The 72,089-nt window shown below is 46.4% G+C and overlaps 2 protein-coding genes and 1 pseudogene across 2 annotated transcripts; 2 read left to right on the forward strand and 1 right to left on the reverse strand.

The window, feature by feature from the left end:
- The first annotated feature begins 4,677 nt into the window (after nucleotides 1-4,677).
- LOC142558685 (U2 spliceosomal RNA) lies at nucleotides 4,678-4,859 on the forward strand (annotated as a pseudogene).
- A 9,429-nt stretch (nucleotides 4,860-14,288) lies between these two features.
- LOC142558153 (uncharacterized) lies at nucleotides 14,289-35,576 on the forward strand. The gene is made up of 3 exons (XM_075670314.1): nucleotides 14,289-14,421; nucleotides 22,897-23,077; nucleotides 35,491-35,576. Exons 1-3 carry the CDS (start codon nucleotides 14,338-14,340, stop codon nucleotides 35,556-35,558), a joined length of 333 nt encoding a protein of 110 aa, XP_075526429.1. The 5' UTR covers nucleotides 14,289-14,337; the 3' UTR covers nucleotides 35,559-35,576.
- A 6,381-nt stretch (nucleotides 35,577-41,957) lies between these two features.
- Nucleotides 41,958-45,158, reverse strand: LOC142558506 (DNA polymerase delta catalytic subunit-like). Its single transcript, XM_075670634.1, has one exon. It carries the CDS (start codon nucleotides 44,964-44,966, stop codon nucleotides 41,958-41,960), a length of 3,009 nt encoding a protein of 1,002 aa, XP_075526749.1. The 5' UTR covers nucleotides 44,967-45,158.
- Nucleotides 45,159-72,089: the final 26,931 nt, after the last annotated feature.

The following is a 72,089-nucleotide window of genomic DNA, read 5'->3' on the forward strand; positions in this document are numbered from 1 at the left end:
AAAGACAGAGACGAAGTTGGTTTGCAACGTGATGCGAGAGAAAGTAAGCTCAAACTTGATTTCATGGCGGTTACACGCTTGCAGTCCTGTTATTATTGGACAGGATAAAACGGACTACGTTGTTCTGGACATTTCAAGAGAATGCACAAGGTTTTCATGACCTGGATCCCAAGCAGACGCAGAGTATTTCAACTTTGGACGTATTAGTGTTCTATAAAGCATAAATTTTAAGGCAGATGGGGAAAGCGAGAAGTTATGACGAAGGAAGTCCAGAGTTCCTTTAGCGTTCCTCACGACGTAAGCGCTGTGAGTAGTCCAGGCAATGTTGCTGGTAAAATGTACACCAATGTATTTGTCGCTAGACACGGGGACTAGGGGAACGTTGTTAAGTAAGTAAGCTTGTGAGGCTTGAATACTTCGGCGTACACACATGAATTTACACTTGTTAACGTTTAGTTCCATACACCATGCCTTGCACTAAATAGAAACAGCGTAAAGAGAATAATTACATCGTTCACAGTTGTTATTTCCCGAAAGATCACGCAGTTGTCAGCAAACTAATGAATATGAGAGGAAACGCAGGATGGCAAATCGTTAACGTAAATAAGGAAGAGAAGAGGGCCAAGTAGCGAGCCTTGCGGTACACCAGAGTGAACGCCGCTAAGCTCCGAACCAGTGTTGTTGACCGAAACGTACTGGGAGCGGTTAGTTAGAGAAATACTCAAGCTGCTTAAGTAACTCGCTATCTATGTTTAGAAGACGAAGCGTATGTAGTAGTACTTCGTGGCACACCTTATAAAATGCTTTTCAAAAATATGCAAATATGTTGCCTGCGAAAGAGGATCGATCAAGAATGATACTCAGTCTATGCGTAAATAATACTAGTTGCGTTTCACAAGAGTATGTCTTCCTGAAGCCGTGTTGCGCGCGAGCGAAAAAAAAAAAACACAGTTTGATTCAAGAAGGTTAGTGACACCAGAAAACAATATGTGTTGTAAAATTTTACAGGGAATGCTAGCAAGTTAAATTGGCCGGTAGTTATAAGTGGGGAATGCTTATTATCTGATTTACGTAATGGAACCTCCTTGCCGACGTTAGGAAAGCACAACTGGCGGTAGACGAGTACCATTACCCCAGCAGACGTTAGAGGATGTCAGACAAGCACCACCGCCACAAGCGACGTACGTCACGCACAGACGCGCCGTGTGCAGAAGTACAACACGCATTCTTATTCTTCAAGGCCCTCCACCAAGCGCAAGTGCCTTACTGAACTAAATGAATTTTCCAAAGTATACGCTATCTCAGAAAATTCGTAAAATGCGACTTACACGCAACCTGCCGACGTGGTAGCTTCGAGTTGCAGTTAGGGTATACGAGAAAACGTATTTCTGTTGCGCGGAAACTCAAAGACAAGGACCTTTTTCAGCTGCCGTTTGAGGTCTGTCTGAGTGGTCGCGGCCGCCAGGTGGTGGCGCTATTTTTGGGTGAGGACAGAACGAGCCCACGAAAAATCATGACCATCATGAAGAAGAAGAAGAAGAAGAAGAAGGAGAAGAAGAAGAACAACAACGACGACGACAACAACAACAACAACAACAACAACAACAACAACAACAACAACAACAACAACAACAACAACAACAACACATCCGGTATTAGGTTGGCCTGTGTGTAATACAGGTGCAGCTGCATGCGGGTCAGCCCCTGCGTGCGTGTTTTCCTGGTTTCCACTGTATTTCGTTGCGCTGTTTGGCACAAGCGGGTGCACCCCTCGGAAAGAGCCTCAAGGCGCTCGACGCCAGACGCCTTGATTTTATTCATATTGATGCGAAAAAAACAAAACAGATATAGCCTATCCTATACATATAGTACGACGTTGTTTACATTCTCCTGCATATGCATCTTGATTCTGTCGGGGTGCCCGGCTTTTCCCTATGTACGGCTGAAACAAAGTTTCCTATGCGGTCTGGCTTCGCCCATAATTGCAGTTCCAGCGGTCAGATACATAGTGACGCTGGTGTCTACAATTTTATTCGCGTCGCGACGGCGGCGGAGACCTTTAAATGTCGGAACACATCGAGACAAGCAAAAGAATCGCCTTGCAGATAAACGTCAGAAGTGTGTGAACGTCACGCCGAGGACGAATGTTGGTGTTTTGAAACGTTACTCTTGAAAACAAAGAAAGAAAATTGAGTACCATTCCACTCTGTGAAGACGGATGACCAACGAAGCTGTGTATGTGGGCCCTTTAAAGGGATAGTGAATAAAAAATTTGTCGCCGAGATTTCTGTCTCCAGTGATAGCTGCAGCGCACCGAGAGCGACCAAAACAACACTCTTTCTGAGGAGAAGTGAGCGAAAAGTAATTGTTTTAGTGAATATTTCTCAAATCACAGCACCTACCGGCCTCCTCCGAAAGCTCCGGCAAAACCGGATGTCGCGTCACACTTACCCACCTCGAGGCCCATTGCGAGCGATCGTCCACACTGAGCGCGTGAAGGGGCAAGTTGATGTTTGCAGCAACGCGCTTTCTTTGTTCGACCGTCCTATTCGCACCGCTTCCTCGTGTGAGCTGTTCGAAAACCTCGTCTTTCATCTCGTGGATTTGTGGTTTGATGAGTGGAGCAGCCATGTCAACGCCACCGAATGCCGAGGGTCTGCTGTGCCCATGTGAAAATGGCAGGCGGCGGTAGTCTTTTTCTCGCGTTCCTCTCATGAATGCTTCTCCCGTGAACCGCTGGCTTGTTCAAGCTGTAGTTTTGTGCACAGGTGCCGTTTGACGGTAATTTGTCGTTTGTACGACATTCTTAGCCAGATTTTTGGGCAATTCTGCCAGAATGAATCGAAATCCGCATCGTCTGAAGCGACAGCTGACGAAAAAATTTTCGCTGACATGAGACTGGTGGCGCCATCTCCTTTGCACCAAGGGAAGGAGTGCTCGGCTGCAATGAAACAACGGGACGCTGAAACCGCTGTGCATGTACTCGTTCACTCCGTGAATAACAAGACGCTCCCTGCTTACAGAGGCGCATTTCAGTCACTGCACATGCCTGGCTTCAATCCTCACCCGTTGCTTCATTGCTTCTATTCTGAATAACAGCTACTTGCGCGCATCATGCACCTGCCGCGCGAGAGTCGGCAGCCGATTGTTATGCTCACGCCGCCGTCCACACCTGCGCCGATGGCGTAGGTATAGGGAGGTCGACACGCGTCAATATCTTCAACGATTTCTACGTTTCTTTTTTGTACAGTGTGTACTCGCGGCACCTGTATTGTGCATTGGTAGCTTTCATGTTTTACACGCTAGCAGCTACCCATAACATATACAACCAAGCGGGCGGAGCAAGCCGCTTTGCACAAAACGCAGAGTAATTTCCTTACATCGCCTGACATTGCATAGCCTGAGGCATAAGCGTCCACGCTCTGTTGAAAACAAACATGGCAAAGCGTTTGCGTGAGTGAATCACACTGGGCGCACCGCCACGGATGCAACACTGTCAATGAGGCGTACGCCTCGTCTCACTTAACTCATTCGTGACAGGTGTGAGCTTGCGATCCAAGCTGCAGGAACCGCGTTTATATCTGGTTTTCGCTTATGATGCTGCCCCTGATCTCTCGAGGCAAACGCGTGTACATGGAATGCGCAGTGTAAACACCACTTTGCTGGTCCAGGCTCCCTCGGCACCGCGGAGGGGGACTGCATGCTGCGGCGGGTCGCCGTCAATTTCGCTTGACGACGCGGACGGATCGTAGGCATACGCCTTCATCGTTTGTGGTCGTTCAGTAGGCCGCTCATCCAAGTCGGAGTCATAACCTCCGCTCATGCTATCGCTCTCACTAGAACTTTGCATTTTGCACTGCGCAGCGCGAGGAAAACAAAACTGCGCAGCCGGTCAGTTGGCTCTGCGGCTGCTGAGGGTTGGTGTGACGTCAGATCCGCCAGCTTGTTGTCGAGAGTGCTTTGCGAGTGATGCGGTGGCCGCTCATGGAGCGTCAAAAATAAAGCCATCCGCTCAAAAGTAACCCGAATAATGACTATATACTATGGCAATCGTGTCTTAGGAATGCAATTGTGAGGCTTTCTCTATATTCTTAGATTTTTATTCTGTATCCCTTTAGTGGCGAACTGTCCATTGCCGTGCTTCAAACACCGCATGCACATAAATGGATGGCGAGGCGCGGCTGTAATCGCTCCTCCAAGATGATGACCCTCGGAAGATGATGAGGCACCGGGGGGGTATACACATCCACGTGTTGTTGCAAAGCGCGGCACGTCGGCTTTTACTAACGAATTCCGGCACGTAGAACAGACACGCAACTCACCGCACTCCGAGGCCACACATACAGCTTCACCGTAGCCAAGGCGATCCTGTGTTGGTTGACGTCCCGCAGTGCAGTAACGGTTGTGAGGTCACTCGAAAACCACAAGCGGTCACACACAACACAGGCCACTCCAAATTGGTTCCCCGCGAGCTCCCTCTGAAACCTGGCCGTTGCTCCGGTGAAGCGTTCCAAGTTTGTGGGACCGGGGCCACATGGACGGTTCGCATTTATTCCCGCATCGCGGTCCTGGCGGGCAGCACGCTTACGGGACCGCCGCCACGGGAGAGCGGAAGGAAAAGGAAGGAGTCACGCGAGCGCCTGGAACGCCGACAAAGAGAAGGCGGTTCGAAAGTAGACACGGCCGAAGCTGGTCAAAGTGTAGTATCCGTTCTTACCAGCTTAATATCTAATGCGGGTTGTATTTGCACCTAAGATATTAAACTTATTTTTGCAAGTTGGCGGAGAGCTTGAAGCCTGCTTCACCTCCGTCGCCGGTCGGCCCGGTATTGCACTATCTTCGGGATCAGCCCATGGTTTTTATTCTACGAACATCTTTTTTTTTTGTTTTTGTTTTTTTTATTGCGATGAAGGCTTGCCCTTAAGGCATAATTCGTGGAGCGTATATCCGTATCATATGTGTGCTGTGAGGCCTGTGTTGTGTATGAATTGAAGCAGTGTTTTGTGGAATCTGTTGTCATGTATCCAGCGGTCATAGCTGGTTGTCACACTGCAGCGGAGGCCGGCTTGCAGTAGGAGACGCGAGCGTTCCGATTGTAAACCCGTACATGTCCATATTAGGTGGTATGCATCTGATTCCACCACAGGAACGGAGCAGTATGGACACGTAGTACCCAGTGGTAAATGCGACCAGTTCCACCTTGAGACAACAGCCGGTGTAAGGGCCACCCCGGCTTGAAGCCTCCTAAGCACAACTTCCTCCGCCCTAGTAAGGTAAAGGGGGAGGGAGCAGACACACGGTGGGATAAGAGCGCGTGTGTCCTGCCGGAGAACATTTTTACGGGCTCGGAGCGAGTTACGGGGTTGGGGTGGGAGGGGAATAGGTGGAGGATCAGGATTAGGAGGGCAGTGTGCCTGCTGGTCAGCAGCAATGTTGTGAGGGTTCGCTGAATGGCCTTGAATCCAGTGTACCTTGACGGAAGTAGCTGTCTTACTATTCATAGTGTGTATTCTCTCGCAGATTTCCATCACCTTATCAACCTTCTTGAGTTCCTGGATAGCCGCTAAAGAATCAGTGAAGATATCTAGTTGCTTGATGGTAGGCAGCTTAGATGTCGCATCTTGCACAGCGTCGTGGATGGTTTGAAGTGCCATTACTAGAGCGCTGGCTTCCGTAGATAAATAGCGCTGGTGGCCGCTGATGAAATTATGCGTAGTACTCAGGAATGATGTCCTTCCGCCGTCTGGGAGAATGGCAGCATCCGTATAGACTTTGCAGGTGTTAACGCATGATGCATCGACGATGTTGTGTTCGTTAATAGTAACTGTTGTATCGCTGCGTCGTAACTTCGTTGGCTTATTAGTTGTGATGCTGGTGAATTCCCAGGGAGGCATTGGATAGGGCTGATCGTCAATCCGAGAGCCGCGGTGAAAATGAGCATGCAACGCAGCGACAGCCGGAATAAGTTGCTTTTTTATTTCACGTGCTTTTCCACGTTGCAAAATTAGCTCTGCAATTGTGTTGAGCTGGGCATGTTCCTGTAAGGTTGGTATCGGAGTGATGCGGGGCAGTGCTGTGATTGTGCGCATAGCATCACGATTAATCGTCTCCAACTGTGCCAGCTGTGCCAAAGTCATCCGTTGAAATTGTGCTTGATATAAAATTCGTGGCTGCAAGACTGCACGCACCAACCGTCGAGCTACGTCAGTACGAGCTCCAGCTGCTTTTGCTGCAATGCGACGAATAAGGTGAAGTGTTTTTCTCGAACTCTGTCTGGTTTTACGGGGCCAGTGTGCACCACTGCCGGATCCGCTCGAAACTAGCCATATGCAGCTTCGCTGTAGAAAGATTCCTCGCGGGAAATATGAGCGCTGGTTCCTGGCGCGATTTCACATTTTTAATTTTTCCCGGTACTATCGAGCACATTTAGAAGCCAAGAAATTAGATGCATTATCGAAGTTTGCCAAAAAATGGAGCCGGCAGGCACTTCGGCGGAAGGTCCCAGTGATGCGCTTCAGGTTCAAACCCGTTGCGCTTCGAGTAATATTGTTGTGCTTGTTTTCGAAATGTGCGCTATCGATTGCGTGTTTAACAAGTTCGTGACCGTGGCTTTGCATTCTGCACGAGGTATGGAAGCTTGTATTTGTTGGCGACGGCATCACACAGGAGCCATATGTGCATCGTTTTACAGGAGGAGCACTGGAAGGCCTCCTCCTGTAAAAACTACATAAAAAAAGTCTACATAACTCGTCCTGGAACTGGACGAGTTATGTAGACTGCTCTCCTCGAAGTGTATAGTATACCTAATTTGCTTCATGAAGGGCTACAACAAAATGCACAAAATGTTATTTTGAGCGGCTGCATACTACCGTCGAAAGCGCTGAGGCCATCCTTGGAGAAGCAGAGCGCTTGAACATTAAGCACGAGTGTCCGTGAAATCGAGCCAAAGTAAAGCGGTGGCATATAAGATCTAACGTGCTGCGCGAACAGCGGTGTGGTGCAGCATGTAACACATGCACCATACACCATACGCCATACACACTGCAAAAGTGCGTGTGCGTTATTTTTACCTGTAAACATTGGTCGAGCAACAGGCGAACACAACTCTCAAGCGACACCAGAAAGCGCATGGGCAATATGACAAAGAAAAAAATGCCCGCGGCTTCAAACGTTCGTGAGTCTCGAATCCCGAATAGCCTCTTCACTGAGATATGAGACCGTTCAAAACCGCTCTTTGATATATTCACCGTTGTTAGGCATGTACGGAATTAGTTTTTTTTCCTCTTATACCATCAATCACGACACTGCGGTGTCTGTCCCATGTACATTCTCTTTTTTAAACCTATTCCTGCTAGCTTGGTTTCCACCCACGGCAAGTTGTCTTTTCTACCACTTTCATTTTCGTTTGAATTATATCTTTATACACTTAAAAATAATACGAAGACCAAACACGCACGCACACTTGAGTCCCTCTATACGCTTTTCTTGGATTTAAAGAAAAAGTGTGTGCGGGAGATTGACGTCATGGGGGATGCCCACTGCTTCGTCTCTGTCAAACAAAGAGAACACATTATAGGAAGGCAGGCTCAAACAAACAAACAGAAAGACAGATAGATGATACAGAATACAAAATCACATGTCAGTAAAGGTCGACACGCACTGACGCATAGTCCAGACAAAGTTCAAATGAGCACATTGTACGTCTCGACACACAATTTTTTCAGCAAGTAACGTCAACTGAAATTATGAAGCGTGCACTTGCAGTTCCTTTGTATTTCAAGGAGGCGCAGTCTAGGACACAATATATATATATATATATATATATATATATATATATATATATATATATATATATATATATATATATATATATATATATGTATATACACACACGAGGTTACACCTCCGGTTGCAGCAATAGCAAAATCAAGCGGCGGCACTTCGCAGAAACCAGAAACATTAAACACCGCTACATTTCAGTGAAGCATAATTCTTCAATGTCTGCCGGGTTCACTTGTAGGTTGCTGACATAAAGGCCCTGCATGACGCATTGTATTCTATCTTTCGTCTACGAGCAGCGAAACCGGCGGCGGGCGACCACACGTGCACGATCACTTAGTTGTGCACGCGAGCGCATGTATCCGCGAAATTTGAAAGATACAAAGCTGCAGAGGCGCCTTGACCGTCGTTGTGTACAGATGCATCTGTGAAAACTTGAAGATAATCTGGAAGCATTTCGTACAAGTGAGACTGAGCCAATTGGAATATTGCCGAAACAACCATATCAGACTTTTTTGTGCATGTCAGGGATTGTGAGGTAAATGGGGAATACGTGTTTCGTGATACCTTTTGGAGGCGGAGACGTATCTGAAGCAGCATGTTCAGAAATGGTAGTGATATCTATAAATAATGCCGCCATTTTTCCCATGCGAGATAACGGGCGGTGAATGAGACGATCAAGGAGCGACTGACCATTCGATGCGCGGTGCAGACGCTTAATATGATATACAGAGCTCTCTGATCTGCTTGCAGCCTCAGGGGTAACTGATGCGCTTCAGTAAGTAATGCAATAGATTGCGCCTCACGAGGTAATCCAAGCATTAGTCGAAGGGCAACGCGATGATCTCGCTCCAGTTGGGCCATCAAACTAGGTGGTATGTTCAAAATTGGTAATGCGTACAGCATGCCTGAGAGTACAGATGACTGGTACACCTGAAGAGCCGTTGTTTGGTCGCAACCAGCACCTCGAGCAGTCAAGGCGGCCACATACTTAAGTAGAGAGTGTGATTTGCGTCGTACAGATTTAATGGCAGGACGCCAAGAGATGCGATCCTCCACAATTAACCCCAAATAACGGTGTTGTCGCACCCAGTTTATAGGCGTTTCGTCAAGATACAGTCGGCTCATTTTTCGACGAGCGCGTTTTTTAGGGTGATATGCTATTGCAGCCGACTTAGCAGGTGATATGAACAGGCCAACTTCACCCAAGTACTCCGAGGTAGCGTTGAAAGCTCTTTGCAAGCTTGCACGAAGCCGCGGACCAAGGTGCGAAGGGCCGCTTATTCACAGAGCAATGTCATCTGCGTAGACAGCTACGCTCACAGGGAAGTCAGTGTCTCGAGGCAAACGACTTGGATGCGCGGCGAGTACGGTGTTAAACAAAAGCGGCGATAATACGCTGCCCTGTGGAACACCGCACTTCACATTTCGGTATTCACTAGTTACTCCTCCGACACGCACTTTCATCCGGCGCTCCGATAGAAAATTATGCACAAATTGGAGCAGACGACCCGAAATTCCCGCGGTTGCAAGAGCGAAAATAATCGCCTTATGCGGAACAGAATCGAAAGCTTGCTGTATGTCTAGGAAGAGCATGTAGGCGGAATGCTCGTTTTCTTTAGCAAATTCGAGTGCTGAGAAAAGGTCTGATATGCTGTCCAGAGCCGAACGGCGGCGACGAAAGCCACTCATGACATCAGGGAAAAAATTCAGCTCCTCTAGCCCAACATCTAAACGAAACAAGACCATTCGCTCCATTAACTTGATGACATTTGAAGTTAGGGATATTGGTCGGTAGGACTTGAGGGGCCTTGCAGGACGCCCGGGCTTTAAAATTGGTATTATCACGGACGATTTCCATTCAGCAGGGATTACACCGGTTCTCCACACTTCATTGTACTCGTCCAATAACCGGTCATGGAAACTCTTATCAACGTTCCGCAATACTTGGTACGTCACACCATCTGTGCCTGGAGCAGTGCGGCGTTTGGAGAGGCTCAGCGCGTGTCGCAGCTCCTCAAGACTGAAATCTGCCTCGTCCATGTGGCAGGCTGGACCGTAGGAAGCGGTTACGGTGCTGTGACTTGTCAAAGAAGGAAGGTCATTAATTGTGGTGTCAATGGATGCAGCAGAGACGAAAATGTCTGCAAATGCCTCTGCTATTACTTTTGGTGACTGGCCAGTCGCTATGCTCAATGTAGCCGTAAGATACTTGCAGATTTCAGGAGTGCGGAGAGCCTTCCGTTTGCGCCATACATTTACAAAGCTACTTCCAGTATGCAACGAACTACACAAAGCTTCCCAGCTCTTGCGACGGAGCTGTTTTGTATGCCGCCGTATGGCTGCATCAATGCGATTGTATATAGTCCAGTCGGTGCGTCGTTTAGAGCGGTGTGCCCGTCTATAAGCGCGCCGTCGACATGCGCGGAGCCGCAAGAGCTTTAGATCGGGGTTTGGTTTACCGATATTCCGTCTTCGTTGTACTGTAGCTTTTTTAAGCACTCACCCATAAGTTTAAATAGGCTGTCTTGAGATGGTGCCTCTGAAATCAGCTGTCGGAACTTGTCCCAGTTAGTAACTGTATAAACGACATCCTGGCGACCCGCAGTATGTGTTGGTGTTAACCAGATGGGTAGGTGATCTGAGCCCCACGGGTCGGGTTCACATGACCAGGCTAAGCACACATCTCTCGTTGTTATCGCAAGATCTATAGTGCCATGCTCCTTTCCTTTACCTATAAATGTAGGTGAACCGTCATTCAGTATTTGGAGATCGTTATTGATAATGAACTCGTTAATCTCTGCCCCTCGATTGTGCGCTTATTGCAAACAGGTAGATATCACACACCGTACACCATTAATAAAATATATCCAGTAAAGGAGATTAAGACGGACTGCAACGATTGTAATGGCATCATTGGAATCAGACATATGCTGTCGGGGTGTCCCGCGACTCTCCCCAACCTCGTTGAAGAATGGACACAGTGGGAGAAAAGGATTCAAAGCCCATTGTTTCAGGACCAACTAAGGGCCGTCCAGAGGGCCCATGATGTCGCTGAAAGGCTTGGCCTGACAGTGCCAACGTGGGAGAGGCCCGCCTTGTCTTAAGAAGTCCTGCATTACAATAAACGTTTTCACACACACACACACACACACACACACACACACACACACACACACACACACACACACACACACACACACACACACACACACACACACACACACACACACACACACACACACACACACACACACACACACACACACACACACACGCGCGCACGCACGCACGCACGCACACGCACGCACGCACGCACGCACGCACACACTCTCGTTCATCGCATCCGCACAGGGCCAGCGCTAACTCCAGCTTGGCGGTGAATGACAGGAGTTGGGCCCACCACCGTCGTGTGTCCACTGTAACGCTCCTGCATGTGACATTGAACGTTGTGCCCTAAAGCATCCCGAATTCTAAGCAGAACGTGAAAAAAAATCAATAGACGGACTTAAGCGCAAGACGGCACCGCACTCAAATAGAAGCGACATTCTGTTGCCGCGAGTACGTTGAATATTTAGGAGGGAGGTCTCTTCCTAAGGTTCCTCCGTGGTACAGGTTCGGGAAGTGAATGGCGAGCGGTGCGGATCGTCGAGGTTTGGGTAACGCGCGACATATAGGGCTCCGTGTCAACTTGTTTTTGATACACGGCGCTGCCACTCGTTTCAGGCCGTGTCGAGGTTGACAGGCGGCATTCAGGCGAAGCGCTTACCCGCAACTCTTGCAAGGCTAAGTCCGCCTGCAGCAAGCAGCAACCCCCCTCTCCCTCCTTCTCCTATAGATAATTGATAACAGTGATGATCTTGCGAAATATGGTCACCAGCAAAAGGCAAAAAAAAAATGTCTATGCGTGGCAGTATTCAGAAAATTTTGCACGAATGGAAATTTCCACCTGCCGTTGCTGTTCGCGTGCGTTGGTATTCTTCGGCAGAGCGTACACCCTCTGTTATAGCTGGAACAGATGGGAAAGTTCTAGGAGGAAGTTCTGAATCTTTTTATTTTCTTTGCCAACATTTTCGTTCTGACGTCTTTTTTCCCCCAAGACTTTCGTCGCGGTTCCCTGAACTGTGAACTTTTCGCCCTACACGCTCAGCGCAGCCGTTTTAGATGTCCTTACTTAAAGTACGCGATTTTACAGCCCCGTGTTCAAATACCTATGCTTTGTTTACACCTTCATTTTAGCAGGGTTATCGAAACGGGCGGTAGGAAAAAAATGGAGGCGCCGGTAAGTTGCCAACGGCCAATCGCCGCGTTAAGACCTACGCATCTATACTTATTTAAACAAGGTATTGAGCTGTCAACAGCTGGATACACTATGGCGACTTTCTCGTCTTCGTCTTGTTCTGCGCTACCGCACGTGTAATGAATTATTGCCAATTAACTTTGTCGTCTGTTCAAATGGACATGGCCAAGCTAGCTTCCACCGCAAATGAAGCCAGCGGCGCCAACGCATTTGCTTGCCTCTCTCATTGAGTCGTCAAAGTAAAAATCTTCGTGGTATTGTGCTTTTTTTGAGCGTTGGTATGGCAATTAGAGTTGAACACGCATTACAGCGAAATCGCAGGGACAATGAACAATCCGTGATAACCGGTATTTCGATTCAAACGGTGATGCTTTGAATGCTGCTTCAGCAGCCTTAAAAAATGCCGGAAGAACATTGAGGTCTTCGAGGGATCGAAGTGAAGGTCATTGTTGGGCAGCATCTAAACATCCTAAACATCCCAAACACAGGTAAAAAAGAAACAGATGTCAGCAGCGTTTGCTTAAGATTCATTCATGGAGCCAGCAGATCATCGGCTTCCTTCGCGCATTCCACGAGGAACTGTTTACCGTCACTGCATTCCACTTTTTTCTTTTTTCGCTTAAGCAAATGACACATGTTTCTTGTCGATCCACGCACTCACTTTCACCCCAGCGCACGAGGTCAACGATCTCCTTGTCCGTGGTTGCAGCAACAGCAGGAACGATGACGACACTATGACGTCGACGTCTTCGTAGGGCTCTTTAATGATGGCTTGTTGCCCCGGCTTCTCTAGATGTCCCTGCGTCTCCCCGAGTTGTACGCTGTGTCTATGCAATGCGCGCACGACAAAAGAACCAGCACTGCACAGTGCAGTTGGTCATCTCTCGGCTGCTTTTTTTGTTCGCCTCGTGTGGGTCTTTAAACTACGAATAATAAGTTGTAAAACACACGTGCTTCGGTCACGGGCATGCGAAGTTTAGATTAGAATAACAATTTGGAATAGCGGGATAAAAACGAATGAAAGGAAAGAAAGCTAGAAAATGAGAGCTTTGTTGCAGCTCGCGCTGCTCTCCCTTAATTTCGTCAGCTACGCCCAATACACTTACACTGTCGGCGACAGGGCGGTAATACTGTATTTCCACATCGCGGTCGCCATGATGATATACAGCTTGGCGCGGTGAAAAGCTGTGCGTCATCTATGCACTGTTCGATATCTTATAACTACTCCGCGCCCTTGAATTTTGAGGGCATTATGTGTACCTACGTGTAGGTCAGAGTCATTGTTTCAAAAAAAATTTTATCCCGTCTAGACGTTTTACTACAAAATTTATGATTGAGTTAGTACTTGTATACCAATTGTGTGATCCTGTGAATAGCAGTCATGTAGAAGTCATGCTAGAGGCCCAGGTGGAATGTTAAATTATGTTGTATATATATTTTCTAACCAAATAAAACGTTAATTGAGGCGTATCGACCCACCTACCAGAAACGGCACTGTGTAAGCTTTGAAGAGGACAACAAGATGGCGGCTATGACTTCATGTGAATAGTTCCTATTAGAAAGCAGTCAGTATCATATACGTCATGGGAGCTGGTACCGAATTTCCATGCTTGCGGTGCGAATGCAACGTCCTACATTTGCAATATTTTCTTGCATATATAAGAGAGGCACTCTTCTCATGTGAAGCCACGCTTTTGACCATTTCGAAGCTCCCAGCTATAAATAAATTGAGCTAACATTTGCCTATCCGTTTATTATTGCAACCGAGGCCGAACTCTTAGCTGGAGTGTCGTGAACGACGCGCTTCCATTTTCTTTTTTTCGTCTCGCTCGCTTGTTTTTCTGCACTGCTCTGCACATCTCTCTATGAAAAAAGATTCGTACGCTGAATATTGTTCTGCCAATCACTGGTCTAAGCGCGAGCAGCTGCGATGCGTCGAAAGGTTAATCGAGTCCTCTCTCGATACATGCGTCGGCATTCAGTACATCGGCCGGGAATGTTATTCTTGGAATTATTTGAAAAAGAAAAGAAAAAAAAAAGCCATTACAGTGACGCAGAAAAATACACTAAGTATTCTTTGCATATTTCTTCTTTTGCACGTCAAAATATATCCTTAAGGTTCTCGCGATGGCGTCACTCTTCCGGGTAGAAAACCCACACGCGAAAGCTTCTTTGTTTGGGAAGAGTCGAGATTGTTGGCACTCGACAGGGCATCCGCTTCTGACTACGCTTGTGGGATCGCCGCGTCTCCGATCGGAATGAATCTTGCAGTGCTTTTCGTTGTTGCCGTGACTTTGTTTTTGGCCGACACCTCCGTAAAGCTGGCCGTTGCGGAAGAAGACGTAAGTTGGAATTTTGCAATAGGAAGTGAGAGAGAGAGAGAGAGAGCTGGTGATAATTAATTATGCGCATATAAGGTGCACATGACAGACACCTTGGAGTGCATTACGGCAGGCAATATCTATTCATGAACTGCAGGATTATACTTTTATCACAGAAAACTATACAATCAGTGCATCATATCACTAAAAGACTACTCGGGAAAATGAAGGCCAGACTTTCCTTTTATCGAATTTTGGGTCGAAGCGTGATCACCGGTAAGTCAGTGTGACGTTACACATACGTCAGGTGCTTTCTGGTATTCGGGCCCTTTTCGTACGAGACAAGTTATAATGATATTTGGGGTTTTACGTGCCAAAACCACTTTCTGATTATGAGGCACGCCGTAGTGGAGGACTCCGGAAATTTTGACCACCTGGGGTTCTTTAACGTGCACCTAAATCTAAGCACACGGGTGTTTTCGCATTTCGCCCCCATCGAAATGCGGCCGCCGTGGCCGGGATTCGATCTAGCGACCTCGTGCTCAGCAGCCCAACACCATAGCCACTGAGCAACCACGGCGGGTGAGACAAGTTAATTGGCACTGCTAGGTGGAGCCTTTGTTTCCTGTATAATACAGCACAACTCTTACTTATGAATTAACAGTTAACCAGACTGGACTACACGTACTCAATACCCCTGACGTCACAGCCAGGCGATTAGTGAACGTCAGAGTGGCGTATGCCACCGACAGTATTCCTTTTTACGTATTTTATGGCTACCAAGACCTCCTCCCTATGTAGGAGTGGCCGTTCAGGCACGGAAGCAATGTCATGTACAGCATATCAGCGATAAAGATAAGTTAACATTACTCTTTAGTATTTTTTCTAGCAGCTTGCACTGTAGTAACTTGAGAAACTTTGTTGACTTCTCGGCCATCGCCTAAGGTACCGCCTAAGCGGGATTGCTAGCGCGACTTGTTTCAAGAAACCACTCCTGCGGGCAGTGGCGATTGACCCTGTTTTTTGGCAGATTTAGGTGACTTTGGTATTTTTGCAGCGAAGCTCCATTTGAGCAATGGCAGCGCGGGAGCAGGATGTGACGTACGTGTTCACGTGCTCTCGCTGGTAAGACAGCGGCGGTTGCTGCGTCTGCTGATTCTCGAAGTCGGAACATGCGAAATAAACCCTTCGCGACAGAAGAACGGAATAAGAATGGGCTGGGGTGCGTTTGGCAGGCATTCTCAGGTCGTGAACAGCACGGTGCTATTATCCTTGAAGAGAAATGTGTATAACAGCTGTGTCTTACCAGTACTCACCTACGGCGCAGAAACCTGGAGGCTTATGAAAAGGGTTCTGCTTAAATTGAGGACGACGCAACGAGCTATGGAAAGAAGAATGATGGGTGTAACGTTAAAGGGATAAGAAGAGAACAGATTGGGTGAGGGAACAAACGCGAGTTAATGACATCTTAGTTGAAATCAAGAAAAAGAAATGGAGGGGGGGGGGCATGGGCAGGACATGTGATGAAGAGGGAAGATAGTCATTAAGGGTTACGGACTGGATTCCAAGGGAAGGGAAGCGTAGCAGGGGGCGGCAGAAAGCTATGTGGGCGGATGAGATTAAGAAGTTTGCAGGGACAACATGGCCACAATTAGTGCATGACCCGGGTTGTTGGAAAAGTATGGGAGAGGCCTTTGCTCTGCAGTGGGCGTAACCAGGATGATGATGATGATGATGATGATGATGATGATGATGATGATGACAGAAGAACATCGCCGATATGGTCGGAGCGCTTCGCTCCGAAGAATCGTAGCACGTGACACAGGTCGTTCGCGTTGCCGCGGTGAGGCGCCGTGGTCTCCGTGACGTCACATTTTACTTCGAGTGCGAAAATATCAGCAGACATCGACGGACCTTTTACCCCCGTATTCAGAAATGCATCTTAACTTGAAGCCCATGCTTGACTTGATATAAATGACGCCTCGTGTGAACGTGCCCAAGACGCTCATTGCGTTTCATTCGGTGCGTTCACGACAGGCCTAATTTAAATCAAGTCAAGCGTGGGCTTCAATTTAAGATGCATTTATGAATACGGGGGTTATTCCCGACGCCGAACTCATATACTGGGACAGCAGGGGGCCTATTCTGTATGTGTCCATCTAGTGGACATATCCATTTCGCCTGCTGCTGAAGGTGCTGATTGGCTAGAGGGGGGGGGGGGCTGTGTTTTTCCGACGTGTACCCCAGCCCAGCCAATCAGAAATCATGCAGCAGACGAAATTGACATGTCCGCCACGTGGACACTTAAAGAATAGGCCCCCAGAATGCTCTTATAGCGTGTACCGACATTCGATTTATTTTATTTACACGTACTGCCATCTCATTGCGAGACATTGCAGGAGCGCGTGCAATAAACATATTTAATGGACGAGACATAAAAACCAACATAATTCAGCTATCGTCATAAAGAGACCATTATATACGCATCCTACATATATATAGAATGAAACAGGTCATAACTAATGTTGTTCGCATAGCGTCGAAGGTGTTACGCGATGTGAGATTGAAACATGGTGCAGAGACTAACGTAACTCGGTTAGTCATGCTATGTATAATAAAACAACATAACTAATGCATTTTGCACGGCTTAACGGAACAACAAAGCTAGTGGGTTACATGGTTAGGTAGTTGTTTTGTGAAGTTGATCCTTTAGAAACTAGTTTCAAAGCAGCATCACAGTTATTCCAGAGTTCTGATGTTCCTGATAAAAAAAGGAAAAGTTAACAAATATTCCGACGAGATGTAAAAGGAACGATGCTCAGGGGGTGAGTACAGCGCACTATACGTGCAGGCTGATCAATGAGTGAAATTGGCGCTGCGATAACTGTTGAAGAATGAACAATTGTATGCAAACTCGTACTATGGCCCTCGCATACGCGTCTGTTTCAGTGTCTACTACGATAAAGAATGTGCGTGCAATGACGGGAAAAGTAGCGGTGGTACGCGCTAAATACGATTGAATCCTATCGCTTCTTATTCTAATAGATTCGAATTTGTCAATATCATACGAATAGTCTGGTGATCAGACAACAGACACATGCCCGAGACGCCAACAGTCAGCTATCCAAGCGACCAGTTTATTATTTATGAGAACTTCACGAAGCTTGACCAAGAAGCTTTATGTGACACACGGAATCAAATAATTTTGCATTGTTATCAAACATGACATCCATTTGTTTGACCACGGCCGTTTAGTGCTGACGCGATGCCGCAGGGAAACTCGATCAGCTGCGAGATCGTACAAAAGCCGGTGCGCAATCCATGCTGCCACTCGCAGATGTTTTCTGTCATGTACTCAGCGATGCTGGTGATGATGGTAATTATAGCCTCAAAGTGCGTGGCAAATGCTATATAAATGGGGAGAGATCGGCCAAGAATAAAGCGGCGCAGGCAAAACGTATTATTGCAATAGCGTAAGAGCGAGAGAGAGAGAGAGAGAGAGAGAACAACCTGATTGACTCATATAATATGAGTGATGTATGCGGGTGGAGCCCCTGTTCTAGGGGCCAACTGGCTTCTGCGGCTCGCGGGGCTTGGTCGAAGGCCACCTACTGGCTTCCCAAGTCCAGTTGAAACAAATTACGAAATCTCAATAAAAATGTGCCGTGGTTGAACGTGGTTAATCGAAGTTTGTCGACCGATAGCACGCTTTTGCTTTTTTGGGAAGGGACACAGACGCTGATCGGCGCCGTCAGCAACTATCGCATATACAATTGCACCACAAGGCAGCACGCAGACGTTTCTCGGTGCAGCAGCAGCAGCGAGCGAATTGACCTTCATGCTGCGTCTCGCTTCAACGCGAACTGAGCGCCAAAAGCACATCGCATACGAAGTTACCAGCACTTGGCGCAGTTTGTCCACATCGCAGATCGCTTTCAAGATATGGGCGCCCACGCAACCGCCGGTATAGTGGCATGCTAAGTGCCAGTTTGACCTTGGCTGAGCTAGAAAGTCAGATTCACTGAACCAGGCGTTTTATGGGTTTGTACCTGGGGTAGTATAGCTATCGCTCTAAAATAAAATCTCGACGATGACCTGCCATTTGATTCTGCTTCTTTCTTATGCGAATGCGAGCTTGTGGGAAAAAATGAGGGGAGGACCGTAACGCAGAACTGTCCATTTCGTTCTAAAGGCATTTTGCACGAATCAATATCCATATGAAAGATTTCTATGCCGAATGTGACTTTAGACCGAAGTGATACCCGGTCTTGACGAGATGATAATTACCGTTGCCAGCCTTCTTGTATATAGTTCCCCCAATACGTTACTTTTTTGTACATTCACTTTGACAACTTTAACTTTATGGCTTGTATTACTATTCTATATGTTCCCGACGTTAGTGTAACTGACCTGTACGATGTCGTCTTATCCTTATCAACTTCGCTTTCGTAGATGAGGGTCGCCTCGTTTTCACGCCACTCAATCAGGATTTTCTTGATTTTAATCCCGTGGTCTATGGCACAAGTCAACCGAATCTCAGGAAGAGCGCCATGGCACCAAGCCTTGCGGATAACTTCTAGGTGGAGTCGACGAGGAGGCTTTGTGGAAACAACAACAACAACAACAACAACAACAACAACAACAACAACAACAACAACAACAACAACAACAACAACAACAACAACAACAACAACAACAACAACAACAACAACAACAACAACAACAACAACAACAACAACAACAACAACAACAACAACAACAGTCCGCCTGCTGAGCGGCTCTGGGCCGGCCGGGAAGTCATCGCGAGCCCAATTTGGCCCACGCGCCGTAGTTTGGAAGCCCCTGATCTAAAGAGTCGTATTTCTCCAGTATCACAGAATTTATGTAATTATCATATAAATATTGTTACGAAACACTGCCAGAGAGGAAACTGAGGACAGTATACACAAGGCGACGACACTCGCTGATTTCGCACGACCTGTCTTCCATCTCGCTGAACGCGCAGTAAATAGCCTGCAAATACATTTTGAACCTCTCTGAACTGCGTAATATTTTGGTGGAGGTTGCGGGCTCTTCAAGACGCGAGACAGATTTACACAGCGGGCGCTCCTTGGCTGCATCTGCAATTCCGGCTCAAGACAAAAATGCCTCGGGCACTTCGTCACCCTCAACCACCGTATTCCTGGCACAGCTGCGCTACCCGCGAGACTTTTCCGGCACCGACAACACCGATGTTGGAGACTGGCTTGAGCTATACGAACGCTCGAACACAAGCAACCGCTATACACACACCGTCGTGCTCGCTATCGTGACATTTTACCTCGCGGGAACGGCACGCGTCTGGTTTGAGACGCAGGAGAAGGAACTCACCAGCCGGGGGTGTGTGTAAATAAGAGCTCACGTATTTGTTCGGCAAGCTTTTTGGCCGCCGGGTGCCGCAGATGTTTCGTTTTAATGAGTGAGCATCCTTTGGGTGCTTAGCAGAATGCGTTGTTTGGCAAGTTGGTTCATTGTATTTGGAAAGATTGGATGCGCTTTGTAGACGATCACAAGCAAGAAGACAGGGCAGGCGCCGGTCCTGTCTTCTTCCTTGTAATCGTCTATAAAGCGCATCCAATCTCTGGGTGCTTGACAGACTTTCCAAGGGCTCTCTATCCATGTGTCTGTCTATGTGTCTGTGTTTCTATCTAACCGTGTTCCCGCCATCTGGGTCACTGGGTAGTCCGTGGACGCTGCTGTGCTGATTGAACAGGGTTCGAAACCAACCATCGAACCAACTTAAGTCACCCAGTATGTGCCAATGTGTACATACGCGACGCTCTTCAACAAACTTTCACTCCGACATGAATCACTGTAGACGCGGGACCAGTTGACACCGCAGGTCGAAGAAAAAGAAAACACTCTTCTACGTCGACTTGGAGTGTTGGGTGTGTGCCCCTTGGTCTGTACTAGGCTCCAATGAACCTCAATGATGCCAACTTGGGTTACCTTGTATGCGCCAGTAGGTGGGCGCCGCTCTTCAATGAACGTCTCTGACGCCAGTTAGGTGACTAGGTGTGTGGCATCGCGAATGTGCCGCATTACAATGACGAAAAAGGCGCGCTAAAATTATCTGATGCTGTGTGGTATAGAACCCACACCACGAGGGTTTCTCAAGGACAGCGACTCGTCGCATTAGCGTGCTGCACCACAAATGGGCCGGCTGTGTGCTGATTTTAATGACTGCCTTTCACGCCAACGCTTTAGCGAGCTGAACCATGAATGCGCTGGGCATGTGCCGCTCTACAACGAACCTATCGCTAACTTGGTTCACTGAGTACGCGGCACTGAGTGTGCGGCAAGCGAGGGAACATTTCTCAGAATTCGCAGGCACGTGCGCGCCACGCTTGTTGTCTCGGAGGCAACGCAATGATTTCTCGGCAGGGCCGCTAGATGGCGAGGCATTCTCCAGAAAGAAGCGCGACAGAGAAGCCCGGTGGCTGCGTAACACATTTCTCAGCGTTCGCATGCACCGCCCGCGCCGTGCATCTCGGAGTCTACGTGCAGGCTTTGCGGCGGCGGCGCTAGATGGCACCGAGTGTTCTTAGGAAAGCGCGAAAGGGGAGTCCCGCTGCAGTAGACTCCTCATACATAACACGTTTCGACTGTGGCGATACGTTGTGTCGCTATATTGATGCAATGCTAACGCATTGGCTTCTGCCGCACATTTTCTTTTTCGAATCCTTACTTTAAATAAAATCTTTCTTCGACCGTCCGCTCCCCCTTCCGCCTTCCTGCCAAACCACCAAACGTATAACTGTTGTTTTGGCTATTCTTCTGTAGTGGGTGAGCGCAACGTTTGAGGAAAAAGTACTTAGGAAAAAAAACAAAAAAACAAAAAAACAAACACAAGATGGTGGTCTACGCTGCTGGAGAATGTTGCAACCCCGTTAAATGAGAACTGAGCAGGAGGAATTGCTGAAATCTGTTGCCTTTTCTTCAACTCTGTCTACACTAGTAAAAATCAATATATATATATATATTTACAATACTGCCTACTCTACTGAGACCATACCAGGTGGGCATTATATATATGTACGTATACAAAGAACACTGATAATGTTAAGTATCAATACATGTATAACGTCAGCTTTGCACTTTAAACATAAACAATTTTCACTACAAAATGTACACACCAAACACAAGTACATGCTAATCTTCAAAAAAAAAAATAAGATGGCACTTGAGATATTCTACGCTGCATACCCGACTACATACACAGGGCACAAGTACATGGTGGTTTGCACTATCAATAATAGCACTAGCAATTTTAACCTGCTAAACAATTTTTTTTCAATTTTTAATTCAAACTGAGACAGTGACTCTGTGTTAGTGGTGAGAGGCGATAACATATTCCATTCACGGATTGCAACCGGAAAAAAGGAATATTTAAACACATTATTATTACATTTATATTCTACTAAGGTGTTTGTGTGTTTGTGCCTGGTAGGTCGTGTTTGTGAATAAGAAATGTAATTTTAAATGTCAATTTTGATATAATTATGCAGAAGTTGATAAAGAAATTTCAAACGTGCCTGTTTCGCTCGTGCTTCGAGCGTAAGGAGCCCAGAAATTGCTAGACGGTTAGAGGGAGAGTCTTCACGTCTAAATTTGTTATGGATAAATTGAATGGCCTTCCTTTGTATTGTTTCTGTTTTCTTTATGTTAGTCTGGGTATGAGGAAACCATATATATATATATATATATATATATATATATATATATATATATATATATATATATATATATATATATATATAAGTAATGTAGTGGAGTAGAATGTTTAGAACTCAATGTTTATTTCGGCACAAATGAATTACGCAGGCAAATTCCAGCATTGAGCTAAAGCGAAGTCGTTGTACGTTGCTGAAAACTTAGTCTCGCAGAAGCCCAGTTCACAAGTTCGCGGTATATTCCATAACTGATCGATGCGAGATAGACTTAATTCTAAAGTAACAGAAGTTCTAGGAGACTCCGCGTTACTAGAGGAGGCCTGATAAAGTTTAGCCATCTGGGCATCTTAAATGGGCACGCTAAGCACAGTGCAGAAGCGTTAACCGTTTTCTTTTTTCAATCCGTCTCCCTTCTAAATGCGGCCACTGTAGCCTGCAATAGCCCTCTCAGCAGCGTAACGCCAGATTCCATGGCATAGATGCCCAAGATGCGTATCACTTTTCTTCGCTTAGAACGTAAACTTATGGAGACGTAAACTTAATCAATCCTTAATAAAAACGAAAAAAAATGTTGCAGGCCTAAATTGTGAAGTATGCCTTAGCAGTCAATAGATACTGACTTTCTCATTTAAACATAAGGCATAATTTGTCTGTCAAGCCAGCTTTAGTACCGGGCCTGTGTCCCGATGGAAAAGGCGGAGAGGTATGACCATGCACTAGTGTGCTTCAGAGGCGATAACCGGCTTCCTTTCCTAGCAATAGCCTCTTATTTTTTTCTCCTTAGGACGACGTAGATTGGGGTGACGGAAGCGATGACCAGTGCGAGAGTTCACAGAACTGTGACAGTAGCGAGTGTTGCCTGAAAAAGGGCGGGAACAAGTTATGTCAACTTAAGGCTGACATTGGCCAACGATGCTCCAACTCACCGACTGACGAGCACGAGGACTATTGCCCCTGTAAAAGCCGTAAGTTTGGTGTCATTGCCCACTAGGGAACGTTCATATTTACAAATTACTATAATACCTCACGGCAGGCACGTACCCAAGGGGGGGCCCGAGGGAGCCTGCCCCCTTCCCGCCCACGCCACCACTTCTCCCACACATTCCTAAAGCACCGCCAAATAAATGTTGAAACTTGACAGCTATTCGGCGGTCAACGTTTTGCTGCCTTTTTCACTCCTTTTGGATGGCGGTAGTCATCGGCATCTCCTGGGGTGTGAAGGCCAGTTTCCTCATTGATTCAGTGCCCACGCGATTAACTCGAGATGCATTCAGTTGTCAACGTCTTTTCAACGGTCACGCGCACCGCTTTTGCTTCGTTAGTTCAACTTTCTTCGTTTAGACTAATCCAGGGACCAGGAATGGGATTCGGTTCGTGCAGGGCCAGCTAGTCTGTATGCACGTGGAACAAGTTGCGGCCAGAGAAAACGCCAATTGCGTTTAACTTTTCCTTTTGCTTCATTATTTCCTAGAGTGACGACTCGCCGTGACGGTGACAGATTTTCGGAACCATATACGCGTGATATGGATTAGATAAGGTAGAAAATAAAATAATACCAGACAGCGTCCATCATTAAACCCTGCACTAACCCTTAAACTCATAGGGAATATGACTGTCACCCGTTACCTCGTCTGGTTTTTTCCTAATTGTAGGCCTATTTTTGTGCAAAATTGCCAACTGGAAACAAGAGTCGCAAGGGGTTGAGAAATGAGGCGTTCTACTGAGACAGACAGCCAAGGCAACAGTCAAATAGGAAGGGAAAGCGAAAATTAACAAATTTAACCGTTGTTTATAAAAATATTTATGGATCAACATCTCTTTATTTAAAAAGAATGTAGAACAGAAAAAAGGAAGTTGATAACAGTTCCGTGTGTTCTGAATGACGCATTTACAGTTATCATTCGAGCCGCCTCACGTATCCACTTCTCTGCTGTGCTTATGTAGGTGTTTTTCCAACCTTCCGCGTTGGGCGCAGTACGTCTAGAATCGGACCGTCCTGCGCCCTACGCGGTTGTACGGGACTAGCAGCCCCGCATCGTTATGTAACTTCCCAAATAACAACACGAGTTGGTTGTGGCACTTCACTTGGTAGAGCAGTAAACGAGGGATTCAAAATAACCGTGATTGTTCCCCAAATATATATTTCACTATTGTTCTTCCAGAGCTAATTCAAGAAACGCTACTATAGTTGGATACAAATTAAGTCTCCAGTGAAGCCCCCTGCTCATGCCCTCATAACAGCCAGCCACTGTTCCTCCGCGAGGCTGCAAATAATTCTATACTTCAAACTTTTCTTTTTACCCAAAGAAGGCGGTAGCCGCAAAAATAAATTTATTAGCGCGTAATTTTATACCTTTTGCCTAACCTATTATAGTGGAATGGTCAAAGCCTAATTCATTATTGAACTGAAATAACATGCTTGCTTTGCTGCAACTATTCACTGTCAAGTTTGACTTCAGTTGGCAGTGAAGTTTCATGAGTAAAACGGGTTCAGTAGTGAAGTGAACGGCACTGCAGGCTTTTGAAGAGTGAAATGCTCAGACTCCACAGACTTTGTCCAAGTCTGTTGCACACCTCATTGCTTCCGCTGATGAAAAGACTCCTCAAAAATAGCGGACGCTCCGGAGCTGTCAAGTACGACGCCATTTTGAAAAGGCCGCATGACAACGATTTTGTTTGCTTCTGTGATTGGCTGGCGAACTAACACAACTCCTCGCGGTTTGTGTGCGTTGGTTGCAAACTGCTGTTTTTTTAAGGTGTATTCTAGTAAAGTAATCTTTATTTTACACTTTGGCTTCTTTACTCGTTCTTGGCAGTGTTCTTCCTGCGCTTCTTCCCTGCGCAAGTCTCCTTGACGTAGTTCCTTGTTTGCCAAGTAAATGAGAGGTGTATCGCATAGGGGTACCTGTAAAATTCACCTTATTTCACTTCTTTTTTGTTGGTTTACGCGTTTTTATGGTGAGTGGTGGACGTTATTCCCATTTGTACTAGTAAAGTAACCCCCCCCCCTTCATTTGCATAGAAGTTGTCTTGGGTTGGACTCCCCCCGAAAAAATATCCTGGGTACGTGCCTGCCTCATGTATGCATAATTACACATATTTCGTTCTTGGTAAAAAGCGCACCCTTGTCTCTTTCATTCCGTTGCTCGTGTTGTTCAACCAGCGCTCGTGTTTGTCTTTCTTTCGCTAAGCCTTCGTTCCTTTTCTTTTCTTTCCACAAGTGCTTCGCTTGAAAAAATCACCCCATTTCCGTGCATAGTGTTTCGCTCTATATCACCTAGAGGGAAATCCGGTGCTGCTGCGCTGTTGTATGAATTGGAATGCCGGGATATGATGTCTTGGGATTTGGCATTGTTCTTGGAGGGGCCGGACACCTTGAAGACGCGCCTGGCTAACACCGTTCGTCATTCCGTCTTTCCCAATGGTTTATTTCCTAACAAACAACACGTAAAGAGCTATTTTATCTCTTTTATTACACAGAAAATACGTTTTCTTTAGTCTCGAGGACTTGTATTTGAAGGTACGATTATATGAAACGTCAAAAGTATCGGCGGGCCGGTAAAGTTGAAGAACAGACGACACAGTCCGCGCTCGCCTTGCGATAGTTTGCCTTCCGTCCTTGCTTTTTCTTATGATTGATTGTGCGCTGCAGGTGAGTAAATCTTATTGAAATATGTAATACAGGGGGACGAAGACGTTTTAGGAAGATTTTAGTTTAAAAACGCTTTATCGGTGCGGCCACATCCACGTTTCAGGTAAAGTCAACACAAGCCTGGCGCCCCCGTGTATCATCATTGCTGTAATTCTCATGACGACACAGAGCCCGTTAGGAAACTCGCATAGGCGGTGGCGCCAGATTTACCTCTAGGTATTTTGGGAGAAACTACCACAAATACCACAGATAGCAAACTCTGAACTACACATTCATGCCACTTTACCCGCCTGATGCTTCCTCAATTGCTCGGTAGCGAGTCGTCTGCAATCAATCAATCAATCAATCAATCAATCAATCAATCAATCAATCAATCAATCAATCAATCAATCAATCAATCAATCAATCAATCAATCAATCAATCAAATGTTTATCAATGTGTCCAGGAACAGCTACAGAGTCTTCGTACTGGTGCACTTAAAAAGTAACGCGCGAGCAAAAATGTCTAAGAACAAATGTGGTAGACGAAACAATTTGAGACAGAGAAACAAATAGGGAAACAGAAAACGAGGAGGTGGGTGTAAAGTGGAATTAATCATACAGCATGACAACCTGTATTTATACAAAACGCATGAAATGAACTCTGAAATACGTCAATATAGGCAGAATACTGATTAGAATCCTTAATGCAAGAAAGGACGGGCAGAGAATGCGGAATGCTGCCTGGTATTCGTTTGCGGCACGGAAAATTGCACATGATTAAAAAGCTTTGGGCAATGCATAATGCCATCGACCACCTTATAGAAGAACAAAAGATCTGAATACGAATTGATTCTAGTGGTATGAGTTGAGGTTTACTTGAGAGGGCTGGACAATGGTCGCCAGAACGCCAATGCGGTACTTGAAAAGAGGTATCAATTTATTTCGGACATGTTCATTAGTGTTATCGAACAACAACAACAACAACAACAACAACAACAACAACAACAACAACAACAACACCACCACCACCACCACCACCACCACCACCACCACCAACAACAACAACAACAACAACAACAACAACAACAACAACAACAACAACAACAACAACAACAACAACAACAACAACAACAACAACAACAACAACAACAACAACAACAACAACAACAACAACAACAACAACAACAATTGCCACAATATATACAAAACAACACAATCAGGCCGGTCTAAGCCTCAGTTGGCTTGTAGGTCCGTGCCTATGAAGATGATAGACAAGGCAAAAAATATACAAAAATTGATGAGACATGTAGGAAAAAATGAAACGAATGACAAAACAATTGAAAGGAACAAGATAACATTTGGTTATCTACTTATAAGAAAAGAAGTTGAAGAGGTATGCGATGCAAAAATATTTAAGAGGTTAATTTTACTATAGCTGCTTTAAGAAGTGTTTGAGCGTGCTTTTTGATGTCGCGTTAAAAATTTCTCCAGGTAATTTGTTAAATATGGTCAGGCACGTAAGCACAGCGTCCGGCCGCGCCATACCTTGTAGATGAACGAGGAACTACATAACGGACATGTTTTCTAAGTTCTCTTGCGGCGACACTTTTTTGTTTGAAAGCGGTATTCCAGAGATGTTTAACGACACCTGTTTCTATAAGTAATGAATGAAAATTCGGTCGGCCAAGTTCACGGAAGATATTTGCAGATGTTACTACTGGGGAATTGTATGCCACATTTTTAAGAATGTTTTTTGTAATCTGGTCTACCCTGCTTCTCCAATAATAATAATAATAATAATAATAATAATACTAATAATAATAATAATAATAATAATAATAATAATAATAATAATAATAATAACATTTATTGACACACAGCCAAAAGCAAAACAAAGAAACGGGCCTGTCTAAGTCCACGAGGACTTGTGCGACTAGGCCCGGCAGAGTCGGTACAGCGATGTGGTTACATATTTACATAAAAAGTGAAAAGGTAGACATTTACATAATAATACGTGTTTTTTTTCAACTTTGAGAAGAATGTTTGGTAGTATTACCCGTTAACAGACAATGACACAGTAAATAAAGAGAAACACATAAACAACTTAAGTAAAGATCAGGACTAAATTTTAGCATTTCATCAATAATTTCTTCAACTGTTTTTTCGAAGTTGCCAAAAAGAATTCATCGGCCAAATCGTTAAATATTTTTGGGATGTATACACTTCTTCTCGCTTCACCACACTTAGTAGTGGAATAGGGTACCTTAAAACGTTATTTTATTTTTTAACAATCGAGGTGCATCGTATGCCCCTTTGAATTCATCGCTCCAATTATGCCACATAATAACAGTTCTGGTAAATAAATCCTCCAATGTGCAAAATCCTAATTCCTGAAAAATGTTATTGTGGTTAAGTGTAGTACCATAAGCCACATTTCTTAATATATTTTTTAGTAGTTTATCAATCCGATTTTTCCAGTGCTTTGTACAAATGGCGAAGATCGTTATCCCATACCTCAGCACACTGTATGCTAGTGCATGCACTATCATTTTCTTGACGGGTAGAGGTACTAAACCCTTTATGTTGGAAAGTAAATATGCAACACTACGTAGTTTGCCACACAAAAACGCCATGTGATGTTGCCAAGACATGCCGCTGTTGAACGTTATTCCCAGGTATTTGAATGTCTCCACATATTCTATAGCAGTACATTTACATGAAATACAATGTTCATTATGTAGAAATATTGGCAAGTTTATTTTTTGAGTTTTTAATGGACTACGAAAGCACATGATTTTGCTTTTCTTAGCATTGATATAGACACAGTTTTCTTCAAACCATTGCATAGCCTTATGGACTGCATTTTGTAGGGCGCTAATAGCTTCTTCATAATGCATATTACGAGTGAATAGAACTGTATAATCTGCATATTGATACACAGTGGCTTTTGTAATTATCTTGGGAAAGTCGTTCATAAATAAATTGAATAAAAGAGGGGACAACACGGATCCCTGTGGAACCCCAGCTGTAATATATTTTCTAGCGCTAACAATTTCTTTACTGCCCATGACCACTTGTGATCTATCATGGAAATAATTGCAAATAAGATCAAAAAGGGCCCCCTGAAACCCAAACGAAACAACTTTTCCAATAAAATATCGTGATTTACAGTTTCGAACGCTTTTGCTAAATCCAAAAACAAAGCACAACTATACAGGTTCTTATCTAGAGCAGAATATAATTCATCGGTGAACTCTTCTAACAGTGTAATAGTACCTCGCTCAGCAACAAATCCAAACTGTCTTGGTGTTAGGATTGAAAATATCTCTTAAGAAGGAAGTCACACAATCAAAGAGAAACTTTTCCAGTATTTGAGAGAGTATAGGCAAAACAGAGATAGGTCATTATGCAAAATAGAAGTGAGGCGTGCAGACAGGACACAAGAGTAGAGAAATAGACAACACGAACGCGTTCGTGTTGTCTACTTCTCTACTCTTGTGTCCTGTCTGCACGCCTCACTTCTATTTTGCATAATGAATCCTTACCAACTAGCTCAGCTTTCTGTCGTTCTAAGAGATAGCTCTATAGTTTTGAACTTCATCTTTTTTTCCTGCTTTATACAGGGGCTTAACAATCGCCATTTTTAATGTCTCCGGAATTGATGCGGTGCTTATAAAACCATTAATCATAAAAAGCACTATGTCTGCTAATGTACCAAAATTACTTCTCAGTGTGGCCACAGCCAATCCATCTATACCAGGTTGTTTATTAGGTCGGAAACTAATAATTATTCGCCTCAGATCTTCCTTCGACAACGTGGGCAAAAAAGCAGATGCTTGAACAGTTTGTTTGAGTGAGCAAGTGTGTCTCTGCGACTGCGCAGTATTAGAAAAACGCGTGAAAAAATTATTGAAATTATCTACCACTATATCTGGCTTCTCTGACAAGGATTCTAAGAAATTCGCAGGTGCCGCAGTACTGCCTCGGAGCGTATTTATTAAAGCCCAAGTGTTTGCAGAATTTTTGTGTGCTTGATTAAATCTGTCTAAGAAATACCGCCGTTTTGCTGATCTCAAAAGGGCAACGACTCTATCCTCGCAATCTTACATTCCGTTTTCAAGTCTTCATTTTTCGGCGCACGCCTGCTCCTTTTCCACAACCAGTCTCTGTAGGAAATAGCTCTCATTATGTCGGCTGTGAACCAGGGGTAACTTTTCCTTTGTTTTTTAGTTATTGTGTACATACTAGAAAACTCAAATTTTTTCAGCTGCTCACAAAATTTTTCATAAACTTTAGCATAATTACAAGCCTTAATCATTTCCGCCCAGTCAAACTATGCGATCAAATGATCAAATGTTTTCCTGTTGAAAATCTGCACTTCTAGTTGATTACTATCATGTTTTTCTTCTGATTTGTCCTTTTCGGGCAGGGGTAAAAGTGCCTTAAGGCGACATGCGACAAAATAGTGATCCGCTATCTTTCGCCTTATGATACATGCCGCTAAAGAATAATTCGGTGCTCTAATTGCTATGTGGTCTAGACAGGAGGATACTAGTCTATTTTGTAAGAGTTCTAGAGTTCTTCTCTTGTAGGTGGATTTATAGTCACTTGTAAGCCATAGCTTGATAAGATGGAGAGGTAATCCGACACAGTAGTCGAACTGATGTTCAATATATTAATGTTTAGGTCACCCGCCAAACAAATCTGATCTGCTGCTTTGTGGCCTTCTAAAATTTCTTCAGGTTCACGCAAGAACCGTGTGACACTGTTATTAGGCGGACGATAAATGGCTATCAACAATAATTCTGTGTTAGTAAGCGTAATTTTTACTGTCAAACTTTCGGCGTGGCTTAAAGACATGTCCGTAACCACAGTGTCATATCTTATCTTAACAAACAATGCTAAACCCCCTCCTCGTCGTTTCTGTCGTGACATGAAATAGGCTTTGTAACCCTTTAATTTGTAAATGTTAGTGCAGTCCTCTGGTACATTTGTTTCCACTATTAAAAATTCATCTACGACATCTGCGACTGATTCCGCTACCTCTCTAAATTCCTCCCAATATTTTCGTAGACTTCTGATATTAATACGAATTACTGTGAAACCGTGTTCACGGCTGGTGGCAAATATATCTTTGAACACATTGAAATTTGAGACAGAGGAAAAATTCGGTGCCATGTTGCTTATGAAATTTTAAGAATATCGGCTAGACTATAGATTAATTCGGATCAGGGGTGCATCTTCATTCTTCTTCACGAAAATACTTCCGCCCTTGACCCACGGAAATTTGTAGTTCTTTTCTTTTGCTGTAGTTCTAGCTCGCCAGAACAGATTTCGGTTCATTCTTGTCAGATTATCACTGATGAAAAGTCTCGGCAGTTGTCCAATTTGATGCAAGCGTCTTAGCTTGCCCCGCGCATCAAACCACGCATTCCTTGCGGTCACGGAAGAAAAACGTACTAGTACTGTTGGGTTCGTCTTATGTTTGTTTGGTAAGCGATGCAACGCCTCGATATCAGAGCTACAGAAATCCGATAGCTCCAGTTTGCTGGCTATGTTCGATAAGACTTCTTTTAGGTTTTCCTCGTGTTTGACAGGTGGCCCTTCAATTTCCATATTCACTTTTCTGCCATACTGTTCGCTCTCATTTAGATCCTGTTGCAGCTGCTGCAGCTGTTCCGCCTGTGTTTCCAGTTGCGTTTTCATGACAGTAATTTGTGCTTCACGCGCAGCTTCCCGTTCTTTACTTGCGGAAGGCTGTGCTAACACCATGTCGTATTGTTTAGACAAAACGGAGACTGTTCCTTCTAGGTCTGTCATTGTTATGCTCAAGTTCGTGAATTATGCTTTCAGGAGGAGCAGAGAATCTACTTTTCCGTGTAAAGTCAGCAAAGAGGTCAAAGTTTGCTTAATACCTGCCAGCTCTGACATTAACGTGGCTTCTGTCTTCCTCTGGTGGAGTCGTACTCGTAGACTATGAGCCCGCCCCCCTTCGTTGCTTTACCGCGCGACACGTTTTGCACACCCATGATTCACGTTTACTTTGACTCTTCGCTGCGAAAGTATTTTGAGCTAGACCTGAGCAATGTTGACCCAAATGGTAAGGGTTCCCGCACTCGGAACAAGTAACGAAACGACCATCATCGGGTAGCAGTTTGTTACAAGCAATACAATTGCCCATAATAACACTCAACAAGATATACTCTGCAGTCGGCGGCCAACAGCCTTAGTTAGATTCACAAGGTAAGTACAGTGCCAGTAAAATATGTGCGTTAATGTCCGGTTGTTGAATCGTCGCCGACTGCAGGGCGTCCTGTGCTGCAGGCTGTTTAAGTAGGCGTTTCTGCCAGGGTTTCCAGAGGCTGGTGTGATTTCCCGAAAGCCTTCTGCGATGACATTTCTGAAGTGGTGATTGCTTGAAAACCGGATGAAGGCCCAATCCAGCAGTAGAATCTTCTCGGATGTTAACACGTGCGAGCCTGTAAAATATGTGCGTTAATGTGCGGTTGTTGAATCGCCGCCGACTGCCGTAAATAATAATAATAATAATAATAATAATAATAATAATAATAATAATAATAATAATAATAATAATAATAATAATAATAATAATAATAATAATAATAATAATAATAATAATAATAATAATATTTATTTATGCACCACAACAAACAATACATAGCAAGCGGGCCTGTCGAAGCCTAAATGGCTTGTGTGACTAGGCCTGGCAGCGCCGGCAACAGCGATGAGGTCAGTGTATGTACATACATACGTAACCTTAGTGACGACAAAACATTGTGCAAACAAAAGGAAAATTAAATACATGTTAATGCAATGTAAGGTGAACATATTTTCACGCCTATTTAGCGTGAAATAATAATAATAATAATAATAATAATAATAATAATAATAATAATAATAATAATAATAATAATAATAATAATAATAATAGGTAAGCAAAAAAGGAAAATAGGGCTATATAGAGCGTGCGCACTAGAACTGGGGAAAGGAAACCGAAGGACAATCAACGAGCAAAAAATAATCTGATTGACGGTTAAGCATTTGCGGCAGCGTTTTCGGTATCAGAAGATGTTTTCTACGAAAAACGTCGGCATAATGTGGTTTTTAGGCAACCGATAATTCAAGAGACAGATAACCGGCGTTTTCGGTCACTGCGCGCATTCCCATAGAAATGCCTCCTTTTTTTTTCTGGAAAGGCGCATGATAGCTACAATGAAGCGAGAAAGACGAAACAAAAATTATCAGGTAGAGTGTATAAGTGACACAGCCGCAGTGGGATACGTGAAACGTCTTGGGCGTGCTGCTGAAGGTGTATGGGCCCCAGGAGAGGCGGAGTGGCAACTCCGGAGTTCAATTGATTTCGGAATGATTCCACGTTATTAAACTGCCAGAGTGGAATGGGGAAATGGAATGATGGAACCAGTCGGACAGACGGAGTGGGAATGGAAGGGGAGTCCAAGATTCCGGATTGGAGTTGGAATGGAACGGGCGCGCAGTCCTGAAACAACGCTAAATGAATTTGAGCGAGACGGCCAAGCTGGCAGACAGTGGCGTAGCTAGGTCGTCTGGCACCCGGGGCCCATAGGTCTTCTGTTAACCCCCTCCCCGGGTGTAGCTGGCGGAAAGAGGGGTGTCTTCAGACGCATATGACACCCCCCCCCCCTCTCTGGCCCCTTGCACCCGGGGCCCACGGCCCCCCGGCCCCCCCTGTTGCTACGCCACTGCTGGCAGACATGCCAATTAGATTGAGCTAGATTGGCCAATATATTGTATTTCGCCTACAGCGGCCCTTTAGTATCTTTCAATCAGTGACTACATCTGCCGCGGGAATTATAAACAAGACTACATTCTGCTCATTCTACACTCCTGAAGGCACGGAAACCTTGCGTGCTGCTTTACAAAACTGACTTCATGGACGGCAACTTCTAGCTGTCAAGTATCTCTCGCTAAGGTGAAATATAATTCGCGTTAGCGAGAGCACACTTGACATAGGACACTGAGATGGAGGCCCAGAAACGATGTTACTAACGGCTCCATTCCTGCAATAATCCACGGTGATTTATAACCTGCGCCATATGTTTTTGGCACTCTGTTGAGCATCCAGAAGGAGCGATAACAGTAATTCAAAGTGGTGTCCTGGAAAAATTGGTTCCCGTTAACGTGCCAGTAGACGCGAAGCATGAAAGATCGCGTTGGAAAACGCATCGAAACGTTCCGCTTGTATGTAAGTCCTCAAATTTACAAAATAAACTAGCTGGGCCCATGGCATACACAATGCCGTGAGGTTATTTTCTGCTCTGCTTTACGCGATTGTGTTTCGAATGAAGCACAAGTTTTCTTTGGAAATGGCGGATATCATTTAGAAGGCAACCCTGGCTCGTGTCGCAGCGTGCGATGGGTTCACGAAACGCCCAGCGCACGTACAGCTAAAGTGAAGCTAACTTCAGCGGTCACAAGGCGGCAGCTCGTAGACTGGGCTGAAAGAGCGTCGTCTCCTCTCCGTATACTACACGTCACAATTCCCAACAACTCTTTGCACTGCAGCTCCGGTTAGGACAGCCAACAAGAAAAGAGAAAAAAAAATATTAACAAGCACTTGCAGGGAAAGGGACGATGTACTTGGGGTGAGGGTAAATTAGATTAAATATATTCAGAGCAGGTTGCATCAGTTCACGAAACTAAAGTGAGTCGCCACTCGTAAATTGTTGACTGTCACCGTAAAACATGGCAATCAAGCGAACGGAGTGGACCGATGATGATGATGATGATGGTGATTACGAAGATGATTATGAAGATGATTAGGATGATGGCGAACTTAAATTGGCACGTACCTACTCTGGAGGATCGACCAACAGTCTGGCGGATTTTAGAGATGTTTTGGGGGTACCAATTCGCATGTATTTAATTACCGTGATTAAATGAAATCCAGTATAGCAGTATAGCACAGAGGTGGTTGCATAAGCAGTCATTCCGACAGAACACACACAGAGCGCGCCCTCTGAATTGCTGTCGTCATCTTCATAGTCGCAGCCGACACGGCTAAATATAGACTCACGCTAAATACAGAGCGCTCCATCTTCCGCCACCTGCGCGCGCTTACTATAGAAGCTGCACGGAATGATTAATACCTCACGATGGGCGGGATCTGTCGCCTTCCCTGTGCCGGCTCTAGTTACTGATTGGCTAACACGAAAACACTAAGTGTAGTGTATTTGTAGTGTATGCGGTTTGGTCGTGCTCGTCTCTATTTCTTTCTATCTCCCCCTCCGCTCTCTTTCTCTTCTTATACCCCTTCACCCTTCCCCCCGTGCAGGGTAGCCAACCGGAACTGCCTCTGGTTAACATCCCTGCCTTTCTATGCATCCTTCTCTCTCTCTCTCTCTCTCTCTCTCTCTCTCTCTCTAACACGAGCCGAGCTATCGCTTCACAGAACTCCACGGTGAGATGGAATATAGTTATCGCCTGTCCTGGCCTCCATCTTGGTCTTATTGTACTCTGTGCTGTCTCAGCGCGGGTAATTATTACCGGTTGGCAGTAAACTATGTATATTACTGTATGACATCAATTTCGCATGGTTTGCACACAGTTAACAAGAAACGCATTGTTCAAGAATCATTGCTGTGCCATCGTCTATTCTTTCATAGCGTGATATAATCGCCGGGAATTGGGAAAAGGCAATTTTTTTAATCGCGCACTTTGTTTTGTATTACTTTTTTTTTGCAGCGCATAGATGCAAGGACATGGGAGAAGGGCTCAAAATCTGCGTAGCTCCAGGAGCAAAGAGAAAATAAATTTCAGTTTTCATCTAATGTTGTCAAGAGGACGTATTTGACAAGGCGTCTGCGTTTGAACAACGCGGGACGTGCTTTCCAAAGGAATAATAAAAAAATTTTATTCGAACAGAAGCTCGGCGTAAAATTTTGCTTCTGATTGGTGATGGGTGGGGCGTGGGAGTAGCCCGATTTTATTTTGCGTAAAATGCTGCCGATACTGCTCAACGCCCTTTCCAAGCTATAATCGAACATAAGATAAGGAATGAGAAAAATATCTGTGGGAAATTTCTGACTGTAAACTAGGTCTCTTTTTCTTTTTGCAGAGTAAATTTTTGAAGTTCTTGTTTTCATGGTTAATCATGTTGCAGTGTCATATTCCGAAAGTCCGTAATCGTTTTCGCGAGAGGATCGAATGGGAGACTAAGGATTAATTTTTTGACCACGTTGTGTTCTATAGAGTACACATATTGCTAAGTGCTCAGCAAATTATTGCACTCCGCCTCTACGGGAATGCAGCCACCGCAATTGGGAATCATTGCAGACTCAGGACTTCACGTTCAAGAAAGCAGAACCCCATATACCGTATACACTCGTGTAATGGCGGCACCCATGCGAAAACACACACACACACACACACACACACACACACACACACACACACACACACACACACACACACACACACACACACACACACACACACACACACACACACACACACACACACACACACACACACACACACACACACACACACACACACACACACACACACACACACACACACACACACACACACACACACACACACACACACACACACACACACACACACACACACACACACACACACACACGCACGCACACACGCACACACGCGCACACACACACACACACACACACACACACACACACACACACACACACACACACACACACACACACACACACACACACACACACACACACACACACACACACACACACACACACACACACACACACACACACACACACACACACACACACACACACACACACACACACACACACACACACACACACACACACACACACACACACACACACACACACACACACACACACACACACACACACACACACACACACACACACACACACACACACACACACACACACACACACACACACACACACACACACACACACACACACACACACACACACACACACACACACACACACACACACACACACACACACACACACACACACACACACACACACACACACACACACATCACAGGTTGGGCGTGACGTTTTGCTGCGTCTTGCTTGGTTACTACGCTTTGTGTTATCCTTGAATGAGGTAACAGGTAATCCAAGGTTGTTATACAAGACAGGTCCGATTTCCTAAAGTTTTGACCATGGATTCGCGCCACCAGGGATATGATTTACCTACTTACTGTGATGACCTGTTATGTATTCGCGAGCATTTCTGATTATATATATATATATATATATATATATATATATATATATATATATATATATATATATATATATATATATATATATACATATATATATATATATATATACATATATATATATATATATATATATATATATATATATATATATATATGCACTTTACTAGCGTGATTTGTGGCGCATTCCGGATTTTACAACATTTTCAGCGTTTTCAGCGTTTGTGAGACATTTGTTGAAGGCGATGTTCGGGTGTGTATATGAATCGTCTAATACAATTAACGCTGTTCTGATACACTCGAAAATTTACCCGGAACGCTCACGTTTATGCTTCTGGATTCTTCTATTTGGGGGTGCATTTCATCAATTGACGTTACGCTAACGAAGTTACACTTAAAATGAACTACTGGTGGCAGCAGTTGCAGCAAGATTTAGATTCACGGCAAAATGGATGCTTGAAGTGATGAACAGTGGTCGAGCAAGCACTATCACGGTGCCAATGTCATGACGAGTAAACCTGTATTCGCCACAGCAGCGTTTGCTTCCATGGCGAAGGCAAAATTTATGTGTCGAGACGTTAGTTCCTGCCAAATTGTTTGTTCAACTACTCATGAGATCTGATATTTGGGCTAGTTCGTATGTAGATGCATGACTACAGAAAAAAAAAGGAAAAAAAAAACAGCACACTTTTCACGTACGAAGGAAGAATATGTGTACACCAGAGTGGGCTTAACTCGCAACCCTGGTGGGTTGAAAACTTTAGCAACTTTTGTTGAAAACCCCGCAGTATAGTTTGCTTGACAACTTTTTTTTTAGTTGCGGTAAGTGTCAGATGGTGCATGTATATTGGTAAGCTTTCAATAAATGTTTACTGTTAATACCAGGAGACATATTGTGACAGTGAGACCACGCGGCCAGTGCATGTTTCCAGCTCTCCCCAGTTTGCATCAGCGCCGCGTCCCTGGAGTTGGAAAAGCTTTCTATTGATCGCCAGAGAACCAGACAATAAAGCGAGGAAATAAGTAGCCGGCGCCATTGAGATTTGAGATGCGTGAGCAACGCTTCATGTACTCTGTCGATATTCGAGTATAGTTCCTAGTGTTGCCTTGGACACTGACGTCAACCCCTTCCCCTCTCAGTCCCAGGCCGTGTCCACTGCACCCTAGAATTGTGCGGTCCCAAGCAATCTGTAAGTATGAGTGTTGTCTGAGAAAGGAACTGGAAGACGTCTCGGTTGTTTACTTGTGGTAACTGATGCCCGTATGCACTGCGGCTATAGCTTTATCGGAGACCAAAAAGCTCAGCCAGAAACGAAATGTTTAGGAGAGTATAAGGCGAGAGGGGAGGGATGGGGGGAGCAGATACGCTTCTTCATTTGACGGGCCCGATTACTTCTCTAACAGGAGAGAAAACGGACTGTAATTTGCCATTGCGCTGCCGGACAGCCTTCTTTATTTTGGCAAAACTGACAATGTTAAACCATAAGACAGCCATCCTCGCGGAAAGAAACTGGGAAGCAGACCTTGTCATTTTGCTGGTTCCAAATCGCCGTTTGCCGTTACGGTCCCTGCGAAGATCAAGCGACTCTCGAGACGCGACTCTCTCGAGAAGCAAACTTGGTTCGGGACCGGAGTCTAGCCGCCCAAACCGTTCAGTTACCAGGGACGCGATGACAACAGTTACCTCCCACTCATCCCACGCACGAGCTTTTCTATAGGCAGGATGAGTTCCGCGGTCTCGCCTTTTGATTGAATGCTGGTTAGAGTGTACTAGGATATTCTGTTGGATTCAAATCGGCACTCAGTACTTTCCTAGCATGGTGTTCTAGTACCATATTCCAGTACACTCTAATGCCGGCTTGCCGGAGGAGACAGTTGTGGTCAGGTTAGGATGCGCACAGTAGACACGCCCCTCGTTCTTCCGTTTTGATTCTGCGCTGCCGGACGGAGGGATGCCGTGTGAGCATTGAGAGCTGCCGTGCCGTAGGCTCAAATGCGGACATGCCCCTTTTCTCGCGAATAAGAACACTTGACCATTCCAAACCCCCGCCACCTCGAATTCGGTGTTCTCAACGAAGGGGAACACCACGCCCGCCTTCTCAAAGCCTAAGAAAGATGCAAAGCAAGAGAAGAAGAAGAAAAAGTGGAAATAAAATCATGAACAAACCAGCATCAAGCATGAGTGGCAGAAAGCAGAAGAATGAAGCAACAGGCTTCATTTCAGAGACCAAGCTGTTGATGCCCGGAGGTGGGTGGCCAGCCTATTCCAGGTAGCCGTGGCCCTGCGCTGATAGCCTAGTTCTGTTCACCAGCCGTAGCTGGTCCTCAGGACTTGGGCTTGGCAGCTGGGCCTCCCACTGGTCTTCTGTTGGTGCTTCAACGTAGCCTCTCCTTTAGCGCATGTACATTTGGCTTCAGCCAGAAGACATATATCTGCGAATTCCTTTGTCACCCAATGGGAATAACTGGCTCATTTACTGATTCAATAAATCGTGTTTCACAACATCGCAAAGCTAGATTGAACTTCAATTTATTGCTTACAAATTTGCTACCCTTTCATAAAGCATACGTGTTCCCCTGAAAATTTAGTTAGCTTACTTTATTATTTTTTTATATAATTTCCACTTTACCCTTCCTTATACTTGTTTCCGGTTTTATGTTTCTCCTCGGCATAATCTCCGGTTTCTTGTGCAATCTCATGTAGCGTCTAAACGCCAAGGTATAAAGGAAGCAAACAAGCAAGCAAGCGGCAAAGTTCGGAACACATGAATTTCATGAATTAGAAACCAGCCTTCCACCTCGTGTCCCGTTTCACGTTCCTGCCTTCACGCACTGTAATATTAAGCGAAGCTGCCGGTGGATCGAGTCTATGCAAATTAGGTCCCTGGCGATGGGCAGCGCTGTACTGATGGCAACACAAGAGAGGTGACACGGAGTGGCACAAGGCCCCGTGCAGACTGGCAACGATACCGGCGTCAAAGTTTTGCCCACGCCTGAAAAGTTGCCGAAGCAGCAACTGCGGCACCTTTCGTACGTAACGATCGTAGCGTATTGGTTTTCATAGGGACAGGAAAACGTGCAGCATTGAACACAGTAACAGGTGCATTTATGTCGACTGTGCGACAGCCCGTACATACCGTACAGTATTCCTCATCGCAGTAGTGCGGCTGTCAGTCAGACTGAGCAATGCTTGAATGAGTGCCTCACGGAACACGAGAACAAAGTACGCAAAGGTGTTCAGGGGCACACGGTGGTGCACAGCCATAAATGCGTGTGCAGACCATATGTCCATAACTGCCTTATTCGATATCGCCTTTCTTGAGGGAGCACGACGTGAGCAGTCTATGACTATGCCGCTGTGCGCTGGGACGCATTCTCTCTGTCCCATCATTATTCCATCGCCGTTCCTATGTAGTCGTACATACGCACCAACTCTAGTCCGATCACAGCGTTTGTTATCCGCCTGGAAAATTGCTTGCTGGTGGAAAAGTAGAGAAAACGCTGATCAATCAATCAATCAATCAATCAATCGATCAATCAATCAATCAATCAATCAATCAATCAATCAATCAATCAATCAATCAATCAATCAATCAATCAATCAATCAATCATAACAAATGGAAACAGGCCGGAACTAAAATTAACCCACGAACGTGCTTTGAAAGTGTTCCAAGGCAAGGCAAGCAGGCAAGGCAAGGCAAGCAGGCAAGGCAAGGCAAGCGGTAGCATAGCGCGAGTATATGGGCACTCTTTAGAAAAGAAAGCGAAATAGAATCAGCTTTGCAGCTACCGCATAAACGAGATCACGATCGGCATGCTATGAACAGAGAACACTAACTATTCGAAGACAGAGTATACAGGTTAAGAGATACTTACATATCTCAATGCTAAATGTTAGTTAATTGTTACAAGAAGAAACAACCACACTACGAGATCATACTGCTAGTACTAAGGAGATAATGATGACATACGAAATCGCACTACATACCATTAGTTACGCTGCCCTCTGAAGAAAGTGAAATTTAAAGTGGTTCTTAAAGCTAAGGATTCAAACTTTAAACATTTTTTTTCTATTTCAAAGAATTTGTGATATTAAGTCATTGCTTAAGGACAGGTTACTAACAAAGCCATCGTACAGTTCAACACGCATTGATCAGCGTCCTAAAGTAGGTCTTCCATTTTCAAGCCCTAAATGTCACTATGACCCATTTATTCCCAGTACACGTTCATGCTTTAATCGCCTTCCATGTATACTGTTGTCACCATTAGAGATATAAATGCCTTTAAAAGTACTGCTATGAACCTGCTTTGTCAATATGGCCATCATTCTTGTTATGGTCATCAATTGTATTGTGTTGTTTCTATTGTTGCTGCGTGTTCTGTTGCATTTATTAACATTGCATCCATGGCGCTGGCTAATGCCTTAATCCCTTGAGGGGAATTGAATAAATAAATAAATAAATAAATAAATAAATAAATAAATAAATAAATAAATACCATGGAGAAAAAAGGGATCTAGACATAAAGCCGGAAGCTCCACAGCTGCACAGATCAATGCGAAAAAGACGGCAACTTCTTCGCGATGGAAGCTCCAACTAAGGGGAGGGAGGTGTAATGTAACGTGCAAGACCTATGGACAGGTACCGATATCCTATGGCTCGCTGTACAACTACCTGAATCAATGTGCACCGTGGACGACAGCAATAGTGCCGACCTAATCTCTGTCCACCAAGGCCAACGATTTCCTTTGTTCGCTTATCTATAACATATCTGCTTATGTAACGAAGACACCGGACCAATCCGGGAAACAATCGTAAAGTGTGTTACCGACGTTCCTAGACTGTTTGAGAATGCTCTTTCTATCCGCAGCGATAAAAAGAAAGTATGGACGAAGCCATTGTTCTAGTATGTCGGTTGAGTTTTGCGCCAGTATTCTCGGTGGGCTTAGAGAAGCATGCTGCGTCCCAAACAGCGGACGACGCATGAGAAAAAGCAAGACCAATGTAATCTAAGCCGTTTATTGAAAACAGAAAGGTATCTTTTTTTTTCACAGAAAATATTTTCTTTTCCTTCTTGGTTCTTTGCCCCGTCTTTTGTGGGGCTGGTGGTGGCAGTATGAGGCTTCCCACCTTGTACGCACGCAAAGAGTTTCTTTAAAGGTTTCTCCAAATGGATTTCCGCGCAGTAGACGTAGTCAATGGGCACGCCATGCTTGCTCACGTACTCCGGGTCTTCAGCCCTGCATGCCATTTTGCGCAGAAAGCGCTTCCTGCCCTTGACGAACTCTTGTGGCCGTTCTTCATACTCCTTTCGAAGTTCCTCCTCGTCTGTCACGAGCTCTTTGCACACGACGTAGGGAATCAAATCACCCACGCTGGCAGGTTTCTCCCCCCTAGCTTTCTTCTTTTTGATAACATGCAAATGAGGCGAGTGGCTTTTGTAGTCCGCCTTGTCGTACTTCTTGCGCAAGGTCAGTTCCGCAATGTCCACGCGACCCGACAGCAGGTCATGCTGTGCCTTTCTGGCTGTTTCCTGAGCAGCCGGTATGTCCACATTCACGATCATTTCGTGGATGCAAGCTTCCATGACGCGTGCCAGGTAGGGCAAACAGCCTCTACGTACCATCTCTAAGCCTTTGACTTCGACCTTGTCGCGCGTGTTGGGGTTGGAAGAGTACACGGCGCCTGCGTACCTCTTCTTGTCGAGAAGCAGGTACGGCATGAAGACTTCCTCAAACTCTAGTTGTATGGGGCGAGGAAAGTGCGACGAAATTAGCTCGGCCAGTGCTTTGCCCATCTCCATAGCTTCGGCCACCGTCTTGCCTCGGCAGATAATCATCACCGAGTCTGTGTCTCCGTAAATCACTTCGTGCTGGGTGTACTTTTTTTCGACGTAGTAAACCGTCTTGTCCATCAGAGTTCTGCCGTAGGCTGTCACAGATCGGGCAATTTCAGTGCAGGGCAGGATTGCATTGCGCACTGCACCCGTGAAGCCGTACACTGAATTCGCACACTTCTTGATGGCCAATTGGAGCTCGTTAAGGAGCGACAGCGTGAATGGGTCGTGCTCGAATTTGGCCATCTCCTCCTTCACTTGCTTTCTCGCTCTCAGAAGGTCGACCAAAATCGTCGGCAAGATTCCCTTCCTGACACTCTCGGACACGAACTCATCCCCCTCCGGGAAAGGTTTTCCTTGTTCATATTCATAACAATCTTCGTCTTGTTTTTCTTTACTTTCCGTATTCTCAGTCTGCCGCTTCGAGTTCAGGCGAAGAGTCGAGTAGCACAGGTTCATAGCGATGATGATACTCGGGTACAGGGAAGCAAAGTCCAATGTGCACACCGGATCATGATAGAATCCAACCTTTGGTTCGAGCCCCTCGGCTCCTTGATATCCCGTGCTGTTTAGATCACTACTTTCTGCCTTTCTCTTTCTAGTAGAGGCTGGTTTCTTAGCACTTGCTTCCTCTTCATCATCCGAGTCATTAAAGTCATCTAGGTAGTCACTGCAGTACCCTTGTTGTTCATTCTCGCCCAACGTCTCCTTCCTTGTTGGAAATAACATTCGGCGGGCGTGCGCCTCCCTGGCGATGAGAGTCATGACACGTACTTGTTGACCCCTGCTGTATACGTAACGCATCGGCACGCCCGTTATGTTGGCTATTTCGATTACGGAAGTCATTGTGTTGAACTTGATCATAAGCTTCAGTGGCATGAGAGCGCGCTTCACGCAGCATCCGGTGATCCTGGATCTCGTGGCAGAAGTGCCCTCGTGAAACTCTTTCACCTGCTCATACGTGACATCTTCCAACTGCACCTCACCTGGTATAAACTCTCTGACGACGCAGTCCAAGCTGTACGACCTGAGTTTCTGTTCGGCCGTGATTACATCACGCATGTCGACCAGAATCCGATCGTGCGATGAAACGACCTCCTTATTGTCGTACACGTAGTGGGACCATTCCCCGCCGTCAGGGCGTCGTGAAAACGAGGGCTTCAACTTGAAACGTTTGAACCTTTCCAGAATGTAGGGCCAATTAAAACTGCGCCCTTCGTAACCCGTGATCACGTCCGGGTCCATCGACACCACGTGACTCATAAACCCCTCGAGCATGTCGGACTCGCTGTCGTAATGCCTCACTTCGGTATTATCCACGGACTCACAGGAGCCGACAACGAAGGCGTACTTCCGAAAGTCGTCGCTGTCGTGGGTGGCGCGCAGCACATCCGTAGTGACCACTGAAGCGATCTGGATAATTTGGTCGTCCTTGTTTTCGGCCTTGGGAAAGCTACCAGATTGAGAGATGCACTTGATGTCGATGCTCATGGCTTTCAACAGGGGAGTCTCTTTATCGACGTTGTCCCCTGTCTTGAGGTTGCCCACCGACGTTACAAAGCGGGAACTCCGTTCATCGTACTCGAAGTCAGGCCCCAAGACGAGGAGTTTGTTGGGATGGGCCAGCCCCACGTCGACCTTAAATTGGCACACATGGTCCACCTGCGCCATGTACACTTCGCATGGCGCGATCTCGGCAAACTTTTTATACACACTTGTATCACCAAGAGATACCTTGATGAATCGTTCCTCGCTGTCGTCCGGGTGGTAGCCATAGCCGTCGAGTAACGTCAAGTCACTTGATGTGTCAATTTTGTAGTCGCACCTGATCTCCCGACCCACGTAGTCTCGCTTGATTTTTCCAATGTAATCACGAATAGTACGCACCATTTTTCCGATGTTGCCTTCCTTCACCTTGATATACATGTATGGCATCCATCCCGTGACTTCGAGAACAACAATCCTCTGCCGGTAGCACGGGTCCGGGCACGCGACCTGCTTAGCGAAGATGTAGACGCGACATTCGCCACGTTGGCGGTCACTGTGATAAACTATGTCAACCGGATACAGCGGATACTTGCAACGTCTGTTAGACATGGGCTCGCATTCTTCGGCCATCGTGTAAAGCTCCTTGCATACAGCGCGCCAGCGAGCAACTGAGCTTCTATTTTCTCCCGGAGAGCAGATAACACGCCCTGTCTACGAGGAGAGCCTTAGATAGTAGACTTGCTACGACGGCGGCAGACCCGACCGAAAGGAGACGCATTCCTCGCAGTCGAAGCCACCGCCACCACCACTATCGCCCCATCTGTCGCAACTCTTTGCAGGAAACGCTGCGGGCACTCTCACGCTCTCTCTGCACATCGCTCAATCTCCCGAGCACTTGCAATCTGCATACGGCTGTCTAACGGCGCTCATCCGCTTTCCGGCGGCGAATGTTTCTTTTTTTTTAATCAGGCGATGAAACCGGCGGTACGAGGTTAAACGGCTTCCATATCGCAAGAGCCCGGCAGACTGCCAGCGTGCGAGGCGCGTTGGAGAGTTTATGTTGTCCCTGGATAACAGAAACAGATCTCCAAGGATGTGCTTCTGCTGACTGCATGCATGCGTCGGAATCAATTAGGGAACGCGAAATACGTCATAAATTCCATGTTTTAGATGGGAAATGTGTGAAGGTATAGCATTTAGCACTAAGCTTGGTATTAAGTACTTAGTGCTAAGTACTAAGTATTTTGGCAGTGGTTCTGCCTGCGCGCAATAAATGGATAAATGAGCAAAAGATCGATACACGGGGCGATATGAGAGCATTCCGGCGACGAAGCAAACAGGCGCGGAAAGTCATTTGAACAATGCAACAAAACAGCACGCTTTACACTTGCGCCGTGTAACCGTATTGGGAGTGGTCTACAGCTCCTTCTTTCCCTAGACTGCAGTCTCAGAGAGAAATTGCTCGTGCAACAACCATTTGCTTTTTTATCCCTATGGACTCCAGTCTTTTGCTTTCATGCGTATCGGTATTGGTTGGTATCGCTTCACACTTGTGAAATACCGACTGGCTGCCGTAACTCAGACGTGGATCGACGAGCGATTCCTTTGTCTGTACTCGAATTTATAGGCGAGCTGTATGAGTCAGTCGTTCGAACTTCGCCCGCTGTTTTCGATCTGTAAGACAGTGTTAAGTAGCAGTCAACGCATTTCTGACAAGGTGCGGACGTGTGCGCTTAGTGCAACTCCAGTCTCTGTTCTGTCGTCTATTTTACACGAGTATACAATCCAGTAATGCGTAACCCCACACATTATCATGCTATTCGATGGTATATTTGAGGGCATAATTTTATTCTGTGCAATGTTCTTTCTAGCACACAATTGTCGGTACTTGATTTGGCACGGTAGCTTAAAATCTGGCACACTGCAGGAATGTATACTTTATGGGGCAACGCAGAATTCTGTCAAGCTCTATAAGATTGCTATCAGGTCAGTGAATGCAATCTCACAAAAAAAAAAAAACGTACGCGGTCCAGCACAGCAAGATGTTAGCAACGGAGAAATACCGCGGAGATGAAATGAGTCAAACGTTGTTTATTCATCTGGAATTGAGATCGTTGCTCTTGGTCCGAAAGACATCCGAGGAAGCCGCGTTTTATAGCTGGCCTCAAGTGGTTGAGCTAGCTGACGGTGATTACTCCTATTGTGGTGTTGAGTGGGCTTCTGTTAGACACGTTGATGAAGCGCCAGCCGGTACTTACACTGGCTAACCTCCCTGTCTTTCCTCCCCTTTTGTTTCTCTCTCTCTCTTTTCTTGCACACTTGCTACCTATGAGTGGTATAGTACAATATTGCAGCTAATGGTATTGTAGTATAGTATTGGTGTCTTTCTTGGTCCCGTCCTTTAGCGCTTCTCCAAAAGGTTCGATGAACCAACAAACTCAATGTTCAACCCTTCTGCAACGTATAGCAGATTCATTTGCCGCCGTTCGCACGCGCTGATGGAGAGTCATGTAGGCGTAGACGACTGGGGTCCATCAGACCTCTTGCCCCGTCCCCCCCACCCGTTCCATTATCCCGACTAACTTGTGCGCCTAACTTTAATTTGCAACAAGCCTGTACTCGACAGCTTGAAAAAGCTGGTTCATCACGACTACATACAAGTGTTACGAATGAGCCGTCGTGATGTGCTTCAGTTACGTGCCGGCAGTGCCTTCCCTCGCGCGCAAAGCAGCAACTGACCGTTGCCTAGCGACGAACCGAGTTACGTCGGCCGCGGCTATGTATTCTCTACTGCGGCGAATGTGTAGCGAAGCGGACGAAGTCAAGAGAAGCTCCGACACGTTTCCTCACGCCGAGGCCTGCAGAGACGTCGGCGCGCCCCCGGAAGTACGTACCTCCTGCACGCGCGTGCCAGCCTGCGCCGGCGTCGCCGCTTGGGCAATTCCTGCGCTCATCGAACGTTGGCGCCCCTCGTCTTTCAAACGCAGGCAGCGCTTGCACAGCAAGAAGCTCGACAGTCACGCTGCCTCGACTCGCAATGGCAAACAAAGCCTTTAGCGCAATTAAAGAAAAAAAGACAGGGACGTGACAGAGACACAGGATAGCGCTGTCCTGTGTCTCTGTCACGTCACTGTCTTTTTTTTTAATTGCGCTAAAGGCCTTTGCCATTATGAGTAAACCGTACCAACTAGCCCAAGAATTAGCCTTGTTCACCCTCGACGCGGGCCGACATCGGGTGCCCGGTCGCAGTAACAGGAAGGAAGGCCTCGATTCTCGCAAAAATTTTCGGTCAGGATCTTATGCGTGTAGATGGTTTTCACGTGAAGGTCACGGACGCTGCTCTCACTGCTCTAGTACCCAAACATGGCGGCCACGATTACGTCAGGGCATTGTATTATCACGCGCACACTGTTTTGCTTATTGACGGTGACCGTTTTTCACCGGTTAATCACTGTTACCGCTTTGTCGTTCGACACGAGACGGGGCCTATCGTGCTGTCACGCTGTTACGTTTCTTTATTGCGGTCCTCCTCGACGAGCTGGTACTTAAAGATGGCGGCCGTGGTGTCGTCTGTGCAAATTATATATAGGTTGCTCTAGTACGTGTGCGGGATCTGCCTGAACGTACTTATTTTGCCAGGTTCCTGTCACGACATTATTCAGTCACTCCGCGCGTTATGACGCATTCGTGAATTTTAGAACAGCGGACCCAAGCGCTTTGGAGGCCTAATAGAAATGCCAGCGCCACACTTTGCACCCGCAAATCCGACTAGGCTTGTGTCAATGATTCCATTTGTTTGTTTCAAGTGGGGGGAAAAAGCCAAGTGCAGCAATCAGCGCCGAAAACGGCCACTTAGAGCTCGGGGCATACATATTGTGCAACCTTGCACTAACCTCCATCGTATCCATCGTTGTGTGGTATGACATACTTTTTCAAGCTAATGCGAGCAAAAAGATGCAGTGCGAAACAAGCGACATCGTAGCAACCATAAAGTTGCTCAAAGCATGCAGTGGTTACATAATAAATTACCGCAATGACGCAATTACTGTGTGTCGCAGCTGTATTTTTTGATGCGGCAGCGCTGCACACGTGGTCATCATGTTGTTATTCTGCTTCATTTGGGATAATATTTGCGAATGTATAAGAAAATGTAATTTGATATACGTTACAGTCACGGTCATGACACAAAAATTGTAACAGCGCAAACGCTTGCAACCACAAAGTAACCAGGACGAGACACAAGCGCAGTCAACTAAATTTTATTGACGGGAGACGGATACCTTATATAAGGGGAAAGGCAGAAGTGAAGGGGAAAGGGAGTGATACAATCAACGAGGGCTCTGATACAAGCAACGAGGGCTCTGCCGAATTTGAAAATGCGTTGGATACTTTCTTTTACGAGAATGTATACTAAATTGTTGCTGCGAGCACTTTCGTTGACTTTTCTTTGTATAACTACTGTCATTTGCTTTTGTTAACTTCCAAGAGCGCCAGTGCATTTGTATGTTACATAGAAAGAAAATTATGTATCATGTATTCTTGACACATCACCCTCCCTGTAATGACCCCAACAACGGGGTTGACAGTATCAAATAAATAAAAATAAATAAATAAAATGACATTGCGCATCGATGAACGAACGTGCCGGCAGTCAACGGAATCAGGCGCAGAAAAACAAGAAAACTAGAAAAAACTAGAAAAAAAAAGGGGAGGGATACTAACATACAATCAAATCAGTAAGCGGTCGCTTCCAAAAATGGAAGCTCTGCAGCAAAAAGCGATACAGAGGGGGTGCTTACGCACTTGCTGCCATATTTCTGTATGTGGAACGCTTCGAAACTGACGCGCGCCGTCGCGTCGGCACTCTTATACCGAGAATCTTTGCCTCTCCCAATCGAGCCTCGCAACCTGTGCATTCACTTACGTGCAAATGTGCGTACTTGTCCTTTAAGTTACTTAAATTCCGGGCATGTTTCGTGGTCACATGTGTTTGCGCTGTTACATTTTTTATGTCAAGTATGCACCAACTCGCCCAGTAAGAAGTTTTAATGAAGTCGGGGTCATATTTGTGAATATATAGGAAAGTGTGGTTTGAGATACGTTACAGCTGTCGAGTCACGCCCCACCAAGTTGAATGTTGGGAATAAAGGCGCTTTGAATCATTTCAGTTGAAATCAGTTTCTACACGGTGACCGACACGACGCACAATCGTATCGGGCACTGCGTTGACCAATGAAGATAGTTACGCAGACAACCATTAGTCAACTGCGTCGCTGCCGCTTTAGGTCCCTGGCCTGCAGAGTGGACAAATATCTCATCAAGATACCACGTTTGCCTGCCGAAGCGTCCGCAACTCCGTGATCACATGGCACCGTTGCCGGAATTTGGCCTGGCAAAGACCGCACCTGCACGACGTCTGCGGCTGACATCAACATCGGTGCGAGCCACACAACACCAATTGCCGGAAACGTAGATTCACCCCCACTTACCCTGAATGGGACCTGGCTCCCATGGTCCTCTTGGAGAGACCCGGCCGCCGCCCGTTTAAGGCAAGGCTGGACGAGGCTACCGTAAGAGTTGGGTATCTGTCTACGGGTGGCTTTCCGACAATGTACAGACTGATAAAGTATACCGTACCACTTGCGTAATCTCTAGCGACAAACATTTTTCTCTTCCATACAAATCCCGAGAGAAACATTCGCACATAAATTTTGTTAAAAGTGACTTATATAATAATAATAATAATAATAATAATAATAATAATAATAATAATAATAATAATAATAATAATAATAATAATAATAATAATAATAATAATAATAATCCGCCTGGCTACACCCAATGCAGGACAAAGGCCTTTCCCATACGTCTCCAACTACCCTTGTCATATACTAATTGTCGCCATGTTGTCCCTGAAACTTCTTAATCTCATCCGCCCACCTAACTTTCTGCCGCCTCCTGCTACGCTTCCCTTCCCTTGGAATCCAGTCCGTAACCTTTAATGACCATCGGTTATCTTCCTTCCTCATGTTCTGCCAATGCCCATTTCTTTTTGTTGATTTCAACTAAGATGTCATTAACTCGCGTTTGTTCCCTTACCCAATCTGCTCTTTTCTTATCCCTTAACGTTACACCCATCATTCCTCTTTGCATAGCTCGTTGCGTCGTCCTCAATTGAAGTAGAACCCTTTTCGTAAACCTCCAGATTTCACCCGGTAGTTGAGTACTGGTAAGACACAGCTGTTATACAGTTTTCTCTTGAGGGATAATGGTACCCTGCTGTTCATGATCTGAGAATGCCGGCCAAATGCACCCCAGCCCATTCTTATTCTTCTGATTATTTCAGTCTCATGATCCGGATCCGCGGTCACTACCTGCCTTAATTAAATGTATTCCATTACCACTTCCAGTGCCTCGTTACCTATCGTAAACTGCTGTTCTCTTCCGAGACTGTTAAGCATTACTACAGTTTTCTGCACATTAATTTAGACCCACCCTTCTGCTTTGCCTCTCCAGGTCAGTGAGCATGCATTGCAATTGGTCTCCTGAGTTACTAAGCAAGGCAATATCATCAGCGAATCGCAAGTTACTAAGGTACTCTCCGTTAATTCTTAACCACAATTCTTTCCAATCAAGGTCTCTGATTACCTCCTGTAAACACGCTGTGAATAGCATTGGAGAGATCGTATCTCCCTGCCAGACGCCCTTCTTTATTGGGATTTTGTTGTTTTCCTTATGGAGGACTACGGTGGCTGTGGAGTCGCTATAGATATGTTTCAGTATCTTTACATAGGGCTCGTCTACACCCTGATTCCGTAATGCCTGCATGACTGCTGAGGTTTAGACTGAATCAAACGCTTTCTCGTAATCAATAGAGGCACTACTCGGCTACTCCATTTGTCTATATTATATGGCGAAAATAGATAAATAATTCATAATTATACAGTAAGTAAATCAAAGACGAATGACAATGAATCTAGCAAACACAATGGCACAGCAGTGGGGAGTACCACCTTCTCAATATGAGGTAGGTCCAAGCAATCACCGTTCACTTCAAGTTCCGTCCACAGTACAGTACAGAGCATGCGTGAGTCACTTTAAACATAACTGTTTACTGGACTGCTAATCACAAGCGCTGACCTGTACCTCTGTGTCCACTAAAAGATATTTGTAAGAACATGCTCGCGTTTTGTTGTATATGGCTTGGTGACCATGTTCCAGGTAAATGGTTCAAGGGACACGTTTGTCCAAACTTCCTAGCATTTCTTCGTTAACGTTCTTCTTACTACGACGCAGTTTGGGCACTCAAGAAGAACGTGGCCGACGTTCTCAGCTTCATAGCCAAATTAGCACTCAGGGTAAGTGTAGCTGCGTATCCCTGTACATAAATCTATCTGTGTATTCAACTTCCGGTCGAAATTTGTTAATTAAAGGCCCGTTCACACTTGCGAGTTGCGAAAGGCATGGGACGACCGTCAGTCGCCTACGACCAGGCAACAGCTCGACGACACCGACGTTCACACTTGCAAGGGCGACTTCAGCGACACGCGGGTCGCCTTCTCGTTCTAAACGAGAACTCTCGGGAACGACGCGTTTCGTGTTTGCCGCCGGCGACGTCAACCCGATGCACAGAGTATCGCGCGCTGTTGCCGGGGCCTCGCTGATTGGTTTAGCGGCTTGCGACTCGCAATCGCAAGGCTGGAAATTCGAGCAGCGTGTGCGATTGACCTGCGACGGTCGCTTTTCGACCAGAGCGGTCGCACGACCTCTTGCATCGTACAGAGAGAGAGAGAATGAGAGAGAGACAGAGAAGAGGGGAAAGGCAGGGAGGTTAACCAGAGGGGAAGATCCGGTTTGCTACCCTACGCTGGGGAAAGAGGGGGAGGGGGAGGTAAAGTGATAACAAAGTAGAGATAAAGAACGAAAGGAGCGCAGACATACAATCACAGTCGGTCACAGTCGCCGCATACTGTCACCGCACAGCACAGTAGCACTCGCAGCACTGTGAACATCTTTTCATGCTACAGCCGCTTGTCCGATTCTGTTGCCCTTAAAATCTTGCATAATAAATAGATGAAGCAGGCACCATGTCGCCGTGACGAAACTTCCTTGTTCTCTTCCAGCTTGGCCGCCGCCATCCGGCGTTTCTCAGATTATCTTCTTCTTCAGCTTTGGAAAGTTCCATCATCGCCATTATCAGCGTTGCTTATCGGCATCTACCGATACGTGTTGAATTCCCTGCGTGGATAAATTTAATACGTAATAGTGTATGTTTCGAAGCATCACTGTCGAACCACTTCTGCACGGAACACTGGGCAGACACTGCGACTTCGATGGCTTTTCTCCCTGCCATTTCTTTTAAGCACGATTGTCCATCTCTGCGCATTCACTTCATCGACGCGCCGCCTTGCAGGACAGAGAGAGAGAAATACAAAGAGGGAAAGGTAGGGAGGTTAACCAAGGACGTGCCTGATTGGCTACCTTACACTAAAGGAGTGGGAAAGGGGGAAGGAGGTAGCACATTCTTGCGAGCAGCATACCCCGTTGTACATGCACTATTTGAAATGGATCACTCTATCCAATGCGATGCTCAGTTCGCTGGGTTACTTCGTGCCGTTGCCTTCCGCGGCTTATTCCGTTACGTGGTTACTTCAGGATTTCCAAAATTCGAATAATTTCTATAAGACGCTGAGCACGTCTCGAACGCATCGCAGACGAACCAGCGAAGTCACCTACAAGGTTTTCACCTAAAACGTCTGGTCTCGGAGATAGTTCGAAGCGGGATTCGGCGACCGGCCTGCGGACAGACTCAGGCATGGGCTCGCGCACTGGCTCGGAGCGGGAATCGGATTCACTGCCGGACTCTGAGTCGGACTCGTCGCGCAAGTGAGCCTTGCTCACATCCGGGTACTCCGATGGAACAACCGAAGGGTAACTCACGCACCGTGTGCCCGCCTGTCGTATCTCCATGGCTTCCACCATTTCCCTCGCTTCTCTGTCCGCGCCCGCGGCGATCAGTTGGCAACTGTGGAAATCGGGGGTGCAGCCGCAGCGCAAGCAGTGCTGGACGAGCGTGCCTCCGCCGCCGGTGTTGCCAGCAGAATTGGCCAGAGCGCGGACGAGGTCGCGCTGGTGCTGCCTCAGTCGTTCGTTGACGCACTTTTGGGTCTGTCCGATGTAGCACCTCCCGCACGTGAACGGTATCTCGTACACCACGGACGTCTCGCATTGCAGGAACGTCGTCCTGTGCCTTCTCGTGCACCGCTCCGCGCGGCCATCCGCTTCGTCGCCGTTATCGGCAGGGTTGGGACTCTGGCTTGACATCCTTCGCGTACGCAGAGGCAGGCGAGAATGAGCGCCGACGTGCCCGACGATCGAGGGCGCGTTGTCGCATACCTCCGACCTCCCTCGCTCACCTCCCGCCCCCCTCTCCTTCTTTGGCGTTTTGCATATCGCACTCTCTCTCCGGTTTTCGCGTGCGCTGTCTCGCGCCTGGTTTTCCGACCTCTGCCAAGGTCGTATCTCTTTTCACTGCGCTATTGACTGCGACAATACCGCTACACCGTGAAGTTGCCGCGATAAGCAGAACAATGGGGCAGTTTTTTGCGTCAGAGTTTACGTGTGCTGCAGTCTTAAGAGGCAGCTCTATAGGCTCCGCGCCAACTGCGTTATCCCTGTTGAGATGCATGTGACCAGCAGATATTACTCATGCTCGATCCGTATCGGAATGTCTGACACGCCTCCTGTGGCTAATGCGGTATCGAAAAAATTACTGAATGCGTCCGGTGCTCTTGTTCTCGTTACGACGTCGAGCGCCGCCTCTATCCGAACAGCATTAGGCAGGCTGGACTGAACACCGTTTTCAGTAGTCTTGCGCGTCCCTAGCCTAGAAGGCAACGAAGAAGTTGACAGGTCTCTGCGACACACTTGGTGTGTTCGCCCAAGTGTGCGCTTGACCAGAGCTCTCTCTCTCTCTCTATCTTCTCTCCTTTGTGTTGTTTCACCTATTTACACCATTCCGTAGCAAACCGGACGTACGCGGGGTTAACGCCCCCGCCTTTCCTTGGTTCTCTCACTCTCTCTCCCAGTGTATTGTAGGTCGGCAGGAGAAGTGGTTAGTCACTCATGCTTTTTCAGGAACATCTTGTTGGGTGATGTGCTCACTCATGTGTGCTCACACTCGTCGGTACTCACTCACGCTCCTACGTGTGACTCGCTACAATTTACAGCGACGATCGCTCGTAATCTCGATAGCGCGTTTTGACCAAAGACCTCTAACAGAGGAGCTTATTTTAGAATGCCGACATCACAAGCCATCGCAGCGGAAAGCGAAGAGGGTACTGTTGCAGTTTTTAAAGGCAACAGAATTGGACAAGCGGCTGTAGCCTGAACAGATGTTTATAGTGCTGCAAGTGCTACTGTGCTGTGCGGTGACAGTATGCGGTGACAATGACCGACTCTGACCGACCGACTGAGGGAACGGAATAAACTGGTACATAAGAAGCCGATCAATGAGTTAGCGGTAAGAGGGAAAATAGAGGAATTCCAGATCAAGCTACAGAACAGGTATTCCGCTTTAACTCAGGAAGGGGACCTTAGTGTTGAAGCAATGAACGACAATCTTGTGGGCATCATTAAGGAGTGTGCAATGGAAGTCGGTGGTAACTCCGTTAGGTAGGATACTAGTAAACTATCATCATCATCATCATCATCCTGGTTACGCCCACTGCAGTGCAAAGGCCTCTCCCATACTTCTCCAACAACCCCGGTCGAGTACTAATTGTGGCCATGCCGTGCCTGCAAACTTCTTAATCTCATCCGCCCACCTAACTTTCTGCCGCCCCCTGCTACGCTTCCCTTCCCTTGGGATCCAGTCCGTAACCCTTAATGACCATCGGTTATCTTCCCTCCTCATTACATGTCCTGCCCATGCCTATTTCTTTTTCTTGATTTCAACTAAGATGTTATTAACTCGCGTTTGTTCCCTCACCCAATCTGCTCTTTTCTTGTCCCTTAACGTTACACCTATCATTCTTCTTTCCATAGCTCGTTGCGTCGTCCTCAATTTGAGTAGAACCCTTTTCGTAAGCCTCCAGGTTTCTGCCCCGTAGGTGAGTACTGGTAAGACACAGCTGTTATATACTTTTCTCTTGAGGGATAATGGCAACCTGCTGTTCATGATCTGAGAATGCCTGCCAAACGCACCCCAGCCCATTCTTATCCTTCTGATTATTTCCGTCTCATGATCCGGATCCGCCGTCACTACCTGCCCTAAGTAGATGTATTCCCTTACCACTTCCAGTGCCTCGCTGCCTATTGTAAATTGCTGTTCTCTTCCGAGACTGTTAAGCATTACTTTAGTTTTCTGCAGATTAATTTTTAGACCCACTCTTCTGCTTTGCACCTCCAGGTCAGTGAGCATGCATTGCTATTGGTCCCCTGAGTTACTAAGCAAGGCAATATCATCAGCGAATCGCAAGTTACTAAGGTATTCTCCATTAACTTTTATCCCCAATTCTTCCCAATCCAGGTCTCTGAATACCTCCTGTAAACACGCTGTGAATAGCATTGGAGATATTGTATCTCCCTGCCTGACGCCTTTCTTTATTGGGATTTTGTTGCTTGCTTTATGGAGGACTACGGTGGCTGTGGAGCCGCTATATATATCTTTCAGTATTTTTACATACGGCTCGTCTACACCCTGATTCCGTAATGCCTCCATGACTGCTGAGGTTTCGACAGAATCAAACGCTTTCTCGTAATCAATGAAGGCTATATATAAGTGTTGGTTATATTCCGCACATTTCTCTATCACCTGATTGATAGTGTGAATATGATCTATTGTTGAGTAGCCTTTACGGAATCCTGCCTGGTCCTTTGCTTGACAGAAGTCTAGCTGCGATATTTGAAGGCTACTGGATAGAGTCAGCGACTATGATCCGGACTGAGTGACTGAACGATATCCCCGGTGGACTTTCTCTTCTTCTTTTAATCTTTCCGTCCCCTTTTCCCTTTCCCCAGTGTAGGGTAGCCAACCGGGCTCAGTCCTAGTTAACCTCCCTACCTTTCCTTATCATTTGCTCTCTCTCTCTAGGGTGTTCCTGATTCTATTTGCGAGTACCTTAGTAAATAGTTTGTAGGCAACAGACAGTAAGCTGATCGGTGTATAATTTTTCAAGTCTTTGGCGTCCCTTTTATTATGGATTAGGATTATGTTAGCGTTCTTCGAAGATTGCGGTACGCTCGAGGTCATGAGGCATTGCGTATACAGGGTAGCCAGTTTCTCTAGAACAATCTGTCCACCATCCTTCAACAAATCTGCTGTTACCTGATCCTCCCCAGCTACCTTCCCCCTTTGCATATCTCCCAAGGCTTTCTTTAATTCTTCCGGCGTTAGCTTTGGGATTTCGAATTCCTCTGGACTATTTTCTCTTCCATTATCGTCGTGGGTGCCACTGGTATTGTATAAATCTCTGTAGAACTCCTCAGCCACTTGAACCATCTCATCCATATTAGTAATAATATTGCCGGCTTTATCTCTTAACGCATACATCTGATTCTTGCCAATTCCTAGTTTCTTCTTCACTGTTTGTAGGCTTCCTCCGTTCCTGAGAGCATGTTCAATTCTATCCATGTTATACTTCCTTATGTCAGCTGTCTTACGCTTGTTGATTAACTTCGAAAGTTCTGCCGGTTCTATTTTAGCTGTAGGGTTAGAGGCTTTCATACATTGGCGTTTCTTGATCAGATCAGGCAGGATACCAGCAAACTATCGCAGGAGATTAAAGATTAAGAAGTTTGCAGGAACGGCATGGCCACAATTAGTACATGACCGGGGTTGTTGGAGAAGTATGGGAGAGGCCTTTGCCCTGCAGTGGGCGCAACCAGGCTTCTGCTGCTGATGATGATGACTGTATGTCCATGCTCCTTTCTTTCTTTATCTCTACGTTGCCATCACTCTACCTCCCCCTTCCCTCTCTCCCCAGTGTATGGTAGCCAACTCGACTTCCCATCTGGTTAACCTTCCTACCTTTCCCCTTCTCTCTCTCTCTCTCTCTCTCTAGTCCTCAATGGTGTAGCCAGGGAGTGATCAAAGGGGAGGCCCACCGCTTACGTACCCCCTCCCGTCACCAAAATTTGTGGCGGGACTCCGCCCTGCCCAGCTCCCCCACTCTCTCTATTTCCCCGTCTCTAGCCAAAGACGTGTCCCCCCACCTCCAAAAAATTTGTAAATTAAACGACAAAATTAAAAACTTGATTGCATTAATGGTGTCAGTAATGTAACTGGGAAATTTTCTTAAGCTGCCTTTATCGATGAAAAGTGTTCGATTAAGTAAAAATGTATATTAAAGGTCAAGGAGGCATTATGTTTGCAAAGGGTATGGAGAGGGCATAGATGAAAAGGACAACAACCGTAGACGATATTTTTAGGGATTGACCATATAAAGACAACAGACAATAAAGCCAAGGCAGCCATCGGGGAAATTAACTGCGGTTGATGATTAACAAAATCTAACCCCTCTGTTCCCCTTATTATCTCTAGGGACTTTACTTCGCGCATTATCCTTCACGAGAAAAGTACACTGGGACCACTTGAGAAATGGTGTCAGACAAAGACGCAATCTCTCAAACTTTACTAATTGCTTGCTCGCAAGAGTTATTCATGGCGCTGAATGTTGCGAGAAATCTCATACAAGAATTAACGATGAGGATTTCGCCCACCTGCGCTTTGCAGGTGACATTGTGCATTTCGACAAGGCTTAAGATGGCTTAAATAACAAACAACGAATTAGAAACGTAACGAGCAACGTCTATACTGATAATTTTTAATAAACAGTGGGGAGAAAATAGAGCGCTGCTTATTAATACTCTGGAAAGGAAACTTAGAGCGAGTTTGATTAAATGAAAGGAAGGGGGGGGGGTTAAAGGGAGTGTAATACTCTAGAAGGGCTCATTGTGACTCTTGAGTCCACTGTACGCTTTTTTAGAGCGCAGCTCTTTGGCGTCCGTTCCTGGGTTTCGCGTCGTCGTCGGCGTTGTCGTCGGCCTCGTAACCAGCTCCGCCCCCCTTTCATCCCCCCAGCGCTAGCAGCGACCGACTGATACCGCTGGATGCCGCTGACGCCGCTAGAGAGTCAAGATAACGTGACTGCATAGAACACCGTCGCCGCCATGCAGAAAGAGGAGGAAAGGGTCCCCCCCTGTTCTTGTGTGGCGGATAGGGTGCTCTTCAGTTGCCGACGCGCCGGTTATTTCACGTAGGCCCCGGCACGTCGACGAATACGTGACCACCTTCCCACGGCTAGACCTGGTTCTTAGCGCTGCGGAAGCGAGGGTATCATATTGTTTGTGTCGGCATCGGCGGCGTTGTCCCTGAAACCAACTCCGCAGCTGGGGTTGACTCACTATCGGCGTCAGCGGCATCAGTCAGTCGCTGCTATCTCTTCCCTCCTCCCTTTATCGTGTTGTCCGCTTGCTGCGCGCGCTTCTGCCCCCATCGTTTGCCGCTGGGTGTACACGCCGCCCCCCTCCCCCCTCTTCCTGCGAGTCTCCGGTTGTCAAAGCGCCGGCTCGAACTTAATTTCTTTCTTCGCTCCTCCTCCAATGCAACCCCTGTGCGGTGGCAATCAGAGAGCCAGATCGGTGGCGGCGGATCTGTATATGTGCACCGCCCGAGCCGAAATTGCCGCTGCCGTTCGCCCTGTGCGGTGGCAATCAGAAAGCCAGATCGGTGGCGGCTTGACATAAAGACAAACAGCAATTTCCTAACACTTATGCGGGAGAACATCCCGTTCCTCTCGCTCGTAACGCGTCCCACGGCTGTGACAACCTCGCGAGGCACTTGTATAGATCTCGTCTTTGAGAATCAAGCATTGGTGTACCAAGTCGAACATATATCAGTCTATTTATCCGACCACAAAGCTTCCTTCATGACTGTCATGAACTGTTAGTGGAGTCTTTGTTAAAGGAATACGTGTGAAAAATAAAAAAAAATTATGTGATAGCGCATACATGTGTTGCTCGATTTCTTTGCCTCAATCTATCGAAAAGGTGAAACAGCTTATTTGCTGCGCTCAAATTTCGCATTAGGAAGTAACGTAATCGTCGGTAATTTTTTTTGTGGTCTTGCGAATTATATATCACAACGTTCTGCATTGTGTATGCGCGTACGACAACTGCGCAAGTCGGGGTATCTGATCATCATCTCAGCTTTATGTTGTAGTAAACTAGCCGATCAGACTGGAAAACAGAGCCACCGGAACAGGCCAGAGCAAGAAGCCTGCGGCATCTTCAAGCTAACGAACTTGGAATGCTCGAGCAGTAACCCACTTTTCTCGCATTTAAAGCATTACACATGTACGGACAAGGATGAAGCAAGACCAGAGGCCGGTATAGCAAGGGTCTATATTATAATATAATTATTTCCAGTTTTTATTTTGACGACGATTTGTTTTGTTCATGAAAGAAAGAACGGAATGAACCTCGTATAACCTGATTTTTTTTTCGGCTGAAGGAAAACATTTGGATTGCATTTCGAAATATATGTGAGGTGAGAACGCCTACAATTACTTTGGCATCATCTGTGGGAGAATTATTTACAAAACTTGCGAGAACTTTATGAAGAACTTATCCCCACAAAGCCTTAGGTATAATTTTAATGCTGCGAACATTCTTAGCGTTATCACTCGATAAGCAAACAATGGCGATACGTTAACAAGTTACATTTGTTTAACAATCTTGCCAGTCTTCCTAACGTAAATTAATATCTTTTTTTTCTATAACCATCAGTTACGTGTGTACTCATCACTTGTACATTTATAACACATGAATCTTACACCTCTCGCCATTCTTACAATGCACACGAGTTTCATAACCACGTGTCACTGAAATAATATAAGGCCATCTTCTCAATAATGAATCTCGCAGCACCAAAATCTTGTAACCCGCCACTTGAATTCTGATTGTATAAACGAGGATAAAAATACCCAAAGGATGCGTTCTGCCTGAATTTTCTGCTACGGTAAGTTTGACACCACACAATTCTGTTTTAAGAACTGGAAAGTTAAGGAAGACAAAGCACATAGTGGCGTTTTTCTATGCGTTGAAGCGGATTTTCTATTATTCGATCATGCTTCAGAAAATTAATTATCTTTGATTACGGCAAAAGTTATATTTCACTCTAATAACCTTCTTTTTTCTAACGAACATATATTCATGGTCTGAAGTGAACAACAAGTTTACATTTTTGTTTCTTTATATGGAACGGTTTACGTCCGGTGTGTTGATGGTCGATGCTCTTTTCTCTTAAAGAAAATATTTTCTTTAAGAGAAGGGTTAAAGTAGCATATTCTATGAAAAAGACAGTGACGAAAGTACCTACGACGTAACCAAAGGTCAGGTAGACCTAGTGTTCTTTTCATGGGCGTGACGCTAGAATGACGTGAATAATTTGAGAGAATAAAACGGGCGCCGCGGTTCTGAATGTTTTCTGAATGCTTTCAATGGAAATGGTAAGATTGACATGAGCATGCAGGTCTCGTATGCATTCTTGTTGCGGAGAACACCAGCTTTTCTACCTAAAAGAGACATAAAATGCTTTCGCATTAAAAATGCAATACATACACACATTGCTCAATGCGCGGACGTGTACACGTTACCCAGATTTATGCATCGATGCGTTCAATACCCTTCAGTCGTCGATTTAACACCCTTCTTGGAGCAAAGTCACACCTTATGTGTGGTATACACCCTTATGATAGAGTATTTTGCCGAAAAAGGTGCTAAAAGGGTGTGGGCGTGGGTGTAAATGACGAGAACACCCCTCTTAACACCCCGAAGGGTGTTGAAATGTTTAATGTGTATATAACACAACGGCAACGCCTACGCGACGTCATTTACCGCATACGCACTTTCTGAGCGTGTCGCTGCGTTCCGCAACGATCCATTAGAACCGGTACATCCTCGAAGAGCCATCGAGGTGACTACGAGCGGCTTTAAGGCCCGTCACTTTGAGGTAACGAGTGCGTTCATCGCAGCACCCATCGTCGGTCGTTCGAACGCTTTCTTTCGCCATGGCAGACCCCGGCCTCAACCCTGACAAACGCCTGTCATCGCAAACGGAGAGGCGCCGATGAATCTAGAACCGGTGGCGCGCGTCCCATTAGTGATTGCCTCACGAAGTTACCCGGCCGAAAAGGCCGCTCCGGACAAGGTCCCCAAACTGCGCGCCCTGGCCCGAACCGCGGCTTCACGACGTACAGTCAACAGCAAAAGCTTACGGGATGCGGTTTTCCCTTCAAGTGTGAATTCCTGCACTGTTAAGGCTTGACACTTCGTATTTAACGAATCACTGTGTAGGTGGCGAAGGCTACTACATGCTGAAACATTTATTTCGAGGCTGTGTGACCACGCTTCGCGAGAATTCAGCTTCTTGGCAGATCCTATGTTTCGTAAACTTTTGCGGTTGACTGCACGTCCTGCGAGGATTTGGCTGCGCTTTCTTGGACCCGCGACCCGTCAAGTTCGTGTATACCCGCTACCCAGCGTTCGCGTCTGCATTGCTTGCACGGTGGTTTCGGCCAGGGCGATGCTTCTTCCCTGCGGTCACACCCTGTGCGATTAGTGCGGCTCGGGGGGGAAGCCTTGGATGAGCAGCCTGCCAATCAGCCCTTGGAAGATAACGACGACGAAGGTGGGGGTGATGTCTCCGGGCACGTACGTGTGTCCGGCGGACGGGGCGCGGTTCGTCGAGCAAGAGCTCGAGGATATGAGCTTCCGCTTGGAGAACGTGCAGCGCGAGCTCGTGCACTGCTTGCATGCGGCGGCTCAGCTCTGCCCGTTCCGGGCCGAGCTGAGTTACTGAAGTACTAAAGCGGCAAACAGACGACACAAGAAGACATGGACGAGCGGTCGCCCGTGTCTTTTCTTGTGTCGTCTGTTTGGCGCTTTGGTACTTCAGTAACATGCACCAAGTAGCCCAACAGAAAGTTCTGCTCAGAGCTGAGTTACCCGAGGGAACACTTTCTCAGCAACTGCCGCTTCAGCCTCAGGTCCTGCGCCCGCTGCGGAAGGGGCGACGTCCCGGCTTGCGCGATGTTGCATCATTCTCTGCAATGCCCGTGACCCGTCGGACCTGAAGACTGGGGACGAATCGGCGCCTGCCTTTGCGAGTGCAGACGAGCGAGGATCGTGCATATTTTTGAAGCAGCCGCCAATTTAAAGTCAGTGTGATGTCTATATGTGGACTCTGGACTGACTTTAATGAAATTAGGGAATGATTTAAGTACATATATAGCTCGCACGAATGCTCATCGCATGGGCGGCCCCGCGATCGCGGAAGCCTGGCATGAGGTTCGTCTTGTAAGACATACACCATCAAAAACGCGCTAGCAACAAGTCGTACGTCGTTTTTTTTTTTGTGGGGGGAGGGGGGGGGGCTGGTCCCTCAGTAAGCGCCTGCAGGCTTTTGCATTAATAAAGGGAACTGCTTCCACATGTGCCACTTGTGACATTTTTTTTATGCAAAAGTAACCCTCGCGCGCGCGTTCGCACGTGGCCCGGTTGCACTGAGCACGAACAGCTCACTTTTTAACTTTTAACCCCACAGAACACAGCTGAGCTAGTTTCGGTTCTGGCAATATGTTGTCGCCCTCATCCTTGTGCAGCAAAAAAATAAAAATAAATAAAAATGAAAAAAATAAATGAGAAACTTGCAAAAGCTCGCTTTATCTTCTGAACCTAAATATTGATGAAGTATAATGACACACCCTTTAGCAGGAATAGTTTCGTTTCCGGTTTTCTTTGTTGGCGTCATTTAATTTGTTGGCTCTTTTTGCATGTGGTCGCTTCGTATCAGGAGCCAACAGGCGGCGTCTACGCTGCCATCGTCTGTTCTGCTGCCATCATGTTCGTCTGCTCCTGCCGCTCTCGGTACAAGTGCACTCGTTTTGCATCTATAGTGCGCACAGAAAGACTTTTGCGCCGGCCAGTGTTAGAGCGATATCAACAACACAGACGAAAGGCCGCAAGGAATGGGCTACCCTGTCGTATCATCAAGTCGGAGAGGGATGGACAGCAGGGCCAGCTTTACCCGCTTCCCAGAGCACGAGAGAGGTAAGCACACTTGCGCATTGTTCGTGTATACGTAACGCGGCATGTAATCGTTAAACTTGCTGAAACAGCTATAAGACAGGCCTTCCGTATACGCGAGAAATCTGTCTGCAGTTGTTATGTAAGATGACACAGCGCTGAGCAGCTTTTCTTGGTTATGACAGTGCAAGCCGCTTGGGGCTTCGCGAGGCCGGCGCTGGAGCCGCCGTTTGAGCGAGCACTGCGCAGGCAGGTACTGAATGGAGTTGCGGTATATGCTTGACATCTGACACAGTAACTGCAGCCATAGCCTCCTATGTATAACTTCTGTGCTACGGCACATGAAACACGGTGATTGCTGTATGCCAGCTCCGCGCTGTCTGCTGCAGCGCCGGGCGCCAGTTGACGTTACGAACGTCATGCCAAGAGATGAGCGTCATGCCGTGCGTGCCAGGAAAGAGCGTGGTTCTTCGTTAATGTTTATCTGCGCCGTTCGCGGCTCGGCTCTTGACTCAGAATTAAACAGCAGAGATTCCCTTGCTGCGATCGGTCAAATTTGCCTTGGCTGAAAGTTGCGCTGAGCACTACCTTCTTAGTGAGCGGAAATATAGCAAAGTGTAGTTAGTAATATATTCCCTGCCCGCTAAAGCTAGTAGACGGGTGCCCTTAATCAGACTCACGCTCTCAGCAAAAAAGACCGCTGTAAGTGCCACCCACACGTTAGTTATAGATTGTCGCGGTATTCGCTATAGCTTGGTAGTGCAATCCCTAACGGCAATGAATTGTAATTGTCAACAATACGGCGATGCCTGTTCGGCTCCTATACACAGTGTCATATCCGAGAAGCACAAGAAGTAAAGAAAGACGTGAAAACAAACGTATCGCATCGATCATTCCGATCGTTATTTTTTGCCGTTCACATCCAAAAAAATGCCGCTCCATTCATCTACGCGGCTAGATGCTACGTCATCCTCACGTGACTTACGAGCAGTAGACAGGTAATAGCGTTGGTCGCCTTACGTACGTCAAGGGGCAGCACGTTTGCGTAACCTTATGGTACACGTCACTCAAGAAATTTAGTTTAACTTTCGGGAATCCAGATGCAAGGAAGACGCTAAAAGACGCGGCTCCGACCGGTGCCTCGTGCCAAACGTATCCAAGCCAAGACGACCCAATAGCAACCATCGTGGTGTTGTAATGCGCACGGCATAGAGTTTCCTACAAAAATCTCTATGACGCACGGGTCTCGTTAGGCCTACGGGCGTCGGAAACGCCGAGCGATCTCGGGAAGCGGACGCGCTATGCGCTCGCAACTTAACGTTTCAGGTGAGTTTAGAGGGAGCAAAAAAAAAAAAAAAAAGAAACTAATTTCTAGAGTTACTGGCGATCAACGAGAGTGAGAGCGTACAGCCGAACCACGGAAGGCGAGCGATAATTTAGGTATCGAGGAACATGCGCGCCCCAAGCTGTTGCTGGACATCCTAACTTACTTTTTTTATTTCTCTTTTTGTGAATTTTAAATCGCGCGAAGCGCCGGAAATGGTTGTCTTCGTGCGTCCGTCAACCTTACCCTCGCTCACCCTTGCCACTCGCTCAGCTACATAAAAGTTTGGATCGCGCTTGCTCATCTGCTTCGGTTGTCGTTCCAAGTATGAAGGTGGGAAAGATAAGACAGATAAGCTCGATCGGGCGTGCAATGAACGGAAGACGCAGGAAAGGTCAACCAAGCATTAGACGACGGCGGCTGAACGAGGCATCACATGTGTTCCGCGGCTGCGTGGTGTTCTAACACCGGGAATTCCAGTTCTGCAAAGATTTTTCAGGTTTATTAATGACAGCTTGTAAGCACGAGTATTTCACTTTATTTTCTGAGCAGGTATTCATACTGTATGAGTAAACCAGTTTTGTGCAAGCCTCAGTGAACTGAGACTTGCGCCGAACGCACTCTTGAGAGCAGCGCAATACCACTGCGAAAACACTCCGTCACGTGGTTTTTTGTTTCATATTTCGCGGTATTTCTTTGCAACACGGAAAAAAAAAAACTACGTGAGAGGTATCGCAAAGGAAACAAGTCGATCGGTGGTTTCTGAAAGTGCTCTACAAATCGGCGTATCATACTCGGGGCCTTCAGGCAATAATTAAAAATGTTGGATAATTAAACTTAATTAGTGAGTTATGGGGGAAAAAATGTCTGAGATACTGTAGGCTATTGCAAATAGTATGCGTTCGGTTCAATTCACTTCCAAAGCGCCTTTCATTTTTAAATTCTTGGCTCAAGTTATTAAAATAAAAAAAAATATGGAGTTTTACGTGCCAAAACCATTTTCTGATTGTGAGACACGCCGTAGTGGAGGGCTCCGGAAATTTTGACCACCTGGAGTTCTTTAACGTGCGCCTAAATCTAAGTACACGGGTGTTTTCGCATTTCTTCCATCGAAATGCGGCCGCCATGGCCGGGATTCGATCCCGCGACCTCATGCTCAGCAGCCCAACAATATAGCCACTGAGTTGGCTCAAGTTATGTCGCACACCCTGTATGTACACGAATATATACGTTCCCTTGCTATAATTGGCTAAACGATCTCGTTCGACAACTGCTATGTGAATTTGAATGCCCTTCCAGCTTAAGGTGGTTACAGTTAAATTCGCGGAAACGGTTCACAGGAAGCTCTCAATACCTCCATCCAAGAGCCTGTCCATGCATTCAGTAGCAAACAAGCCATCGAGAACACGCAAGTTTCAAAGCTATAGCGTTAAAAGCTCGTGCCGCAAAAAATTCCATGTATGCGCCGGATGACGCTTGGCGAGAAATAATTCCGAACCACAACCACGCAGGCCCTCCGCGTGTCGCAGATGTGCTACTGAAATTATTGAACTACTGAAAGTAAGCTATGTCAGACAAATCGTAAAGTACGACCTAAACACAGCCTACGGACATGACAGCGTCTGAGTTTAATTTGAATGTACCGGGAAACATAATGCGGTTACACGGAAACTCAAACCCAAACCCCTTTTTCGAACGGTGCGGCCCGCTCGGTTCCTTGCAACAACACCAGATGGCGCTCGGCTCCGTGAATCTGCAAGACAGCTGCGGTTGCCGCGAAGCGTGACAATCAGTCATGGATTTTCGAAATCTGTCGCGTTCCACTTTTAAAGGTGAAGGTTACGCGTCCTTCAAATTTTTGCAAGAACCTTTACATGTATGTCATGGTACAATGACTACTTGAAAGAAAATTATACAAAGTTGAAATCGCTCGCACATCGAAAATAAACGGTATCCTAAAGGTATTATGACCAAGAACTAAGCCTTCATCTGTGTTATATTTCGTAGCTGCAGTCTTAGAAACAACAGCAACTCTTAGGAACGTTGTTGCCATCGCTCACGAAGAATTGTTTTCGTTTCCTTTGAGATACCACATCATGTGAGAGCCAAACATTTCGCGATTTTGCTAAGACACCACCGAACGAGCTTAACAACCTAAAACCATTACATCCATGACAAGAATTAATTTTTAAGTTCGTCAAAACTCAGGAAAATCAACGTGCGCCAACATGAAGACAGAAACCGCGACTGCAACGCTACACCGTATCGCGAAAACTGCATAGCATGACAACCGCTCGAGACGAGACGTTATTAAATGAAATCCATAGATTTAAGTTTGTAACACTCGTCAAGCAACCGAGCAACCCCCTGTGCGATTATCCAATCAGGCTGACGGCTTCGTCCTTTTCTTGTCGTCTGCACAGCGTTTCCCTACGACCACGTAAGAGCCGCTTCACTTTAGGAGCTGACTGTTAATGCCCAATTACGACGTTGCGTGGTGTGCTCTGTTTGTGCTAGCAGCCTAGAGAAGAAGGGTAGAGGATAAGTACAAGCAAATGGCTGTTGTGGAGAGGAGGACAGCGCAGGGAGAGAGCACGTCAGCGAGCTGCGCGCCAGGTGGGCAAGCCCGTTCGCTGCTGCATCACTAAAGGAACAGAGCGAGCGCATTTGCGAATGCCAGAGTTGGCTCTCCGCTGTCCCCACGCATTTGCTGGTAAGCGAAGTGTTACTTACCTTCGGGGGGCACGATCCAGGTGCAAGGAGCATTTGTACATGGCCGCGCTTGAATGTCGAGACACACAGAACAACAATGCAGCGATTTCTCGCGCGCGTCGCTCAGCTTACAATGCAAATGATCATGTGCGTATACCTTCGATTGCGAACCTCAATGTGGTGATTTTCCTTTCTTTTATTCCTTCCGCTGTTCTTTACTGGTTCGCATGCGACTTAACACTGTTACATCGGCCATTTCTCGCAGTGATCAGATCATGACGAAATGGCCTCCTACGGCTCCCTGTACAACGTATCGGACATTGTCTTAGTTACTCCCCACCCCCACCAATTTCACTCGAACGTGATTCGGTGCATCTGAAATTGCACAGGAATGGTTTACTGACAGTCTTTTCATGCCGCTTTATCTGGTATCACGGAGGAAGGAGGTTCTCTCGCTTTTCTCCGCGGCTGTAGTATGCTGCTGTCGTCGTCTCGGCCTGCTCTTACTTTTGTTCCCAATCTTCTTTTTTCTTCTTGCCGTGCAAGTATGTGGGAACCAGAACGTTAGCTCGGTTTCTCATTTGCTTCGCCTCCGCCCGCAGAACGTTTGGTGACTGGTGGATGCGCCGGTGTTGCAGCCTTTCTTTCGGGCCAACAGCGTCCTACTTATCGTTTTTGTTTCGGCGATGCAGCGAACCCTTGTTGACCCGTCGCGGGTAGCATAGTTTCGGATTCACTATTTTCTGGCTCGCAAGTGTTATCACTCCGCTGTCAGCGTTCGCACGAGACGGCATATCATTGCTGCCAGAGTAACGTGCGTCCGGTAGACGTTCCCACGAGCACGCTGGGCTTTCGTCGAACGCACGCTCGAGAGCGCCAGCAGTGTTGGAGAATGATTGTTCCTTACTGGCACACCGGTCGTCGAGAAGTTAAACATTGCGTCCCAAAACACAAAACAAAGCAAGTGCGCATAGCTCATAGTTTTAGTTTTTTTTTTTTGCGATAATGATATGGACCCTCCAAGCGAATTCCTTACCGTCATCATCGGCGTCTCCATGAGGTAGCGCATATATTTATGTATAGTAAGTATGCTATATGCCATGCCATGCCAGGATATATGGCATGCGGTATATACGGGTTATATGGCCACACCGTTCTATCACTAAAGTTGCTCATACCAGGTCTTACATTGTTCACAAAGCTTTTCCTCAGAATTTTGAGAATGACAGCCCGCAAACAAATGTCACGAAACAAAACACCGACAGCGCATGGCTTTCATCTGAAATCTTCTGAGACTTAAATATTGAAAGCGTGAAACAATAACAGAGCTGAAACCTGAAAATGATGAAAGTTGATCGACGCGGCTGTGCACTACCTCCGGGATCATCAGCCTGCAGGAAAGAGGCTTGAAACATACCCGACACAAAAAAGTGGTGGTTAAAGTCGCTAAGCAAGACGTTGCCTTTAATTAATAAGCGTAAATGAAATTGTCTGATGGCAGGATTCAAACAAAGGACCGTTTTTACTTAGTCAGCTTTCGTTTACTTTAGCTCATACCGCCACTATGGCTACGAGTCTTACACTTTGTGTAATGTCCCTACATGCTACCATCGCATTCACTGCTTCGCCCTTTTGACGAGAGTGTGATATTTATGAAATGGTTAATTTTTCCTTATTACCACTAGTTGTCGTCAGCAGTGGTTTCCGCTTACGCGACGTTACACTTGAAGGGGTGATCGAGATGCGTTGCGAACATGACGGTGCGAAACAGGACGGGTGAGTATGACGGCATCCATAAAACATTATGTGCTGAACTGTTCAGCGTTGATATACATCTATTTACTTTTCTTTAGTTATGTCTTGTTTTATTCACTCCTTTGCGAGCGCCATGAAGTAATTAACGCAATTTGACTACAGAACGAATAAACAAATTTCCTCTTGCGAGAAACGCTGCCTATTCTCAGCAATGAGGCGTTTTATCAAGCTAAGTCTAATACATCAGCATACAGTAAACAAATATCTATCTAAATTTTGTCCCTATTTCATAAATCTTTTAACTACTTACGAATTCCGCTACACAGACGTGAAGTAGCTATTGTGGCCTTTCATAAACGAAGAGTAAACGCGTTCCTACGCTAACGATTCCGTCACAAGGATTGGCGGATAGCATAGGAAAGGAAAAAAATATTTAAAATGCAATGGAACCTTTGCATCCCCTTTGCGTCATTAGTGATTCATACAAATCGACACCTCCGTTATAACCGAAATAGGCTACTTGGCTGAACCGTTGATGAGAAGTGAATTTAGTATCAAGGAAAAAGAACCTTCCAAGGATACGACCCTCAGGTCACGCTTATCCGCCATACATTCGTGCGTGCGCAGAGACTGCAGGGTTTGTTTGCAACTCTGTGAACAGCGCGAATGAAGCATTAAGTGTTATCAGTCGCAGATAGCACAAGCCCAATGTCTGGTATACCTTGAAGCATACGTGTGCGAAGAAAATATTATCTCCTGAAGGTCTACACAGTCGTGCTCTTGCTTTTGCATTATCTTATCTCTATGGCTTCTCCATTTGTGTTTTTTTCTTTTCTTTACTCGTTTCATTTCTGTCAAATAAGTATCCTAGCTATAATGAATCAAATGAGTGAAGGAACGTGAAAAAAGTGAAAAAATGAGTGAAGGAACGAAGGATGGATGTCGCACATGGATTGACCTTTTGGGGAAATCTGTAAAGGACTGTTGAATTGAATTGAATTCTGTTTTTTTTTTTTCGCGCCAAAACCACTATTCGATTAGGAGGTACGTCGTAGTGGGGTCCCCGCATGATTTTGACAACTAGGGGATCCTTAACGTGCCCTCAATGCACGACACGCTGGTGTTCTTGCGTTTAGCCCCATCGAAATGCGGCCGTCGCAGCCGAAATTTGATCCCGCGAAATCGTGCTTAGCAGCGCAACACCATAGCCGCTGTAAGCCACCATGGCGGGCATGTGAAAGACTGTCGCAGTGACCGCTTGGAAGCTCTGTATATTTCCTGGGTAAGGCTAAATACTTAGCAACACTCTCGCATCTCATGTCATATTATTTTTTCTGGCATTTTCCCAAGATGCTATTCAATCTCGCTCTATCACACTATCCTCTCATGCGGGCACCGGACGTTCAATGTTAACTTTTTTTTGCTTATTCTTCCTTCTATGCCGAGGGGCCGTATATATAGAATGAGCGGGTTGCGGGTATATATATTTCCTTCTGTAGGCTGATATCGCTCCCACGCACTCCTTCAAGCGAACCGCTTATCAGGCGGTCGACAGAACAGCAGCCCCTTCGTTCGTCTCTCAGTGTGTAGCCGTCTCGCCGCGGATACAGAAACGTAACCTCGCGCCTCATCGTCGCTACGTCCGGCAGCAACAGCGTCTTCTCGCGGAGCTTCGAACGCATATATCTCGTGATGGAGTACCTGACCGACCCGACCAAGCTTTTCGACGTCAACCCTAGACGCAGCGACGAACGCAACAACTTGGAATGTGCATTCCCGTTCGGGCGTGCGAACGACGGTGACGGGGGTGACAGTCCACCGTCCAAGAAGCGCAAACTCAAGTCGTACATACCCGATGCTCGCGGGTGGGACTGGAGCACCATGGCTGACGTTTTGGAAGAGGCGAGCGAAGAGGTGATATACAGCGTCGCTCCCATGCTGCGGCGTCAGCTTTGCTTCAAGTGCGAGGTGCCACTCACGTCACCGGAGTCGCTCGTCGACAGTCTTCCCGCGCACGCTCGCCGTCGCCGTCTGTGGATGGCGGCGGCGCAAGGGTGGGACAGCGAAACGCCGCGACAACAGGTGCTGCTTGGCCGCCCCTACGAGTGCAGCATCGAGACGCCGATCGAGTTCAGGGACCCCGAGCTGGTGGACACCTACTGGAAAGACATTCTGCTCATTCTGGCTGGGGCCAGCCTGGACCACACCAGGAACAGGTGGGAAGATGGAACTAAGAACGATGCTTTTCAGTCCCAGATGTTCCCGCAGCCCGTGCTGTGGGACGGCACGCCCGCGTCTCCCGAACAACTGCGCAAGGCCCAGCTGCACGACCTGGAAAGCACGAGTATCGAAGCGACCGAGAAGAACGACAAGTGGTACGCCAATTTCAAACTGAAGGACCAAGACTACTCCACTGCGGCGGAGGAGGGTCAGCCAGACGGCTCGTATCTTCGCTGTGCGGCTGAGCTCCACGACCTCGGCCGCATGCCGAAGACCACATTTCGGGGGATTATGTTCTGTCCCTCGATGGTGTTGCGCTTTCAACACGGTCTGTACTTTAGGCGCTTCTTCGACAACCAGAAGATGGAGAAGGACGACTCATTGACGATCCGTTGCTTCGTCCTCAAGTCTAACGACAAATTTGGCGTGGACGTGCAACCGCTTTTCGACGACGAACACAGCTTCGCCGTTGCCGTGAACGTGCTGCGCATGCTGGTCGAGTACAACTGCGTTAAGGCTGTGAAACCAGAACGCGGCGACGCCACGTTCAAGACCATTCTGCCTGCGGTCAAGACTTTACGACGTGTCATTTTCCCCGCAGACTACTACGCTTTCGTCGAAGCCATGACGCTCTTTCCGCGAAATCTGAACGG

The sequence above is a fragment of the Dermacentor variabilis genome, chromosome 9 (assembly GCF_050947875.1).
Source record: "Dermacentor variabilis isolate Ectoservices chromosome 9, ASM5094787v1, whole genome shotgun sequence".
NCBI classification, from domain to species: Eukaryota; Metazoa; Arthropoda; class Arachnida; order Ixodida; family Ixodidae; genus Dermacentor; species Dermacentor variabilis.

Bases quoted from the DNA above. Each gene is read 5' to 3' on its own strand.
- LOC142558153 (XM_075670314.1), top strand. From the start codon at position 14,338: ATGAATCTTGCAGTGCTTTTCGTTGTTGCCGTGACTTTGTTTTTGGCC. The intron at 14,422-22,896 runs GTAAGTTGGAAT...TTTTCTCCTTAG, and splicing joins TGGCCGTTGCGGAAGAAGAC to GACGACGTAGATTGGGGTGA. The intron at 23,078-35,490 runs GTAAGTTTGGTG...TTTTTTTTGCAG, and splicing joins CTATTGCCCCTGTAAAAGCC to CGCATAGATGCAAGGACATG.
- LOC142558506 (XM_075670634.1), bottom strand. From the start codon at position 44,966: ATGGCCGAAGAATGCGAGCCCATGTCTAACAGACGTTGCAAGTATCCG.